Source organism: Oryza sativa, chromosome 1 (assembly GCF_034140825.1).
Source record: "Oryza sativa Japonica Group chromosome 1, ASM3414082v1".
Lineage (NCBI taxonomy): Eukaryota > Viridiplantae > Streptophyta > Magnoliopsida > Poales > Poaceae > Oryza > Oryza sativa.
In genome coordinates, this window is record NC_089035.1 from 32999948 (window position 1) to 33068676 (window position 68729).

General features: G+C 43.4%; 7 protein-coding genes and 2 non-coding genes across 28 annotated transcripts in view; 8 read left to right on the top strand and 1 right to left on the bottom strand.

Annotated features, from left to right (window-relative positions):
- Positions 1 to 2058: 2058 nt before the first annotated feature.
- LOC4325506 (uncharacterized) lies at positions 2059 to 8330 on the bottom strand. Of its 3 annotated transcripts, none has more exons than XR_010739371.1 (14): positions 8061 to 8330; positions 5660 to 5830; positions 5321 to 5565; positions 4868 to 5071; positions 4656 to 4748; positions 4489 to 4580; positions 4059 to 4400; positions 3859 to 3921; positions 3722 to 3784; positions 3560 to 3628; positions 3393 to 3479; positions 2745 to 2864; positions 2407 to 2652; positions 2059 to 2320 (listed from the first exon to the last, which is right to left on the bottom strand). XR_010739371.1 is itself a non-coding variant. In XM_066307474.1 (14 exons), exons 7-14 carry the CDS (start codon positions 4272 to 4274, stop codon positions 2300 to 2302), a joined length of 885 nt encoding a protein of 294 aa, XP_066163571.1. In that variant the 5' UTR covers positions 4275 to 4400; positions 4489 to 4580; positions 4656 to 4748; positions 4868 to 5071; positions 5321 to 5565; positions 5660 to 5830; positions 8067 to 8330; the 3' UTR covers positions 2059 to 2299. The 3 variants fall into 3 exon arrangements, 2 of the variants coding, with proteins under 2 accessions (XP_066163571.1, XP_066163569.1); XM_066307474.1 differs by having other exon boundaries at positions 8067 to 8330; XM_066307472.1 differs by lacking the exons at positions 4489 to 4580; positions 4656 to 4748; positions 4868 to 5071; ... (1 more) ...; positions 5660 to 5830; positions 8061 to 8330 and having other exon boundaries at positions 4059 to 4478.
- A 5620-nt stretch (positions 8331 to 13950) lies between these two features.
- On the top strand, positions 13951 to 19306 carry LOC4325592 (uncharacterized). 13 transcript variants are annotated; one of them, XR_010737007.1, is made up of 8 exons: positions 13951 to 14280; positions 14541 to 14684; positions 14826 to 17066; positions 17151 to 17471; positions 17550 to 17655; positions 17724 to 18453; positions 18827 to 18870; positions 18985 to 19306. XR_010737007.1 is itself a non-coding variant. In XM_015766044.3 (7 exons), exons 3-7 carry the CDS (start codon positions 15676 to 15678, stop codon positions 19025 to 19027), a joined length of 1905 nt encoding a protein of 634 aa, XP_015621530.1. In that variant the 5' UTR covers positions 13951 to 14280; positions 14588 to 14684; positions 14826 to 15675; the 3' UTR covers positions 19028 to 19306. The 13 variants fall into 13 exon arrangements, 2 of the variants coding, with proteins under 2 accessions (XP_015621530.1, XP_066160845.1); XR_010737016.1 differs by having other exon boundaries at positions 18833 to 18870; XR_010737001.1 differs by having other exon boundaries at positions 14588 to 14684.
- Positions 19307 to 23796: 4490 nt separating this feature from the next.
- LOC4325593 (uncharacterized) lies at positions 23797 to 33127 on the top strand. Of its 5 annotated transcripts, none has more exons than XM_015765614.3 (10): positions 23917 to 24029; positions 24147 to 24261; positions 24378 to 24480; positions 24568 to 24635; positions 24840 to 25888; positions 27100 to 28781; positions 28887 to 28996; positions 30044 to 30840; positions 31249 to 31361; positions 31835 to 33127. In XM_015765614.3, coding segments are annotated over exons 4-10 (4035 nt in total). In that variant the 5' UTR covers positions 23917 to 24029; positions 24147 to 24261; positions 24378 to 24480; positions 24568 to 24634; the 3' UTR covers positions 32118 to 33127. The 5 variants fall into 5 exon arrangements, with proteins under 5 accessions (XP_015621099.1, XP_015621101.1, XP_015621098.1 ...); XM_066304632.1 differs by having other exon boundaries at positions 24400 to 24480; XM_015765613.3 differs by having other exon boundaries at positions 23797 to 24029; positions 24147 to 24480.
- Positions 33128 to 38814: 5687 nt separating this feature from the next.
- Positions 38815 to 45171, top strand: LOC4325594 (protein PAT1 homolog 1). The gene is made up of 5 exons (XM_015761316.3): positions 38815 to 39023; positions 39423 to 39577; positions 40880 to 40936; positions 41759 to 41828; positions 42361 to 45171. Exons 1-5 carry the CDS (start codon positions 38960 to 38962, stop codon positions 44442 to 44444), a joined length of 2430 nt encoding a protein of 809 aa, XP_015616802.1. The 5' UTR covers positions 38815 to 38959; the 3' UTR covers positions 44445 to 45171.
- A 586-nt stretch (positions 45172 to 45757) lies between these two features.
- Positions 45758 to 48986, top strand: LOC4325595 (lipoyl synthase 1, chloroplastic-like). The gene is made up of 7 exons (NM_001401463.1): positions 45758 to 46153; positions 46250 to 46431; positions 46645 to 46735; positions 46823 to 46980; positions 47977 to 48148; positions 48227 to 48337; positions 48607 to 48986. The coding sequence occupies exons 1-7, from the start codon at positions 45839 to 45841 to the stop codon at positions 48688 to 48690; spliced, it is 1113 nt and encodes a 370-aa protein (NP_001388392.1). The 5' UTR covers positions 45758 to 45838; the 3' UTR covers positions 48691 to 48986.
- Positions 48987 to 56582: 7596 nt separating this feature from the next.
- Positions 56583 to 62174, top strand: LOC4325596 (subtilisin-like protease SBT2.2). Of its 2 annotated transcripts, none has more exons than XM_015768640.3 (10): positions 56583 to 57132; positions 57569 to 57722; positions 58173 to 58570; positions 58886 to 58981; positions 59060 to 59132; positions 59264 to 59546; positions 59635 to 59966; positions 60052 to 60322; positions 60912 to 61193; positions 61516 to 62174. In XM_015768640.3, exons 1-10 carry the CDS (start codon positions 56885 to 56887, stop codon positions 61926 to 61928), a joined length of 2550 nt encoding a protein of 849 aa, XP_015624126.1. In that variant the 5' UTR covers positions 56583 to 56884; the 3' UTR covers positions 61929 to 62174. The 2 variants fall into 2 exon arrangements, with proteins under 2 accessions (XP_015624126.1, XP_066161335.1); XM_066305238.1 differs by having other exon boundaries at positions 56991 to 57132; positions 57556 to 57722.
- A 609-nt stretch (positions 62175 to 62783) lies between these two features.
- TRNAM-CAU (transfer RNA methionine (anticodon CAU)) lies at positions 62784 to 62868 on the top strand. The gene is given in 2 exon segments: positions 62784 to 62821; positions 62833 to 62868. It is a non-coding gene; the product is annotated as a tRNA-Met (tRNA).
- A 732-nt stretch (positions 62869 to 63600) lies between these two features.
- Positions 63601 to 63685, top strand: TRNAM-CAU (transfer RNA methionine (anticodon CAU)). The gene is given in 2 exon segments: positions 63601 to 63638; positions 63650 to 63685. It is a non-coding gene; the product is annotated as a tRNA-Met (tRNA).
- Positions 63686 to 67546: 3861 nt separating this feature from the next.
- Positions 67547 to 68729, top strand: part of LOC4325600 (receptor-like protein kinase FERONIA) — a 3188-nt gene continuing 2005 nt past the window's right edge. The window contains exon 1 of the mRNA XM_015766640.3: positions 67547 to 68729. This exon is cut by the window's right edge and continues 2005 nt beyond it. Coding sequence (XP_015622126.1) covers positions 67774 to 68729 — 956 coding nt within the window. The 5' untranslated portion in view covers positions 67547 to 67773.

The window sequence follows — 68729 nt, forward strand, 5'->3', positions numbered from 1 at the left end:
TCTGAGATGTATGCGTATGTCATCGATAATCTCACATATGAACCAAGGTCAATAATCCGACACATCGAAGAGACATACAAGTATACTATTAGCTATGCCAAGGTGTGGAGGGCCAAACAGAAAATAATAGAGATGAGATTTGGAACTTACGAAACCTCGTATGACAATTTGCCACGCCTGCTTGGTGTTATCGAAGAAAGAAACCCTGGGAGCTCTTACGCAGTGAAGAAATTCCCCTCAACTGAACATCCTGGCAAGAGTGTGCTGCAAAGGGCGTTCTTAGCTCTACATGCATGCAAGATGGCATTCGTGAACTGTCGTCCTGTTCTCTGCATTGATGGGACATTCTTGACTGGAAAGTATCGGGTCTAGATACTAACAGCAATAGGGGTAGATGGGAACAATCAGGTATTGCCCTTGGCATTTGCTTTTGTTGAAAGTGAGAATACCGACAGCTGGTACTGGTTCCTGAAATTGGTTAAAACAAAAGTTGTTGGTATGAGGCTAAATGTGTGCCTGATACATGACAGACACGCTGGCATTCTGCGAGCGATAGAAGAGTTGTAGTTTGGGAGTATGGAACGAGGATACCCTGGTGAGTGGGAAGATGTACAGAGTAGGTGGTGCATGCGTCATATGGGAGCTAATTTCTTCAAGCAATTCAAGAACAAGGAGCTCATGAACATGTTCAAGAGGCTATGCAATCAGAACCAGGAGAAAAAATTCAATGAGCTTTGGAAGAGATTAGATGAGTTGACAGCCAAATGCAGTGATCAGCATGCAGCGGCTCCATCGACCACCGTTGCTGACCCTCCTCAAGCTCTTGGACCTCTCCCAACGGATAGTCCAACATTGGTTAGAAGAACTGGAGTGGAGATTCGGAAATTTTCTCAGTGGATTCTGCATGAACCAAAAGAGAAATGGGCCAAGGCGTATGACACAGGTGGTGCTAGATATGGAATAATGACAACAAATTTGGCAGAAGTTTACAACTGGGTGATGCGCGGTATCCGTGGACTCCCACTAGTTGGCATAGTGGAGTTCATTTTACATGGGACATGCAGGTATTTTAGGGATCGGTTTCAGGCAGTTCTTCCCTCTATACCGAACAACAGCATTTTATTCGGAACTTTCATGCAGAAAAAGCTAGAGGAGTTGCGTAAAAAGGCCATGAAACATCTAGCTCTAGTGCAAGGTACCCAACAGCACAGGTTTGAGATACTATGTCAAGATAAGGCAGGCAGGGGTATCTACCGCAAGAGAGTGAAGTAGGAATGTGTTCTCAAAGCCGATGGCACATGTCATTGCTCTTGTGCAAAGCCGAAGCTGCTCCACAGGCCATGCACCCATGTCATTGCTGCCGCAACGGAGTGTGGCATACCAGATGCAGTATATGTGTCACAGTACTTCAGTAAGCAAGCAGTATATCATACATGGAGTGGCGAGATTATGGGTTCGGCATAGCTGGGGAGTTCACAAAGACTAACGATGAAGTACTCAATATTCCTGACCCATCGAAGCTCCGAGGTAAGACTGGAAGGAGGAAGACTCGTCGCATCCGCAACGATATGGACGAGTCGGAGGCTGGCAGGGTGAAGCGTTGCAGCAAATGCGATGAACGTGGGCACACGTACAAGCATTGTCACTACGTCAGGATAGGCATTTAATAACATGATTTTGTGTTACTATATCCCTAAAAAGGTGTTACAATGGTCTATTGGAACACATCAGTAAACTGTTACTATAGACTATGTTACTATAGTTTAGTTTGTTGTAACACATTGGACCGTTCCTGTAGAAAAGAAAAGGTGTTACATTAGTGCTATAGCAACACGTATTTATGTGTTACCATACATCATAGTAACACCATTTTTCTAGTTGTACCAACACTGTTTGTAATTTGTTTTTTCACTTGTAGCAACATATTCTGTAACACCTTTTTTACATATTGCAACATAATTACAAAAGAACTGTAGTGCACTTTGTAATATTAATACATTTATTAAGAAAATGGTGTAATAAAGTAAATGCACATACACACAATAGGACAAATAATCATAAACGAAGTGATGTAACCATGATATTACTTTGCAATAAGAAAGTTTTGATGAGCACTCTAATTACATCATCCCAATTGAAAACAAACAAATTCAGAGTCATGTCCTTTGAAAAGGTAAATACATATTTCGAGCAACAAACTACTAGCAAAAAAATATAGAATATATCTAATCTTATGTAATCTTCATCAGCTCCATATCTTGTTGATTCCATCTTGATGTGATCCTAAAACATGAGAATTTTAACCATTGATCTTTTGAACCTACATAACAAATTTATATATTAGCATTTGCATTGCAAATATAGTATTCATCATATATATATTACATGAAGGTATTATGAGCATACACAAAATGAAGGCCAAGCAATCGACATTCCTTCATAATGGGCATCACCAATTGTCTTGCAGTGCTTTAGTGGCCTTACGAGCTCTTCATCTTCCTTAAGTGGATGATTGACAACCACTTTAGTGAACTCGTTACCAATCTCAACACCATCCACTTTGTCTCTTGGGTTACTACTCAAATAAGTAGCATATGCCACAGTTTCTTTGTTAGGATATTTTGCAGTCACCAAGATTATTGTGGTACCAACCTACAATAGAAATAATGTATTCATTAAGAAATATACAATAATTAATTGTTAAACAATAATTTAGTAGTACCATCTTTGTATGTTTTTACTACCTTCACTGAAGAAGAATGCACCCTATTTTGGGCCATGTGATGTGCAGTCTTCTTCTGAGTGTCCTGTTTTTCTGTAGTCTTTGCAAATTTCTCTAAATTTCGGTGCTTCTTTTTATTCATCTATGTTGAGACATAAGAAATTTTGTTACATTACAAAGAGGTCAGAACATATTGCATTATTACATAACTTTTGTACTTTGAACCCAACTCTGCACATTAATCTTATAATTAGGAAAAATGGAAGGACATGACATATAACAGTATTTAGATCATGTAAATGGTATATACAAACCAATAGCACAAATGAACAAGACCAACTTTATTAAGATATGACAAATTGCTTTTAATATCCTTTCATGTTTATCATTCGGTTGCCAACACTAAATGGCATAGATGAAGGGTCCAAAGCTAAACTTGAGCACTAGAAGCTACTACTTAATTTTCAGTTGATTAATGTCTATAAAAATATAGCAGTACTCCTTGAAAAGATTATGTTTATGTTTCACACAAATGATGCATTCACAGATGTAGCATTGCCTAACTAGGAGTTCTCCCAACAACGTGTTTATATTTCACTCTAATATCATAGTGAGATGAATAAAACACATTGAGAAACAAGTACAATTTTAATAGGCATTCAAGAACTACCTCCCACCGAAGATCATGAGCAAGGTGTGGCTGTGATGATGAATCATCTTGACATGGTGATCCTATGTTGTTATCAGCCTCCTGGTGCTGGTTCCATGATATATAATCCATGTAAAACCATATATAAATTGCATTGCACCATATGAATGAAAACAACAAATCCTAACCTTTTTGCCACAAAGATCCAGAATATTGTCATGGTGCATATTTTGCTGTTCCTCACATCTTCTTTTGTTCTATAGTGGAATGGACAATAAAAATTTACTATACATGCCAGTATGTGTATTGAGTGTTCAAATAAAATTTATCAATTAGAAACGACAAAATACCATTGATATATTTATTTGATTACTCATTGAGTCGTCTTGATCAGGTCTACTGCATCGAACCCTCTGTATGTGCACATATTTAAATATTGTTGCACAAAATATGGTGAGAAACATAGAATGCATTACTTTGACATTACCTTTCTATTAGTCCGTACTACTCCCTCTTCAATACCATCATCAAAAGTTCTCTGAGATGTTGCCTACAGCAATGAAATCAGGAAGGGGTAAGATTTTAGTGTGAATCACATAAATTTTTTATTTTACAAGCATCTACAAAAATGAAATCAGAAGTAGCTAAAAATTCAATGTTAAGGACAAAGGTATTTATAACGTTTACCATAGTTGGTTCACTATTCCCATTGCTTGTTCCTTTGTTTTCCAACTCCTCAATACGCTGACCCAGTGTTTTGACTAATTTTTTTAATTCCCCCACTTCCCCTCTAACATGTGTCTCTTCATCCGATGATGAGTCATTCACTGTAGTGATGTTTATGTTCTTGAGATGATGTGATGTACGACCATAAACCTGCTTAGGAACAGGAAGTAATCCCATTCCGTGCACTTGGCCAGGTTTTTCTTTGCCCAATACTTTATTTAGCGCATCACCTTCCCATGCAACTCTTCCTTGATCATTTTGTGCCAACTCTGGTTGTTCATCGATGAGGTTCTCCAATGTGACCTGCAAGTGAAAAAATATATGCCCACTGTACAAGGTAGATAACATACATATTAGATATTTATGGAAGGATTATGTGTATATGGCATACCACGTGTTGATTTTTATCTTTATCCTTTTTTTGTGAGTTGCTAAGTAAACCATTGCTCTATGTGGCTGCTTCTTATTTGGATCATCTTGTCTCTGAAAATGAAAGGTAATGTAAGAAAGTAAAGTGAACATGTATAGATGAATTTTGAACGAAACAAATTGGCTCACCAAGTCCTCAGACCAACGAGCATAACTCTTTGTCCCTGCTGAGTGAGGGTTCTGTAACATTGAACGACTTCTTTTGTTCTTTGCACTGAGGGCCTATTACAGAAGCAATGTAGTCTCATTGAGTTCACACTTCCAATGTTGTTTACGGTAGGAACAACAGTACAATATATGTCAATGAGACAATAGTACAGATTGTGGAGCAGATTTTTTACCTTTCCTTTTTTTGACTTCCAATATTTGATAAGTGGAATCCATTGGTCTTTTTCTACATCGTCTGGACAAAGCTTATACAGAGCAGAACGCTTCTTCTTTGGGTTAAAATATTTATCTTTTAGTGCAGCCTTGTATCGCCTCCAATCTCTTCCAATTGATTTCAGTATCCATTGAACGCATGATGGAGGGTATAGGAACTTTGTCTGAAATACATAGGAATAATGAGAGTAGAAGTATTTTAATTTGCATGATTACGTCAATGGTTAGGCAAGGGATAACAGCAAGTAAGAAAACTCAGCATTGAATATCTGTAAAATACATATAAACATTGAATCGAAAACATTCAGTTGCCATGGATATGAACAGATGCATCAATCTGAGAGTAGGCAAAAAGTAATGACTAGTAATACAAACAGAGCATTATACTTATGCTATTTTAGCGTTTGAGGTACCTGGACAAATTGTAGTATTGTTAAATCTCCTTCATCTGCTTTGATCTTTCTCCAGGTCATCTTATCTAATGGACAGTAAGCTCCATTTCTTGCTAATGTGCCCAAAAACTGTCCTAGCAATCCACCTTCATCCCCGATAGGTTGCCCTAATCTGTTGCATTTTACAACTATACGTTTCCCAGGTGGAAGATCCCAAACATATCGCAAGGTTGTCCCCTTGCGCTTCTTCACCTCTTCATCTTGTACTACAAAATTAATTGACATAAGGCTCACTAACTTTAGGTTAACCATATATATGCAATCACAAACTATTTGGGATTCAGGTAGTTAAAGTTTTACCAGGCATGTTGAGGGGCTCATCATCTTGCTGCTCAACATGAATCACCTCGTCTTCATATGGTAGAGGAGGCTCGACTTGTGGCAATGATTGTCCGCTGCTACTTCCCTCTCCATTTCCATGGTGACAGCTGCTATGTACTATGTTCAACCTTTTCTTTCTAGCCATTTTGCCTGCAAAATTGGCTTACTGTATTTCAAGAGCACGAATTAATCTATGTGTAAGTATGCTTGACTATACGGGAATATTGTACCAACTACAACTATCTCTGCACAAGGAGTAAAAGATTAGAAGACTATACAATTATAAGTGTAGTATATGCATGACAAAAATATAATGGATGTAGCACTTTCAGCTAGAGAAGAATCCAGAAAAGAACCAAACAAATAAATATTCCTTTTTCTCAGCACCTTCCATTCCCACAGTACTGGAAAGCAAATAAATCATCAATTGCTCTTAAATGTTAAAGCTAAAGCAGAGTGTAATATGGCAGCTACAAGAGAAAAGCTATAGGTTGACCGCCTCTACATGAAAATCATATGCTTTGCAGAAATTGGAAAACTACATCTATTGAAAACTTATGAATTGTTCAAAGAGATAACTATAAATTATAAATGGCTTAATATGATATAACTGTGTCGGTGACATGGGATCAGGAGTATCATGACTAGAGGTTTGAGGCAGACACAATCGCCCACGTGGCCTGGCACCCTCGGGGGACGTCGGGCCCGAGGGTGATGTGTTCGCCCTCCTCTTAGTCCCCCCGAGGGGGTCGGGCCGCACCCGCCTCAGCCCCGAGGGCCGAGGCGCCCCGACCCCTCGTGGGTTTTCGCTCCGCGTGTATGGGTTAGGTGAGCACAGTGGGGCTCACCTAACCACATTTATTGTGATTTGGCTGAGCGTGTCACGCCGCATGTAACGCAGTGCAGTGCACTCATTTATCCGGTCTGTGACCAGTCACAGACCGGTCAGATTGCGGGTTAGGTGGCGACAGGCGATCTGGCGCACGCCTCGCCCCATCCCGTCAGGACGAGGGCTTCTAGGCGCTCGTCCCCAGCTGGAGCTAGCGTGTTACCTCCCAGAGATGGCACGTTAGTCCTGGTCAGATATATGTCAGGCTTCATCCTAACCATTACAGGCAAGATGTTGTGTGAAGAAGGGCGAACATGTAGATTGCTAAGCTGACACGTGGTGGACAAGAATGACCGACGTGACTGGTCTGACTCCGGTCATGTCGACAGCAGACAGCCACGATTCCACGTCGCATCTGCTCCCGGCGAAAGTGGAGGTAGTTGTAGGCCATCCCATCAGAAGGTGACTCGGACGGCAACTATACAAATCTCCGTCCATTTATGAAAAGGTAGGGGAAGTCCTCACAAAAAAGAGGGAAATGGTGCATGTGGTATCCCCTTAAGATATAAAAGGAGGACCTTGCCCACTTAGAGAAGGGGGGGACTGGACTTTTCCAGATTAGGAACCCAGAACAAGGGAGAGGCTGGCTCATACTTTGTAGCTTCTTCATACGCGAATCCACCAAAACACAGGAGTAGGGTATTACGCTTCTCAGCGGCCTGAACCTGTATACATCGCCGGCGTCTTGTGTGCTTCCTGTCTCGCGAACCTTCCACAGATTGGGAGCTTAGAGTCTCACCCAGGGTCCCCGGCCGAACCGGCAAAGGGGGGCCAGCGCGGTCTCCCGGTGAGGAGCCCCACGCTCCGTCAAACTGGATGCATATAATTGAGCTTAAATGCGGTAAGTACTACTAAACTTTCAGTTAAGACAGGGGCACTATATTCATTATAGACAAGAACACACATATGACCTGCTTGTTTGGGTTTGGAAGTACAGCCAGAGATACGAGCATAACAAATTTTCAGTTCCACATGGTAGAGGTGGAGATAAAAGTGAGAATGAATGCAGTAACCTAAAATTGACTATTTCACACAAGAATCTTCCCCTGCTTCTGTACTTTGCATAAACTTTGATTATTAGTCGGAGCATACATTTTGATTCGGTACTTAGCATTATCAAGATATCTAAACAGGAATATTTTGCACACAACTAATTACATAGATCTGGCAACATAAATCCAATTAATTCATTTCACAATAATGTAATCAATGTCACTGAACATATGTCATTAACCTGTTCAGATTGTCTAGCAGATGCTACCACGGTTTATCAAATAACTGCATGTTTGATCAGAACTTCAATAATCATCAGTGGGAACTAATTTTGTTTCTTGTACAGAAATAAACATGGAATTTAGATGGTGGTACCGGTGCTTTTCATCGAACACATGGTGTATATAGCTCTAACAGAGAGCAAGCCATCCAGTTTTATTTAACCCTAGTTGATCTAACTCTCAGAAATAAGCATCAGGAATTTTAGAGAGAAGGTACACAAACTGTAGAGAGGAATCCTTTGGTTGAAATGTCGATTCCTGTGACCTGCCCTCACCAAGCGCAGGCGAAAAGGATGGGGTGGTTTGGATCTTCGAGTCTGCAGATTCCACAACTCAAGAAATAGGGGAGAGAGTCTCGAGAGATGGCCAGATGAGGGGGAGAGCCATGGCCGGAGGCCCTGCGCGGCTGAGCAGTTGAGAATGCGATCTTAGAGGAGGCGATGGAGGAGTGCTCTGGTGAGAGATAATGGGGAGCAGAAGACTGACTAACTGATTCCAGGTTGAATGGGGATTATATAGGGAGCTTATTCGTTGAGAGAGATGTGGAGAGAGATTAGCAGGTTTGTTATCTAATGTTGCGGTACTACTTGGAGGGAAAATTGAGTTTGGCGGGAAGTATTTGGAGGCAAACTACGCATGAAAAAACTCAAGGAATTTCCTTATTGAAAAAAAAAAGATACATCTCAATTTTTTTACAAAATTGGTTAATTACTACATTAGTAATTTTGTACCTTACTGATAAAAATTAAGGAAATTCCTTATGTGATTAACGTGATCCCCTAATGACTGTGTCCCTCTGCTAGCTCTCCCTTCATTTTTATTCAGCAGAATAATATTATTTTAAAAGGGTATCTATATCATATAATATGAAACTAATGGTTCTTTTTTTCCTATTCTTTTTACCCGATTGTTTTTTTTTTCATATCATATAATACAAAACTAAGGGGAGCCATGCATTGTACGGACAAATATGCTTTTAGTTTATCACATTTCTTAATAACACCGAGCCTCTAATTAGTAGGTACGGTCCAACGTTTATTATTGGTCAAACTTGATTTATAGGGTCCGATGCTAGGAGAATTTGTAGTGTTAACGTGTCGAGTGCGGCTTTCTAAAGATAGAACTAACAGCGACGCGTCGCTCTCGGGCTCTCTACTGTTGGTGTTGCCGGTGGCTGGCTTTCTAAAGACAAAGTGTCACGCCCCGAGCTAGTCCCGACTGGAATTAGCCCGTGACGCTCCAAATTAACCTGTTAATCGATACCAGTCCCAGGAAATAGTGCCGGTATCACAGGAAGATAGAATATCACAGCAACAGAGGTCTCTTTATTATAGAGTAGGAGTACAGTCATGTTGGGCTGCGGACAGATCCCGAGCTCACAACTGCATTACAAAAGGGAAACGGAAGCCAGGGCTTGGACCAAACAACACAGGCGCGACTTGGGAACTAGGCCGAAACCCTAAAACTCATCGTAACCGGCTTGTTCCTGGAAGAACTCCTCATCAGCAGGATCCGCTTCATCTTCTTCAGCAACTGGGGGGGTTATTTATATAGAGCAAGGGTGAGTACAGGAGTACTCAGCAAGCCAGGGGAAATAAGTGTTTAATGCAGGCTTCAAAGAAAGGCCGGTATTTTTGCAATTGATTTTATTTGAACTCTTTTCTGAAACAACTAAGTGAGTGCTTCTCAAACGACACGGTTGAGACAGTGCGTCCCGTCCGGTCGGAGTATGTGCAATGTATCAGTCTTTACATCTTAAAACAAGGTTGGCACCCGGCCAACAGCTTTTCAACGGCCACCCGGGCCAACAACTTTTCAAACGGCCACCCGGGCCAACAACTTTTCAAACGGCCACCCGGGCCTAGCTGATCCCGTCAGCTACAGATTTTTCAAACATTGAACCTCTTTTCACAACAGCAATTTCACAAGCAGTAGTCAAACAAAACTACGCTAGGAATCACCTCACATCCGCCCATGACCGTGGGCACGGCTGTTCGAACAGTTTGTTAACCTCTGCAGAGGGGGTACACTTTACCCACACGACATTACTAACCCGGATCACCCAGCCCGTGGGGATCAGCCACGTCGGGAGACCTCCAAGCTTTCATGACAAGGCATTTCCAAAGCCGACACAGGTTTACCATATGCCGACGAGAGGGGTCCCAGACCAACAACAGGTTAGGTCCCAGACCATACTGTGCCAGGAAGCCCAGGGGTCCTCCCCGACACCACCCCGGCGAATCCACATGTCTCTCGGCATCAAGGCTCCCCTGATAAGCTAGTTACTCAGCCAGGGGTGTCCCATTCCACCCATGTGGTCGTACTTGTCTTATGTTTGGATGAAATTCCAAGGAAACGGTCTTTAAGTGCAAGAGCGGGAAACCGTACACCCGGTACGTTTCCCGGTCCGCGGTTTTGAAAAATCATTTAGTTCGCAAGCACCGACCCAGGTGTCGGGTTTTCCAAGTCTTTTGTAAAACTCCAGTTTTACCCAAGTTGTTTTTCAGATTTTAAGTTTGAAGGCGACCGTCGATACTCGCACAGAGTGCACGAATATCGAGGCGCGACTGGGTGGTTACAAGGGGACATGGTATAACAATTAACAAAGGAAGGATCAAATGCAACAAATTAGGTAGGTCTGCCAATCTGCCTTGCAGACGGGACAACAGATTATGTGCGATCCTATCAATGCATAATATTTTTCAAGCAACATAATTAAATTTCAAATATAGGCTCAAGATGTTCAAAGGTGGCTTGCCTTGCTCGAGATCTGGAGCTTGATCCTCGAAATCCTCGCACTGCGGGTCTTCGGGCTCCGAAACTACACGCGAAACGGGACAACTCAACAAACGGCGAAAAAATAAGGCCCTATTAATGACCTCTAAGCGTGCCATTAGATAGATCTCGAGATTTGGGAAATTTTGGAAGTTGAACGGAGTCAATCGGATTTACAGTTGGGAAGATATTGAATTTCTAAGATTATTGGATTTTTGGTCTGAAGGAAAAAGGATTTATTTAAACCCTTTTGGAAAAAGAAAAGGAAGGAGGGAGGGATTATAGACTTTTCCTCGGACGGCTAGGGCGCGGCCCAAGGGAAAAGGAGCGGACCGGCCGACCTAAATGGGCCGGCCGGCCCAAGGCGGCCCAAGTGCGCGCGCGCGGGAGGAGAGGAGAGAGAGGGCCGGTGGACCGGGCTCACCACGCGCGGTCCCGGGTGGGACCCGCTTGTCAGCGGCTCGGCTCACCGTGCGGAGGGAGCACGCGGCGCACGCGCGCGGGCGGGGGAGGGACACGGTGCACGCGCGCGGTTTGCGGTGGACGCGGGTGCGGCGGGCCCACGCACAGCCTCACGGCTCGCGGTGGAACGCGTGCACGGGGAGGGACTGACCGGGGTCGGCCCGACCCGGTCTAGGCTGAGCTGGCGCCGACGTGGCGCCTACGTGGCTGCCACGCGGGCCGGCGGGAGGTAGACGACGACCCGGCCGCGAATGGACGGCGGGCGGCGGCGGCGAGCGGCGGAGCGAACCACGGCGATACGGGCAAAAGCGAGCACACCGGGCGGTTGTTCGTGATGAGGGGAGACGAGCCAACGGCTCGGATTCGCCGGAGGGAGCTTGACGGCGGCGAATCGCAGCGGCGACAACCGGCGGGGAGGGAAGAGGGAAACGGCGACGAGGCCACGAGGGGTCGATTCCCGGCGGTGAGAGCATCTACGCGGCTTCGGGAACTCGATGCTAGCGTCGGATTGGACGGAGCTACGCCGAGCGAGGCTGGCGACGAGCGGGTGCTATGGAGCTCGAGCGGCGACGGCGGCGAGCACGCGGCGAGCGACGACAACGGTCGGGGCGGCGCCGGCTAACTACGGGGAGTCTACTCGGGCTACTACCGAAAGCTAGGGGGAGGAGATGGAGCGAGGAGGAAGAACGGAGGGAGACACTACCGTGCGGGACGGGGCGCTGTGACGAGAGGCCGACGGCGCGGGAGTAATCTCTCCGGCCTCGGGCCGGGGAAGAGGAAGGAGAGGGCGCGGCCGAAGTCCCCTTCCGCGTCCTTGCTCGTGCCAACTCCTCCGACACGCGCAACAACGAACGGCGACGGCGAACAGAGCACGGGGGCGGCGGCAATGGCACGGAGGCGAAAACGAGGGAGATTGGAGGGGAAGGAGCTGGGGTTTAAATGGGCAGCAATGTCGGTTTGGGAACCAACTTGCGCGGTCAAGGGCGCGAGCTGGCGCTCGGCGGTCGCGGCCAAAGCGGCGACAGGGAGGATGACGCCGGCGGGGGAAAAGGGGAAAAGGAGGGGGGGGAAAGGGGCTTGTCCCCTTGCCTCTTCGGGAAAAGGAGGAGGGAGCGGGGGCGTCGCGGCAGAGGGAGGAGGGAGGCTCTGCCTCCGTCCCTTGGAGGCTAGTGCGGGAGTGGCGGGACCGAGGCGGTGACGACGGCGATGACGGCGGGGCGGTTTGGAGCGGCGCGACGACACGGGCGACAGGCGCGGGCTGGCGCGGCACAGGGTGACGGCAGCGGTGACCAGGCGGTCGGCCACTCGGCACGCGCGCGCGGGAAACAACGGGAGGGCGCGGCGGATGGAGAGGCGCGGCTCGGGCACGCGCGCTGGCTGCGGGGCCGAGCGGCTGCAGGCGCGGCAGGGCTGCGGGGCCGAGCGGCTGCAGGCGCGGCAGGGCAGCGGGGCCGGGCGGCGCAGACGGCGCAGTCACGACGCGGGCGACGACCACGCGGGCGCGAGCGCAAACGACGCGCGGGGAGCGGCAGCGGGGGAGCGGGGAGAAGGGCTCGGCTCGGCGCGGGCGGCTCACGCGCAGGCGCGGCAGAGCGAGGAGAAGGGAAGGGGGCGCTCGGCGCGGCTCTCGCGCACGCGCGCGCGGCGCGCGGGCGAGGCGGAGCGGAGCTGAGCGGGGGGAAAAGCGGAGCGCGCCGGGGAGGGGAGAGGGCGAGAGAGAGAGAGAGAGAGAGGGAGCGCCCGGGAGAGGGAGAGAGGGAGATGGGCCGAGCGAGATTCGGCCCATCGACCCGGGGGAGGCAAAATAGACTTTTGCGGAGGAATTTGATTTGGAAGGATTTGGATTCGGATTTGAACTCGACGATAGATCGGGGATTGAGATCTTGAGATGGCACGGACACTAGACAACAAGCAAAGAAACAGATTTCGCAATTAGGGTTTTTAGGAGATAATTTTCCCGCTAGGCGCCACGACGGAACGGGCGCTACACAAAGACTAATGGTGATGCGTTGTTCTCGGGCTCTCAGCTGTTGGTGTTGTCGTTGCAGCCGCCGGGGAGGGCAGCGGCATAGATCTCCTTGTGGAGCTTCACGCACAACATCCCTTACAAATAATAGACGAATTTTAATGCTCATGTCCTAAAATATAAGTATTTTTGTACTCCGACACAGTCTTCGAGATGCATGCTATTTTCACATTATATTTATAAAAATAAAATATTTTAAATAAAAAAGTTACATATTAAGATAGTTTGATTAATGATAAATCTAGTAACCTCAATTTTACATGATTATATTTTTATTTTTTTCTATTAATAGTCAAAGTTAAAAATGGTTGACTTTACATTAGGCTAAAAATGTTTATATTTTGGGACGGAGGGAGTAGTATTTATCTAAAAAGACACATTTGCAGTGGCACAGATAAAATAGTGTACACGTGTTCTAGCACTTAAAATGTGTACACGTGTTCTAGCATTCAGAAGAGTTAGCTAATATATTGCATCTCACCTATCTCCCATTCCTACAAAAATAATCATCTATTTCACTCGTTCCTACAAAAGAAAATCTCTCGTTCCTAAAAAAATGGCAATCATTTATTTCTCTCGTTCCTAAAAAAAAAGAATTGCATCTTATCTGTTTCTCTCATTCCTAAAAAGAAAAGAATTGCATCTAATCTATTTATATCGTTCCTGAAAAACATGAAAAAAAAAGAAGTTCCAGGGCTCATCAATTGAGTCTAGAAACATCTTTTTGCACGTTTCTTTCTCAATTTCCTGGGTTCACTTCTCCTTATCCAGAAGCAGTTGTGATACCGATTGAGAAACACGCTCATCTCCTACGTGTAGGCCTGTGCGCTCCCTTCCAATCTTCATCCAATCTAGTCTCGTTCCCCAGCACTCCGTCGTTGACGGGAGCCACCAAAACAGGCCCGAGCCCCTGCAGCGCCGGCCACCGGTCGCCTCCACGCCGGTGCAGTCGTGCCCTAGCCGCCCCGGTGGCCTATCCCTAGGAATCCAGGTCCAGTTCCGACTCGCGCGGCGTGGCTAGCATCCTCCGCGCGTCCCCGTTACATGTCCCTTGTGCGTGCCACACATCAGCAATAGCGACCTCACCATCACATTTTCACTTGGTGTTGGTGGATCTGTGCTTGGTGATCAAGACGGTCAAGACCCTAAGGCAGTCAAGTGCATATGACGGCAGGTTAGCAAATTGTTAAGCACTAAGTTTTTCTATGCACACCAAGTGTTTGTCATTTTTCTTGTACGCAGATGGCATCTTAAAACTTTACCCTGCATCTTATTGTTTCAATTTTTAATCTAGCTCACAGAAACTCTTATATTAACCATATAATTTAATCTGTACAACCAAAAATATTGGCTCATAGTGCAGTTTAATTCCTCAATTATCATGTAAAGTCCTTAATTCTTTATTCTGATTGCTTTTGTCAATCCCATCTGCAGCAATGTCTGATCCACTCATGTACTGCTTTGCTATTTTTCTGATCTAGCCAGTAGATAAGATGGTCGTTTTCGTTTGGTTCAATTAAGCAAGCATCAGGGCTGCATCGACGCTGTATCTACTGGATCCTAATCCTAAGCTTCCAGGTACAGTTAACCTCACCTACACATGTTCGGTAGACAAATTTCTTTTGGCTTGAAGGCATAATTATAGAATCAAAAATATTTAGTGGTTGTTGTCAAATTAGGAACACTCATGTATTAACTATATTTCTTATTTTAACACAGAAAATTGATGGATTTGAATAATATTAAGAAGTTATTGCTTTTCCCTAGACCAAGTGATGAGTACCTTGCTGGAATAGATGGTTTTCTTCTGTTTGCATATAGGGAAAAGAGTCTTGAAGATAAGATCCGATGTCCATGTAAGGAGTGTGTCAACAAGTGGTTATTAATGCGGGATGAAGTGTATGATCATTTAGTATGTCATGGAATGTTACTTCGGTATAGTCCTTGGGGTTGTCATGGTGAAACCACATCATTCATCTCTGCCAACAGTAGGGGAACAGAGTCACAAAGTAGAGGAATGGATGGTAACATGCGCCAACTAGTGCAAGATGCTTTTGGGAACACAAACAATGACCCTCCAGTGAATGAATATGATGTACAAAATTCTTTAAACAGTGGGCCAGACCATGAAACAAAAGCATTCTATGACTTGCTCCGAGATGCTCATGACCCTTTGTGGGAAGGGTGTGAACTTACAAGGCTGTCATTTCTAGTTCTCTTGTTTCACATAAAATCAGTTAACAAGTGAAATAATAAATCATTAAATGATTTGCTAGCAATCTTGCAACAAGCAATTCCAAATGGTAAGAATTTACCTGGAACATTTGCTGAAGCTAAGAAGATAATAGGAAAGCTTGGACTTAATTATGTCAAAATTCATGTTTGTCCAAATAACTGCCAGCTTTATAGGAAAGCTAAGGCAAACGATGACTTTTGTTCAAAATGTGGTACTTCAAGGTGGAAAAACAAAGAAGATAAAACTACTTTAACAAAGAAGGAAAGGAGAAGGGCAACCCCAAGGAAAGTGTTAAGGTACTTCCCAATTAAGCCAAGGCTTAAGAGGTTATTTATGCACAAGGAAACAGCTATAGCATTAAGATGGCATGATGAGGGTCGTACAAAGGATGGTGTGTTGCGTCATCCAGCTGACTCAGAGGCTTGGAAGTCCATTGACTCTAGGAATCCCCAGTTTGCATCGGATTCTCGAAACATCAGGTTTGCAATGGCTAGTGATGGATTTAATCCTTTTGGGACATTGAGTTCAACTTATAGTTGTTGGCCAGTTGTCTTGATTCCATATAACCTTCCTCCATGGTTATGCATGAAAGCATCTTCTATTATGCTTGCACTAATAATTCCTGGTCCATCTTACCCTGGAAAGGATTTTCATTTATTTATGGAACCAGTTTATGAAGAGTTATTTGATTTATTTGAGGTTGGAACTCCTACATATGATGCATCTCAAAATGAGATGTTTCAGCTTCGTGCTACAGTACTGTTCACTATTAGTGACTATCCTGGGATTGGGATCTTTGCGGGATATAGTGTCAATGGTGAATTTGCTTGTATTATGTGTCGTGAAGAAACGTGCTCTAAACGTTTGAAACATGGACACAAGTATTGTTTCATGGGACATCGTCGATTTCTTCCTCTGGACCATGAATTACGATATAATGAAAATTCTTTTGATGGAACTGAAGAACATAGAGTAGAACCTCTTGCTTATTCTGAAACATCAGTTTTACAAAAGATAGAGAAAATTAATGATTTTGAGAAGTCAAAAACATGGAAATGCCGTAGTGGCTTATTTTCGTTGCCTTACTGGGACTTGAATGTACTCCATCATAATCTTGATGTAATGCATATTGAGAAGAATGTTTGTGATAACATATATGGGACATTGTTAGGACTGGAAGGCAAATCAAAGGATAATTTACAAGCACGCTTGGACCTACAAGAAATGAATATAAGGCCAGATTTGCATCCCATAAGAAAAGCTAATAATAAGTATTATTTGCCTCCTGCTTCCTATACAATGTCTAAACGGGAGAAACATCAATTTTGCAAAGTTCTCCATGATATTAAGGTTCCAGATGGATATGCAGAAAACATCTCAAAATGTATAAATGTTAGTCAAGGGAAAATTTCAGGTCTTAAAAGTCATGACTGTCATATTCTAATGCAAGAACTTCTCCCAGTTGCTTTGCGGGGTGTGCTTCCTTACAATGTCACTTTTGTCTTATTTGATCTATGTGGATATTTTAGAGAACTGAGTTCAAAAGTCCTGTACATTGATGTGCTTGACAAGTTAGAGGAACAAATTAAAATGACATTATGTCGTTTGGAGATGATATTTCCACCAGGTTTTTTTACCATTATGGTGCACTTGGTTGTTCATTTAGCCACTGAAGCAAAATTAGGAGGTCCTGTGTGTTACCGATATATGTATTTTGTGGAAAGGTACATTTCTCTCACAAATATAATTTCATTTGTTATCTAGTATAGAATTTTTAACATTTTTAATCTTTCTCTTTATTTATGTAGGTATTTGAGTGTATTAAAGTCATATGTGCGTAATAAGGCACATCCTGAAGGATGTCTTGCAGAAGCATATTTGGCAGATGAGTGTATAACATTTTGTTCAAGATATCTTGAAGGTTTTGAGACAAAGCATAACCAGCCTACACGAAATGATGATAATGATGAGTCAGTTGCATGTTCAGATGATGAATGCACACCATATCTTTTTCCTCATGTTGGAAAACCACTTGGCAAGCCGAGAAGTTATGTTATTAGGGGCTTGACTAAAATGCAAGCACATAGATATGTGCTCTTCAACTGTCCAGATGTCAACCCATACCTTCGGTATTAGCTCAAGATCATACACTTCATCACTAATCATTTTCTTCAAAGCATACTTCATGACACTTTTTCCTTTTACAGAACTCATGCTGATGAGATTAGAAGAACATATCGGCAAGGCCGCATCACCCCAAAGATTATCGAGCGTATCCAAAATGAAAAATTCCATGAATGGTTCAGAGCTCATGTAAGTTTCGTGTTATTATCATTTAGATCAACAAATAAAATCATGACTAAGTAATCCTATGTACACAGATAATGGATCTAGAGAGGAAAAATGGCATATGCAGTGTCAAGAATGATCATAGATGGCTGGCTCGTGGTCCGATTGGTCCAGCAAAAAGATATCGTGCTTTCAATACCCGTGGCTTCCGGTTTAGGCCTAAACATTTGGATGGAGTGACACAGAATAGCGGAGTTGTCCTAAGTGCAAAAACATCCAGTTATACTAAATCAAGTGACACAAATCCAATATTGGGTGATCTAACATACTATGGTAGAGTCATCGATATTATTGAGCTAAATTACTCTGGACAATTTTCAGTAGTACTGTTTAAATGTGAATGGGTTGATGTTGTTTCTGGAAAAGGAGTTAAAAAAGATAAGTATGGTTACACACTAGTTAACTTCTCACATCTCATACATACTGGAGAAAAAGTTGAGCATGAGCCTTTTATTTTCCCCAATCAAGCAGATCAAGTTTATTATGTTGATGATCCAATGAATCCTGAGTGGTCTGTGGTAAGGAAGAACAAACCTAGAGATATATATGACATTGGTGAGGATGAATGGGCAGGTGACATAGAAATTGAGCCATTCCATGTTTCACACCTTGGTGGAATGTCCAGTAATGCAAACAATTACAAGCAATGGGTTAGAACAGATGTTGAAGGAACAACAGTAGATGTTGATAATAATGCTTTGAATAATGAAGGATAACAGAGGAAAATAGTTACTCTTTCATGATTTATTTCATTACTTCAAGGTATATGCAATTACCTGATCTAAAACCTTTTGATGGATTTATTTTTGTTAGCAAAGGTGCTTCCAGTTTTAGAACTATCGAAAACTCTATCCAACTGAATGCATCTAAATCCAACAATATTTATGGTCTTTTAATTTAACTTTTCTGCCTTTTTGGTGTACGGTACAACTATTAGGTCCACTGGTTAAGTATGATCTTACATTATGTTCTTGTGAGAAATATGATTACAAGCGTAGTGGATGAATAATTTGTGGTTACCTTGGCTATTCTTTCTATTAAAAGATAGCAATAATCGTTGTGTTTATATTTATTTCTGATTGATTAAAACATGTTCATGCATGTTCATGTCCATTCTTTGCTCTATATTGTTTAGTTTCAGGTCCATTATTTTGATGCAGACGCAGTTACATTGGCAAGGTATCTGTCTTTCTAGATTCTATTGATCAGCTCGCTATCTCCATGTCTTCTTTAACAACAAAAGAAATGTCATGTCTTTGCTGATGAACTTGGTTTCTTTTCCTACATGGCCAGGTGGCATCGGGGTGTTACTGTTTCTTTCGGCAAGCGAAAGTGAACAAGCAGCTGTCACTAAGCAACATATGGCAGTTCTAGTCCAAGCAAACATGAGTTTAGGCCAGTCTTCAGTAGTCAATAATAATTCCCAATGTAGTCTATCTGTATAGATTATTTTAAATTTGTTCGTGTGAGCTTTTCCTTTTCTATTGCTATATTGATTAGTCCTGTAATCATGTCTGGGTTATGTGATCTCTCTAGCATCTTGTTTTTTACCATATTACTGAAATGATTATTCTTTCATATTGCCGAAATGATTATTCTTCCATTTTTTTTCTAAGTTCATGATGTAAGACAAAAAGATTCCGTGCAAATACCTCAGCTACATTGTAGCAATTTTGTGATTAAATATTTTTATACACATGTCATGGATCAGACTCACTCGCTAAATTAAAAAATAAATCCAAGGAGTTATGAACCAAGCCCACAGCCTCATCTATAAATTCTGCATGCTTTCTCACTGTGCTTGTGGTACTTTTATAACTTGAGTCCAGCCATCCTTTTTTTATATATAAAATGGGCATTGGTCAACCCAATGAATGCTTGGTTCATTGATCAAACCACAATTCCTAAAAATAAAGTGTACGCATGTGTGTATAAAATTAAATTTCTTAAATTTTGATTAATGCAAAAAAAAACAAGTACAATAATTTACAACTAATGACACAAATGTTTGCTTGCCCAGTTGGCTAGTCTGGTGCGATTCTTGTGTATTTACACAGGAGGTTAGGAGTTCAACTCCTCTGTTAGGCACGTTAGTTGTTTTAGAAAGCAACCCAAGTACTTTTTATGCGATTAGATAATGTTAAATCACTATGTTAAATAAACCCATGGCACCAATATATTATCCAACCCTAGTACTTTTTATGTGATTAGATAATGTTACATCACTATGTTAAATAAACCTATAATAAACCAAGGCACCAATATATTATCCAAAACTAAATCTGTTTTAATTACATAGCGCAACACAGAGTTACTATAGGTGGTAGTAACAATGAATTGGTGTTACTATATGTATACCAACTGTAACATATTGGAAATGTGTTACAACCTTTTTTTCAACACATAAGGTTTCGTTGCTATAGCATTCCCCAGTAACACATCTCCGAATGTGTTACAAAATAGTGTTACAGAATGTCAGTTCTGACGTAGTGTGTCCTAAAGACAAGGAGAAACCAAGTGCGGCGGAGGCAGGACTATCAGGATAAGCAGCAGATGGAGCTCGCCCTACGGGTGAAGGCACTACCTCAACTCGACCACGTCCTAGGCGTCGTCGTGCCACATCTGGCTACGTGGTGTAGTTCTTGTGTTCTATGTTGGCATGTGGCTTTGCTTGTAATTTGTTTCGAACTTATCATCGATGTGTTTATGTTTCGTCGTGTAATGTCAGACTTCGGCATGTCATGTCTTTAGGTCTCGTGATGTAACGTCAGACTTAGGCACCTAATGTCTTTAGGTATGCTGATGTAATGTCGGACTTGGCATGTAATGTTATGTTATGTTATGTTATATTATCGAACTCTACATATATGTTAAATTGCACGTCATCGTTATGTACCCTTAGTAACGTTTGCTATATTTAAATAGCCTGTACTCTTGTTGTACATAATAATTCTTATGATTTTATTACTATTTCATAATTTTACAAGTTATCTTTTGTTCTACATTACTACCTTTTGAATTGTTCTAACATGAAACACTATATTTTTCAGAGATGGCACGTCAGGATACACCTGAGTTGTTGGACCCGGCGATAGATCACCGACACCTGTCTCACCTTATTGCGGTGCAGGGGGCTCAGCTTGGGACATTCCGGGCACGGACGTGCGGTAAGCTACTTACGGTTCACGACTCCTTTGTCGAGAGGTACGAACGGTGTATTACTATAAATTAGTTGCGCTGTAATAATTTTTATAATGACATATTAATTTGTTCTTGCAGGTTGCGTGAGGCCGGCCTCCTACCAATGTGTCGGTTGGTGGAGGTTGTCGCCGGCCACGCGGACCCGGCCAGACGCTGGAATGTGGACCGGTCCCTCCTAGCAGCTTTGGTCGACCGATGGAGGCCAGAGACGCACACTTTTCACTTGCCGTGCGGTGAAGTAGCCCCTATCCTACAGGACGTATCGTACTTGTTGGGGCTACCGCTCGCGGGAGACGCTGTTGGGCCAGTGACCACGGGTGTGGACTGGAAGGACGATCTAACAGCATGTTTCGCACCAGTACAGCGCGCACCACATCTCCCGCTCCAGCCGTTGGCACACCACCGCAACACCGGACCTACGAAGAGGTGGCTGCTTCAGTTCACCGTGAGTGTTTTTGTACCGAGATGACAAGCGTACTACATATTTAGTCGTAAGGTAAGGTGCCTAACATTTTATCGAACGCTTGCAAGTCGAGCAGTACACCGGGACTTCGTCACAGGCAGCCGGCACGTCGAGTCAGGGTCCACCATTGGACCATGTTGGGACCTCGTCGGACCACTTGGTGGCTTCCGCCTTACTCTTCGACATCACTGACTTCGACTTCGCTTCAGGCTCGACAGAGGACGTCATCGGCCCCTCACAGCTGGGAGGCGCACCGCCGGTGCAGACGCAGGACCAGGCGCAGGCCACTCCACCGCCAGACACTCGTGCTACCCGTGCTGTGCCACCGGATCATTTCACCTACTCCCAGGACCACGTGTGAGCACAGGCCCGGAGGACCAAGCGTGAACGCGGCGCGGGGCAGGGCCAGTAGAGCAGACTTCTCTTTGTTTATTTGCTTCACATGCTAGTACTGTATGCTTGTGTAATGAATACGTTGTTGTTATATGTGCACGACACCTTTCGGCGCATGCACGATACCTTTCGGCGCATGCATGACTACTTTCTGCCGCACCGATGCAGCCTCCTTTATTCGCGTGCGATACGAGTATTTGCCCGCCATTTGCCGCATACGACCAATGTAACTTTCGGCGCCAATCAGGCGTACCCACCATGCCCCGCCACATTCAAATGTCAGGGATATCACTCGATTTTTGGTGCCTATATAAGTTGCCTTAACGAGCGAGGCCTCACAATCTTTCAGAACTCAGTCACATTCAGTACTCTCTTCCCCACTTGCTTCATTACAAATCCTACCGGCTTTCGTCAATGGCTAGACGCCTGGGCGTTGAGAATCCGAACTAGCGTAGCGATTCTTATGTATACCTACTACCACCTTAGTGTCAGCGTCCTCTCTGCCTATGCGGTAATCGATGCCAACTAATGGCTTCAAGGAATCCTGATATTCGAGGAAGGCGCTTTTTTAGGTGCCCTAACTATGACCGTGAGGTATTTTATTATCTGCATATGCTTATTCATTCCGTATGGGCAATCATTTTATTCTTCGTAACACTACTCTATTCGGCAGACCCGCACTACGGCTTGCGCATACATCGAGTGGGTCGATACAGAAAATCCCGTTCTCAACCTAACCACTTGTTTACAAGAAGGTCGATGGTATTTCGCATCCAAAAGTATTGTGCAATACTTGCAGAGAAAAGCGGCTTACGAACGACAATGTCGTGAACAACAGTGCGACTGGCGAGTGCTAACTATGGCACTCCCTCCATGGGAAGCCCGTCTAAGATGCAAGTGTGGTGATCGTTGTCAGGTTCTTCGTTCCATAAAGCCTACAACATTGGGTCGAAGGTTATTTGTTTGTCCAAATATTCTTGACGACGATTTCATGGTAAGAATATTTTGATTACATGAATCCTTATTTTCTCACAACATTTACTAACTTTGCTCGCTTCACATCTATTCTTTCCTCCCAGGAACCACCAAGGAGATGTCAATACAGAGAATGGATAGACACCAGAAGGGTTCTAACTCCACCTAGCCGTGTTGTGCAGCTTGAACTACCAGAGCAATACAGGGTTACTAAAGCGCGGTTTGAGAGAGAAGAGGGATCCTCACGTAGGGGTTAGCTTTTATTGGACAACTTGGCATATTGAAATTTCTACTGTCATGCTTCCTTGTCCCATTACTACATCGTCGTTATGTTCAACTATTGCACTACCTCCCTCCTAGTTTGAATCTAATATCATCTATGTAACCGCAATGGAAATAGTTGTATCATGTTCAAATTGTACTATTATTTCTTCATGTTACATAATTCTCCTTGTTTAAGTCCATATAATGTTTCTACGACCGAGACTGCGATAGGCCTATATCAATTCTCCGAGTACTAATACGTCGAATAAGTTACAAAATAATACCTTACTTAACATATAAAATTGCGAAACAACCAACTTCAATACATTTTTATAACAATATTAACAAGTTTTACTAATAAATACTTCTTTAATTATTATTAACATAATATAGAAAAATCATTTGGCGGTACTTTTTGCATCTGGGTCCCTTGCCACCCTCTAGTGGGGCGGCAAGGGGCCCAAATGCAAAAAGTACGAGCCCCAAGCTCTTTATGGGCTGCCAAAATTGCATTTAGCCCCTTGCCAAAATTACGGCAAGGGGCTAAATGCAATTTTGGCCGACGGTGGTAGACGGCGCGGTCGACCCGCCGTCTGCCTCGCCAGCTTGCGGCCCACCACTGGGGCGGCAGAGTTTTTTTTAAATTTTTTTTAGCCGATAGATTATTTCTGTAAATATTTTTAAAAAAATCTAAAAAATAAAAAATTTCAGGCCCTCAACCGCCTCCCGGCTCTCCCCCCCCCCCCCCCCCCCCGGTGGCCACGTGCCGCGCACGAGCCAAAGCAGCTGCTCGCTTCCTCCCTCCTCTCACCCACCAGTCACCACCACCGCACCGCCTTCCCCCACTCCGGAAACTGGCAGGCGGAGCCCACCCCATCACACCGCACCACACAAACCCTAAACCCCTCCTCCCCTCCCCCTCCCCCTCCGAAATCTCGCCGCCATGGCGGCCGAGCCGTCGGAGCCCGACGCCTCGCAGGAGCCCGCGCCCGCTGCAGCCCCGGCCGCCGCCATAGGTGGCCCCAACCCGTGCTGCGCCAAGGTAACCCGGTCCCTCCTGCTCGAGCCCCTCGAATTCGTTGTAATCTCTCTACTGTCTCCTTTTTGGCGGGACGGCATCTGACGTGCGCATTTGGATTGCCTTTTCTTTTCCCCGCAGCTCTGGAGGAAGTACCAGAAGTCGGAGGCGAGCCGCGCGGCGCTGCGCGAGGGTTTGAAGCTCCTGCAGGGCGAGAATGACAAGCTGCTGAAGGAGCGCTCCGAGCTCAGCAGAGGTACCTAATCTCCCATCTAGAGAGTTCCCCTACCTGTTTCTACCACACTGCTTTTGTTGGTTTCTCCTGCATTGTGAAATCGTGATTCTAATTGGAACAAAAAAAATCACCTGGAGTGGTCTGCGACCAAATGGGCAGCGCAAATATTGAAACACAGTTTTGCATATTTAAGCCGGGATGAATTCAGCAGTATGAATATTTTGGCGACAGCATAATATGGTATGCTTATTCAGGATTGTAGATTTGCCTTATTAAAAAAAATACTTTTCTCTGAAGTATCTAATGCTCTGAATTCTAATTTAATAGCATGTTAGTAGCATGCTAGCAGGAATTTAACAGAAGGTGCCTAACGCAGAGAGGATGATCCTTTGAAAGTATGTTTATTTTCTCTGTAGCACTTCTTATGCATATTATCGTGACATTTCATGCATGACTAAAAGAACTTGAAGACTGCCGCAAGCCTGTCACTATTGAAGCATATGGAATTTTGGTCATGATTTTACATCTGCGTCTTGAAACTTCTGGTATGTTTATCATGCATTAATAAGTTTTCTTATCTCTACCTTGTTGATGAACAGTGTGCAATGAGGAGCGTCTCCGAGGTGATTCGGCAGAAGCAGCTAGGATCTCTGAGTCTGATGCCAGAGATATGCTAGAGAAAGAGATAATTGAATTGAAGGCACAGAACTCTGCTTTGCAACAATCACAAAGTGTTTGCAAAGATGGTAATGAACTTATACGCATCACTGAGTTGGAGGAAGAAATTAGAAGACTCAAACAGGTTTTAGTAGAAGAAAAGAAGAAGAGTAATTCCGAGAAGAAAAATGCCGAAGAAGAAAAGGGCAAGGTTTTAGAACTGCAAAGGTTACTGAATATGGAAACACACAAGTCTGAAGAGTATAAACGGCTTTCTGATACAGAAAGAAAAGCAGCCAATGGTCTGAGGGCATCGTGTGAAAAATTGAGGAGTGAAGCAAGTGAAGCCAGAGAAAGGCTGGTTGCTCAGGTGAAGAAAACAGAGGAAGCAAATAAAAGGGCTGAAGAAGAGAAGCAGAAAGCTGCCAGAGAAAAGAAATGTGCCAACTCAGAGAAGTCGTTAGCGGAAAAGAACAAAAATCTGATTGAAACCGAGAGGAAAAAGTTGACAGAAGAGAAGAGTCGTGCTGAGTGTTTATTTGCAAAGTTAGAGGAGCAGAAGAAGTTGAATGAAGATTTACGAGTTAGAATTGAGGTTGAAAGAAAGAATGCAGTGGATCAGAAAAACCATATAGACCATCTATCCCAGAAGCTGGAAGAAGAGAAAGAACGAAGTGAAAATTTGCAGAGGAAGCTTGAAAAATTATGTGCAGTTAAAGATACAACTTCTTTTGGCAAACATGGACAGCAACGCATTGATGTGGTTACGGAAGGTGCAAATATAAGGCTTCTCAAAGAGAAACTTAAGCTGAAGAAACAACAATTAAAGCATGCGAAAAATGTGTCAAAGCTAGATAAAGCAAAAAATGCGCTGGTAAGAAGAGAGCTTCAGCGCCTTAAACAGGATTGGATCCAGCTGCTGAGCCGATTTAATATGCTTGACGAACATCTTGCTGCTGATGGTGTTGAAGGTATTCATGTCTTAACCGAGGTCTGTATCTGCTACTTATACTATCATCAACTGTACTTATGAAGGTAACTTTAGTAGGAACTAGAATGTGCTCGAAACTATCTTGGTCAATAATCTTAGCATATTAGTAGAGGCAAATCATTTATCTTAAGCCACCTGTGTATATCTTGCAAATCTGTCTGCATCACAGAGTTTGTTTGGTTAGGATGCGCAGAAAAATGTAAAATTAAGAAATTCCTTTCTCAATCTTCATTTATTCGAAGTGGAGTGGCAAGAAGTGGGACTTTTTAGTGCTGAGAGTAAATGCATTACCCTCTGTCTACAAACTTCAGTCATTTAGACACTGCACAATCTACAAGTTTAATTTGCCATTCTATATTGACATTTTAACGCATTATATGTTTTCATTTTATGCTAGTGATTATGACATCGAGTCCATCAAGTATTATGTCATTTTCTTTTATACCATTCACTAGTTTGGCAATTTAACAGTCATAGTGAAGTTTAGAAAATATAAAGCATTCGGCAGACACTTTTGTTAGACAAGAGGATTCACTGACTCACTCCTAACTCCTTACCATATGCTTCAGTTTAGTTACCCAGGCAACTATCTAGCACAGTGCTGGGGTGGTCCATTGGTTTTCAAATATATTATAGCCTAAAAATAACAATATAATTATTTTCAGATCTGCAACTAAAAAAAAGAATGTCAATTTGAGATATTGACATGTTACACAATACATTTACTTTTTCTTTAAAAAAATCCCAGAAATGACGCACCCATGTCTACATAGATTCATCCACAGATGATGAGCATCAAACATACCATCATCATTACCAGCTCCTCTTAAGTACTTCCTCCATCCCAAAATGTAAGCATTTTTGAGGTTGGCACGGGTATTAAGAAAGTAGGTGAGAATGATTGAAGAAGGTGTGTGATTGGTTGAAAAGAGAAAGTAGGTGAAAAAGAATGGTTGTGATTGGTTGAGAGGAGAAGGTAGGTAGAAAAATAGCTTCATTTTGGGACAAAGTACTGTGCTAGAAATAGCTACATTTTGGGACGGAGGTAGTAGTAGAGAATTGTGCACGAATTGATGTGTCCAGAACAATATTAAGTAATGTGTAAATCTAATTGCTATACTACACATGCTTTAGATGTGTTAATTTAGGCCTGTTATTCTACTATATATGCATCTTAATATTAATGTGTTTCAATGTTATCATCTTGGCAGTTGAAGCGACATCCGGAGATACATAACTTTGAACAAAATCTACTTCCACATAATTCAGCCCCATATTTTGGGTTGCCGTCTGGAATAGTTCCTTTCAGTTCATCTGTACCAAGAGACTACACTTCATATCAGTTACCCAGAGAAAGCTGCACAAGACCAATCTCAGGTACTAGTTCTGAACTAGAGCCTCCTTTTGGTAGCTCTCTCAGAACGAAGTCAAAAAGTCCACACAGATCTTCATGTCCCACATCCATATCTGATAAAAAGTTAATGGACTCACAGGGTAAGGATAGGTTGTTAGTCCCTGCATCAACAGATATCAGAAGAAAACAAAGCTCAATGGTTCCCGAGTTAACCAGTAAAGATGGTAATGATACAAGGAAACCCAGTGATAGAGCTTTGCCTGTAGTTTCTGGTGATCCCTTTCAACAGAAGGCACTGCAATCATCCATGTTTGGTGCTACAGAAGTTACAGATAAAATGCCCAAAGGAGATAAGAAGAGAAAAAGGACCAAAATGTCTCTAAAGTCAACTGATTGTCTTTCATCTAAACATAAGCGGTTGCATCTGGAAATGAAGGCCCATGATTCCACTTCAAATGGCATTTTATGCAGTGATGATCGTTCTCGTGTGCAGCAAGGAAGCAGCATCATGCCCGTTGTGAATGAAGATGACGTGCAAACTCGTAGGAGGAAATGCTATGTTATTGCTGGTAAAACTCCTTTCTTGAGTGTTCCAGCTAAAGTTCCTTTTGCTGAAGCAGGAAATGCTTATGCAGTTAGCAAATTTCCTTCGCTACTCTCTTTTGAGGAAATGATCAAGGGGGACTGCTTGAAATTACTCGATTTGGACAATGATGCAGATGAGGAAAGATACAGAAGGGCAATGCAGAGAACTCTTTCACCAGATCTGCCCATAATTCTACCACAGGCAACTAAAGCGCCTACCCATGAAAAATCCCACCATTTGTCTGATATGATGCCCAATGCTTTTGAATATGAGAGAGATTGTCCTTCCTCTGGAGCCAATGCCACAGATTTGGAGATGAGGCCCAATTTGTTAGGAGTCGAGGGGCCTGCAATTCAGAAGTTGATTCAGAGCACTGGCAAGCTTGGACATAATAGAATAGATTGTCATGATAATGTTAAGCAACTGCGTGCGAATGATAATGATAAATCTAATTCAGTAGTCAATATTTCTTGTAGCACCAAGTTGGATAATGTGCCAACTAAGCGCTCTTTGAGCTGCATTTTGCATGAGGATCAGGCCCAAAATGTTGTAGCTTCTCCTACTGATGTGCCTAGCAATACTAGTAATAGCCATCCAAATTCTACTTTGGATTTACAGCATTCGCACAAGGAGGCATCTAATGAAAACAGCTCAAATCAGATACATAGCTCATCCATATCAGATTCTGGACAGCAGAATATTGTTGGTGGATGTAAAACAAAAGCAGCCGGGTTAACCGATTTGAACTTAAATAGTATTATTGGGCTTCGTCATGGAGACAAAAGATCTCCTATGTGTTTTGTTGGTCTTGTAAGCATGAAAAAAAGGAACATAATAAGAATGTTTCGATATTGGGAGACCCTGATTGCTGAAGCCAGAGAAACTTCTGAGGAAGCTTTTGTTGATACTCCATTATTTGAAAGAATATCATCTGAACCATTGCTACTTTTAGAGTAAGTTTGTTCCCATTTCATTTAACTCCTGTTCTCTATTAGCAGTTTCCAGCATTTTGTTCATATTAGCACTTGTGATCGTATCTAATTGTTTTTGTTTTGCAGGGAGAAGGTAGCACTCATCATCTCCTTACTGTTGTGGGATATTTGTAGAGTCATCACTGCAGATCCTGTTTTAGATGGAAATTTCGCTTCATCAGTTTTCGCCTTGACTGGTAAGACAACTGACGGACTTTTTCCCATATATTCGTGGCTCATTTCTTGTCTCCTTTTTCTTTTACTAGAAAAAATGCCCGTGCGTTGCAACGGGTGAAGTCTATTTAAATCTTATTATTGTTATATGATTTAGTTAAGATGAAATTCACTGTGGGAGTTCGCTTGGATATATATATTTTTAGAAAATCATGAGCTGCAGTTAGGAGTCCGATCGGCTCAAGTTAGCATGCGAGTTATTTTTAAACAGATTTCTTATATGATTCCTTCTGTATTACCAAAAGTGAACGATCTTAAAAACTGACTCAAATACGGATATGTATTTCTAAAAGCAAACGAACTTAAAAACCGACTCATACACGGATGACGTACCAAAATACCGGCAAAAACATCTTCAATTTTTATAATAGTAGAGATTGGCTGACAAACGAATTCAGGTTTACACTTTTAAATTGTTCTATTGGGAAAAACATATGCTGTAGCTGCTTCCTTTTGTTGTACAATTGATATTCCCCTACGATTGCAAGTAGAAAATTATGCAATCAAAACATGACAACAATCTTTAGTCCCAAGGAAGTTGGGATAGGCTAGAGAGTCTAGTGATGAAACTCAAATCGAGCCAGCTAACCAAAATAATGTCTATACCTCATGGTTATGGCATGCATGTTCATCAGTCATCATCGATGTTCACACACCCCTGGCCAAAGCCAAATCTGTGGATACATTCTATTCCTTCAAATCTCTTGAACTTGCTTTAGAAAAAGTTAGCTAGCCAAACACCAAAGCATCAGAAAATAGTTATACCAAACATAATTACCATAATATACAAGAGTGCCAAATGGACTTTGGAGGACCTTTCCATTTCTCATTTTAAACATCAAATCTACTTGTATGCTTCACTCATTTTACTGATAAGTTCTCAGTTGTGCAATCTTTGTTGAACTGGGATACTCATTTGTCAATCATATTCTTATATAGTTTTTTTAGGAATATATTCTTATATAGTTGCGCTCCTCATTTATAATTACAAGGCATTATCTTCCTTGCAGTGAAATCTTACATGGAAACAAGATGGGCGTTTCTGAAAAGCAATCAGCTGGATGTTCCTGTCTCTTTAATTGAGGATTTTCTTGTGAAAAGAGAAGTTGTGGTCTGTAATAAAACGGGGCATGTGATTTCTGACGTGGACAGATACAGTCTCTTGGATGATGAGACTGGTATACAAGTGTCTACTGAACCTGCCACCATAGATCAATTCATCTCTGCTTGCGCTTTGTTGGCTTCGATATGTGTTAAAGTGGAGAGAATGGACATTGTTTTAGAGGTTTCATACAAAGTTCTTCTGATGGGTAAAAGTAATCTTTCGTGGACTCTGCTGGCTATTCATATCATTGGTTCCATGTGTGGTGACAAGTTTCTCTCAAAGAGTAGCAACTTTCTCATGACAACTATACGGTTGGTTGTCCTGCTTCTTGAGGCAAAAAACAATTCTTTGTGCCTTTTGTCATCATATGTTCAGTCAAACAGGCCAGCCGTTTTTCCAACTTGTGCACATTGCCTATTTGATGTGGTGGATTCAGTTTCAGTTGACGGTTTTATCTCTTCTCTGTTGGATGAGCTGCATTTGTGTTCTCAGCAATGGAACAGTTGTTCTAACACAAATAAAATAATTGCAAGATGCAGTCCACATTTGGGATCAAGTGGATTGGAGGTCAACTGTGGTGAACCTTGCTATATCTCCAAGCAAGTAAAACTTTCTGAGGATGGTCATAACCATACTGCAGGAAGGGACTTATGCTATTTTGCGGAGATAACTTCATTGTTGGAGTTGTTCGGGAATTACATGGTATGTGCATTTTTGTGATACTTATATTGGTTTAGCTTGCCTTGATATTTCTTTTCAAATTATCAAAATATGTTAGCCATATTGATCAGCAGGCATAATTTGATGTACACAAGACATTTTCAGGGTTTATATTTACAGTTATTAAGCCCTTAGTTTTAACTTTTAACAGATTTGAAATGTTGGAATAGAAAGTTAGCATAATTCTTGCCTCTGTTCTATTGTCAATCCAGAATCAGAAAAGAACTTAATATTGTTCCTTCTGGCCATGAAATTTTCTTATTTGACATTACTTACCTAAAATGTAGTCATGTTATTAACATTGTCTGCTATTCCCATTCAAGAATTTATTGTTCAATTTTAAGCATGCTCTATTCCAGTGTTGGCTGATTCTGTTGTGTTCATTTTCAGAGCTGCGAATGGACATACAATAATGTTGTTGTCCGCCTCCTGAAGATTTTGGAGTCATGCACATGTGAGGAGTATTCAGCTGCTCTCTTAATACTTCTCAGCCAACTTGGAAGGTTTGCCCGACTTGTCACTCATTTCTTCAATATACTTTCAAGGAACAATTATTAATGTATTACATTTTTATATTGAAGCATTTCTTCCTTTCTCTTTTTTCATTGTTCTTCTGCTATGGTTTACCGCACAATTCTTCATTCTAGAATTCTCCAGGTGCATATGTTATACCCTGTTTGGGTTGTTGTGTGCACAAGGATTTTTAATAGAAAAACATATTCTGAGAACTCACAAGAGCTAAGCTGGTAATTTGGTAGTTAGCATTACCAGTATTATTCCTGTCTATTGCGTCTCTTCTACCCGCTCTGTTCTCAATAATCTCTTTTACTAGCACAGGAGCGTGCGGTTCTAATGTGATGTTCTAATTTGATATATGTATCCTGTCCCCTAGTATAACTATTATACTTTCTATTGGTCAATTTGCTCCTAATACACATGATCTAAACTTTGTTGACAACTCATTTGTCTTTTATAGGTTCTTTGTTGACGATGTTGGTTATGAGCAAAGAGCAGTTAGTGACCTGAGGAATCACTTATCAGTGCTAATGAGAACAAAAGTTTCAAACTCAAGGAACATGCCTGTTCAGCTTTCTGCTATTGGGGCATTGCTTAGCCTCCTCCCATTGGCATTCGATAAAATAGTTGCACATTCTGGGCAATTACCAGATCTATATGTTTTGCAAGGAAGACAGATCTCTGAATGGTTTTGTCAGTTAAGCAAGGAGCATCAATCTATAGCTTGTTCGTTCTTTAGTTGACTTCATATATATTGGTGAATTCAGGCAGTCAGTTTTAACCACTGTGTTGGAGTTACCTCTTGATTTGGCCTTTTATGGACTGGCGAAGAAATTCCTAGTGGTTTTCTGGGTGTTCCTTGCTGGTATGATCTTGATATAACAAGACACACTTAAGATAACCCATATAGAGGAGAATGCTCATTCGCTTTGAATGCTCACCTGCTTTGAAGACTGGATTGTTCTGCAGACTAGATGTCCTGTTGCTGGAATGTTTCTGCAGAAGAGGCCAATGTTCTTGATTTGATGTGTGAAGATTCAAATGCAGAACCGTGAAATGCTGGAAAGAATTGTGTTCCTTGCACAACCATTTCAGCTGATATACAAGCAGAACTGGGCAGCTGGAAAGATCATGTTTACACAGCTGGATTTCAAATTGCTGAGTAACATCAGAGTGTGTCGAAGCAAGGAGTTCAAGTATTGTCAGTCATTCAGTTAACCGGACTTATTTGGTCTTCACGTGAACTAACATTGCCATGAGTGTCTGATATGCCCTGGTATTATAGTCGAGTATTCTTATTTGGTCTTCACGTGAACTAAGATTGCCACGAGTGTCTGATATGCCCTGGTATTATAGGTGAGTATTCTTTCAAGTAGCCCCAATCAAGTGAAACTTGGTTGTACCAAGATCAATGTGCTTGGTGAACCAAGAGCATGCATGCATGGCGTACTGTTTTTTGAGAAGTGTACACTGACTCGGGGGTTTACTTCACACCTGTGGACCTGTGGTCGCTGGGTTGGGCGAGGTTTTCTGTGCAAATGATTTTTGCAGGAAGGTGGTTCAAATTTTTGTGACATCACCTTCGTACGTTCTCATTTTGTTTCCGACTGTAGAGGTAGATTTACCAAAGAATCAAGAGAAGTGTTTGCCCAGTGCGCTGGGCGTGTAACTTGTCATGTAACTCACAATTTATAGGCTAAAAAAACTCCCAAGTTATGAAGGCAAGTGATTTTAACGGCAACATCTTTACAAATTTGAGTCTCAACAGCCCATATTACTATAACAACAATCCGTTGCTTTGTATTGTGTTCGGATCTCGATCAATGATTCATAAAACAATATATTTGCATCGATTTCTTTAGGATAAGACAATTTGAAGGTGCTCCCATCATTTCTCGAACTGTGTGATACTTTGATCGGTTCACCTACACTCCTACAGCCAAATGAGCGTCTTACTTTCCTTTTTCCTTTGGCGAGGAGATTTACAAAGTAGTAGTATAAAATACTCTATCGATGTAACGTTTTATAGTACACATGTTTAGATTTATTGTAATAGAAAACGTTACATTCTGTTCTGAGTTGTTTTTTAAGGACGGAGTAAGTATAAGCCATCCTTTTGTAGACAATACACAAAGGAACTTGTCAAGTTGAGTAACGAGCTTGTTTTTTTTTAACTAAACCGGCAGGAGAACTGCCAATTATATTTCAATTAAGTAGAATGGTTGTTTTTTTCTTTTTCTGTAACGAGCTTGTTTCAGTAGTGTCCTGCGAGAGACCTCGATCGCCGACGGCGGCGTCACTCCTTGGAAGGCTGTATAATTGCGTGGTTCGGGGCGAACCGCGACATTCAAGAGATCGACAGACTAGCCTAATGGGTTACATGACGCGAGGTTACTACTGCTACCAATATCACCGGTCATCCACGCATCCTACGACGACTCGTCCATGCCGGCCCACCCTGAACCGAACATACGCGCAGACCAGGGTGGCCCATGTCGTCGTGCCGCTCTCACCACCAACCTACCTACCCACCGAATCACTCACCGTTGTTGCCGATTGAAAAACCGCCCAGAGGCCGAGCCAGGAGTAGAGAAACACCGGTCAGCGACCGTCCCACCCCCGCCCACGTGCTCGCGCCCGAACGGTGTGGCGGCCGCGTACTACCCGTGGTGGGCACGGTGCGCGAGTTCCGTTTCGGCCAGTGCCCACGCGTGCAGCCTACTACGTGCCCACGCCCCCGGCGCCTCGCCTCCGCGCGCGGGCGGGGCCAGCGCGCACGCGTCCCCCCCTGTGAGATCGTCTTGCCGTCCGTCTCCCCCGCGCCGAGCTCGCACGCCTCACGTGCGCTGGCCAGGGGACGCGCCGCCCCGCGCGCTTCGCCGACGGCACGTCCCGCTCGATCCGATCCAGCACCTGGCTGGCTGGACGTCAAACACCAGCACGTCCCGCGGAGCAGCGCATGGCATGGGGGGGCCGCACGCCGTGCCGTGCGTGACGCGACGAGCGCTACTGCTACTACTACGCGGAGTACGTTAATTAGGCCGCCGCTAGCCTAACCGAAGAGGGCCGGTCTCCTTTTCCGCCGCGTTTGCTTATGTGTCAAGCGACACCTGGTGGGACGGTGGATTAGTATAATAGGCCGCGTGTGCCGTGCACCGCGGGAGATCCAACTAACCCCAACGATTATACCGACTATAATGAGCAGTTAGCACCGGTCTTTGGCCGGCTTTAGCCGCCCAATCACACATGTCCTACTCTGCTCCAGTTAATTCGCGTGTGATCACAGCCACTTCGCACGTAACCGTCAGGTTAGCTGGCCATCTAAGTAGCCCTGGTACAGGCGGTACTCCTGTGGAGTACTATCTTCTCGTCATAGAGAATTTTCTCGGTTGTGTCACCCGTGCGTTGACTCAGGTAATTTTTACTCTGAGTTCAATTCGACCGTCTTTTTCGTGCTTACTTTCACCGTTGATCCACCGGCTTCGTCCAGTTATTCCTAATCACAGCTGGACCATGAAACTGACATATAGACACCGAAAACGCGATGGCCTGACCGCCGGATCATCGTCGGTGGCTCGGTGCTACAGAGCAGAGCCACCGGCGAGAGAGAGACGGGGTATCGTCTACTAACTGCCTGCCTGGCTGCCTGCCATCGAGCTCGTGCGGCACCGTGTTGTCCAAAATGAGAAGGAAACGCAACCATGAGAGCCGAGCCTTGTCGAAAACGACACGGCTGAACCGCCGGATATCGTACTACTCTCGCCGCCGAGACAGCGGAGAGACAGGACCGACGAGACGGGGGGGATGGAGTTTTGATCCAAAACGAGAAGGAACCGCAACCACCACCCGCGCGTGCGCTCGTCAGCCGCGTTCGTCTCGGCGTTTTTTTTGCCGGCCACGCCCGCGGATAAGCACGCGGGGAGATCAGATCACCCTGCAGCAGAAGCAGATCGTCCTGCACTGCACGCGGACGCGGGAAGGAGCTAGCGGCGTCGCTAGCGCAGCGCTACGTGTCCACCGGCTTTTGACTGTACGTGGAGCGGTGTCGTCGTTGGTGCGTGAGTAGTGACCCGTCCAAAAGCGAAAGCGGCGATTAAAAAAAAATCTTTGGAGAGTCGCACACAAAAATGGTGTCCTGCTTGTGTGTTTCTACGTTGACGTATCCGGGTTTAGAATTGATCTTCCGATCCGGTCGGTGTCAAGCCCGATAAGAATATGGTTACATCCGCTGATATTTTGTCTGAAGCTGGCACTGAATAATTGGTTGGTGTATGTATCGGGTAGCAAAAGATTTACAGAATTCTGCGTAAATCGTTGCGATACTTGTAGAAAAGGTATCGCGCCATTATTATTCTGGGGGAGATTTTTCGGGGGTTTAACTAAACTTTTTTTTCTCTTGAAGTCAAATATTAATTAAATTTATGAAGAAGGGATTTCAGATTAGCACTTCAAAGGGAATTGTCACGTGTAGCACGATCCTTACTAGCTAGCTTCTAATAGTACATTACATGTTGCTATAAATCTTAAGACAAACTAGCGAAAGTAGTAATCCTCTTGGCGTATTAAATGTAAGGCCGAGTTTAGTTCCAAACTGTTTTTTCAAACTTTCAACTTTTCCATCACATCCAAACTTTTCTACACACATAAATTTTTAACTTTTCCATCATACTGTTCCAATTTCAATTAAATTTTCAATTTTAACGTAAACTAAACACACTCTAAGCATCATCTTCTCTGATGATTGATGTAACTTCGAGATACAGTAACAGTACCATGCACTTTTACCATCACTTTGTAATCCTACTTGTGTAGCTAGAGAAAGGCAACATTAATAGTGTACTGCTAGAAGGCAACTGTTGACTCGTTAGTAGCTCAAGCTCACATCACACTCGCTTATTGATCCCACAGATTCCTGGCCAGCCCGAGGTTTCATGTAGGAGTATTCTACTAAAATCCAGAGCCTCTGATGATTAACCAAGCTCCTTGGAACATATTCCTCCCAACCATCTCAATGAAAAAGAATATTCCGCTCACCAATAACTCTATCATCTCCCATGGAAGCTGAAAAAGAAACGTAACAAAAAACAAAAGTGCTCTTGCAAAGTGCCGTCCAAAACGAAAGCACCAGGATCGAATACTTCTATCCGCACATCTTAGCTTTGATCCTTTATTAAAAAAAGAAAATGCGTGCTCCTTTTGAAGGATCATGTTTGGTACCGGCTCTTCACTTGGCGACAGCTTCTTCTAGTTGTCGTTTTAGCTGGAAGCTTTTGAGGTTAACAAAAAGAAGACGAAGAAGAGAAGGCTAAACAATTGGAAGGCCAGTGGCATGTTTATTTTAAGTGGAAACGAAAAGGGGGGAAAAAAGCAGTGAACAAGTGAAATGGTCACTGTGCTTGGCTGCTTGCTCGACTGGTTTGCTGGTAGCGTATGATGTTTGGTGCGAGATGCTCACGACTACACAACGTCAAACCCACACGGGACCGTGGAGCCCAGATCGGTTGCAAGTTGCGAAAGTGTACCGATGAAACAGTGAACGAAGCGCGCCAATTGCGTCCTCTGTGGAAAACGATGTTCTGCTCAGTTGTTGTAGCTGCATTTTGACACTATATACGCGGACGAATACATTGCATGAAATCATGCATTTGCTACAATTTTAACTACACATTTTATAAATCTGCAAAAATATCCTTTGGGCTTGGCCAATTTTTTTTAAGTATACGGACGTACATTTGAAGTATTAAACATAGACTAATAACAAAACAAATTATAGATTTCGTATGTAAACTACGAGACGAAATTATTAAGTTTAATTAATCTATCATTAGCAAATATTTATTGTAGCATCACATTGTCAAATCATGGCGCAATTTAGGCTCAACAGATTCGTCTCGCAATTTACATGCAAACTGTGCAGTTGGTATCAAACTGATATTGTATCTTCACCTCTTTTATTTATAAAATTCAGGTGAGAAAGCTCTCCACCCCCGTGACTAGTCAAAAAAAATCTGCAACAATATTAGACAATTTTATTAATATACATATAATTTTAACTGATCTCTCAGTTTTAAAATAAATTAATTTCTAGGGAAGCATATATCCAAATTCATCTCTGAAAGTTAATTTTGCCAGGAACGGAGCATGTATTGTTCTTCTCCGACACATAATCCTAAACTTATGCAAGTGATGTATGCTACCTGACAGGCCAGCCTAGACCTGTCACATAAATATTTTTTTAGTTTTTAATAAAATGATATGCTAAAATTTTAGCAGACATATAGCTTTAACAATAGCTATAGTTTCCTAAGATTTATTAATTCTATTGAAACGATACGATACATTATTTCTAAAACAGACTATACTAAAGATCGTTGAATTTTACACATGCTATCTACATGTATTAAAATTTAAATGTATTAGAGGTTTATATGCTTGATGCTTCATGTTTTATCTATGTAAATATTTGAAACTTAGTTACAACAGATTACATACATATGGTCCTCCTCTCAAATTTCCTAGAGTACCTGAAACCTACCACCACTGGCAGTTAATAATTCCCCTATTGATCACAACCAATTGCTAACTGAGTGCCAAATCCACCCTAAACCATCATCATTGTGACAGATAATCATAGAAGAGAGAGAAACAAGGTAAGGATTAATTGTAACACCAGAACAAATTTTAAATCATCAGGCCTAAAAAAGCAACATAGAAAGAGAGAAAGGAGATAAAAAGGCAAACACAAAGGAAATAAATATTGGTAGAGTAACAAACAAACCAAGCTAAAGTCTTCTCCTCTCGTCCTTAAGACCCTGTTTAGATGAGACTAAAACTTTTAAGTCACTATCACATCGGATGTTTAGACATTAATTATAAATATTAAACATAAACTATTAATAAAACCCATTCATAATCTTGGACTAATTCGTGAGACGAATCTATTGAACCTAATTAATCCATAATTAGCATATGTGATGCTACAGTAAACATTCTCTAATTGTGGATTAATTAGACTTAAAAAATTTGTCTCGCGAATTAGCTTTTATTTACGTAATTAGTTTTATAAGTAGTCTATATTTAATACTCTAAATTAGTGTCTAAATAAAGGGACAATTAAGTCACTAGATTCAAACACCACCTAACTCTTTAGCATCTCTCATCTACCACTTCTAATCCCCTCTATTTCCTCTCATCTTCCTCCTCTTACCTTGCCCTTGCTGGATTAATATTTGTGTGCCTTCCAAGGGAAACCCTAGTATTTTCTACTGCAAGTCTTCTGCTTAAAGAAAGAGAAAAAAAAGACCAGTGTTTTTTCTTTAATCTTATTCTTATTTTTTGGGATTCATAAATTCTCCTCTGGTTGCATATCCCAAATCATTTTTATTTAAGGCAGGAGAGAGAAAAGAGGGAAGAAGTAGTAAGCCGCAGTGAGGCCGAGCTATCCTTCCTCTCCTTTTCCTCCTCGCACACAGCTCTCTCAGATCCAAAGCCGTGGAGAAATCGCGCGAATCCCTCGCCTAGATGCGCGACGCCGCTTGCTGCTACAGCTGCCGCCGCCGCCGCTGCTGCTAGGGTTCTTGCGGAGATGCGGGGTGTCGAGTCGGGTGGCGGAGGCGGCGGCGCGTCTTCTTCCTCCCCCGCCGCCGCAGGTGAGGCTTCTCGCGGCTGAATTTGGCAATTCGGTAACCCACCTTCCGGTGGGTTTCACGCGCTGTTTGATCTGGTCTCCGCTCCGGCTTTTGCCGCTGAGCTGGTTGTTTCCAGTAGTTGCTGTTGTTTTGGTCTGATTTGGTGCAGAAGTCGGCGCCTTACTGTTAATCTGTTGCGTCTCTGATGCGAATCTTTGGGAGTATCGATGGAGAATTGTTCGAATTCGGGCTCTTTGAGTTCTCAACTAGAAAAAAAAATGATGTTCTTTTGTTGGCCTGATTGGCGTTTCGTGTGGTTCTTGCCGTTGTTGTCGGTTCTCGCTTGTAATTTGGTTAGAAGTTATGGTTTTTTTACGCCGATTAATATTAATCCGTGCCATCTGACGCTTCTCGATGCAGGTAATTTTGATGCTGGGCAGTACGCCTTCTTCGGGAAGGAGCCACTGGAGGGACTCGAGCTCAGTTGCTTGGAGGATGGCGGCGGTGATGGCAATGGCGGTGGATTCAGCGGGCCAGAAGATGGGCTGTACCGGCTCTCTTCTGTTGGAGAAGAGGTGCGGATCCCGGAACCTTCATTTGATCATGTCCACAGCTGCCATGCTTCTTGTGAACTATCGTCCTCTTGATATTGATTTGTGTTCTTGGTTCGGATGCCGTCCTTTTATCTCCTTTTCCGATAGCACGTTTAGTTCTAGGAGGAATTAAGAATAAATCCTTGTGGGCCTATATGGTCTTATCAGTGGAGTTGAGGTTCACATCATTAGCGTTGGAGGGCGGGAAGTTTTATGCTCAAACATAGGCAGATCCTTTACCTTGATGCATGTTGAATGGTCATTGTTTTTATCAGTTGTTTGATAGCTAAAAGGTTCCATTGCAAGGGTGGAATTCCATGAGACGGGGATAGAAGACGAATCTTGCTGCTAAATGTATTAAGTTGAGAATTACTAGAACAAATGATGTTTTGTTTCGGATAAATGTTCAAGGTAGCCTTTTTGGCTGTTTTGTCACAACCCTATTATTGGCTTGTTTCAGTCCAGTCATAGTTCTTTTTGGTAGCCTTTCAGGCTATAGCTGTATAGCTTGTGGCCACGGTATGATTTTTTGATTTGGTTAGTTTTCTGGCACACTTTTCCTAGTGTTACTTGGCCCAACGCTCACTTGCTCTGGAGCTAGAAGAGAACTATCTCTGCATTTTGAGATCAATAGCAGAATGGGACAAAAAACATATAACCTATTTTGATACAGAATGCTAGAGTTCACTGTTTCTACTGTTGGCTGTATGCCATTTCTTGAATGTTCAAGTTGCTTTTGCATTCTCCAATCTTCACTGCATTATTGATAGATCGTATTGACAGGGCTTACTATTGAGCATGCTTGAAATGTTATGAGGTAATTTGGATCTTCTATGGATCAAATGGTGGTTTTTATTATCAATATCATGTAATCCTAAGCTTGTGCTGGTTAACACAACTAGTTTTCAGCAATTGTAATGTATAACAACTTTATACTTATGCTGGTTGGATGAAACAACTTTAGGGGGGTTGAATTTAATTAGTTAATGTGCATTTCTAAATAGCCACTTGGAGTTTATTGTGATGGGCAAAAAATCGTCTAATATTTCATTACAATTGGCCAATATTACATTACAATTGCCATCAATATTTGGAACTGTATCATGTGGAAGGTAAGACTCTACAAGGAGTTAGGGATGTCTGCATGTTTGAACAGCCTTGCACCCCATACATGAATTTTACTTTTGTAGCGCTTTCCCTTTCTTCTTCTCATCATAAATTATGGATTTACTATCGTCTTTAGTGTTGTGGAGTTATTCTGATTCAATTTACTATGTTCTGCAGATTGATAATCTGAGTAACTTGTCAGAAATTGATGATCTTGCGAGCACTTTTGCAAAGGTTTGTTTCACAAACTCCAGTGTTATAAATTGATGTTTCATTATTTAAAAAAAAAGTGACTTCGCTTGGATGGATTCACTTTGCAGTAGCCGTTTAAGTATTAGATATGTTAAGGCCCTGTTATGCCTTACCAGTGTTGGCCAAGTGGTTACTCTGACTCTTCCATACTTCATTCTTGTATTGATAAATAATTATATTTCTCCAGAAAATTGCACCCCCAGGCCACATGTCAACGATACATGCAGGTGCAAATCCTAAAGGTGCAATCTTTGTGGGGCATATAACTTATACCCCTCCCCCCAAAAGCTGAAATAATCTAAACATTAAGTGCCCATTTTATTCATTTGTAGTTCTGGCTATCTGATTATTTCCACTACAATTGGGCTGCCTGCTACCCCAAGCATGTACTGGATAAATGATACATATTAGTGGTCTTTAGGCTGAATGTAGCTTCTTCTTGCGTTAGCCTGTTTTGCATCTGTAAGTATTTTGCCCCATCTAAGGCCCATTTGCACATAGAAGATCTAGGAGTAGGTACCAACTACCAAGTCTGTAATGTCTGAAATTGTTTCGGAGTGATCAACTAGGCTGCTGCTCTTTTTCTAAGGATACGTTATATATCCCATCCCTTAGTCCCAAGAGGATTGGGATAATCACTAATGAGTAATGAGGCCTCAACTTTTATCTACACCTGACATATTGCTTGCATATGGATCCGTAATTGCATGATATTTTGTTTTAACCTTGGCTTCTGTTCTTGTTTCTTTTATGCGCTTGTTCTGCTGTTGCACATTGATTTATTTACATTTTTTTTATCATCAGTTGAACCGAAGCATTAGTGGAACACGGAATCCTGGTGTTATTGGTGACAGAAGATCCATCTCAAGAGGAAGTAAGTCAGCATTATGTTCTGATGGAAAATGACTAATGATGTTTTGTTTTTAAAGATGTTGACTACAATATTGACAATATGCATGTCTTTTGTGCATGATTGTTCATTTTTAAAATATGTTGAAGTCAACCATTTTGCATTTCATTTCTAACTCATTCTTGGTATAATTTTGACTTGCTGTACACAGTTGTGGATTTGTTTATCATGTCAACAGTCTGTTGTAGAAAAGAAAAGAAAACATTATGAATTATAATTGTTTTCATTAAGAGTGTTCTATAGTGTAGCTTTTGTATGCAACATTGTTGAAAGCTCTATGTAATCTCATTTATGAAATGCTTCCATTCTGCATTACTACACATGTTTTCAAAATTTTAATGCCGTCAATGTCGGCTGGAAGAAAGGTTATCTTGTGTCTATTACACCTTTATTTGTTGAAAAGCAACCATGCTATTGAAACTCTATGGTGTAGTCAAAGTCAAATGAACACTGGAAGGCTGAACTTGTTACTGAACTATGCAAATGACCTTTTCAGGTTCTCTAACTGTTGATTGGGCTGAAGATGCTGAGTTTCCCAACTGGGTAGATCAAGACATATTAGAGGGTGAGGAACTTCAGGAAAGTAAAAGATGGTGGTCACAGTCACGTTCTCTGGGGCAGCAAGGGGATGCCAAACCATTGAGCCGAACATCTTCATATCCTCAACAACCATTGCAGCACCGCGCAAGTGAACCTATCATTGCACCACAATCTCCTCCATTTACATCCTTTCCACCTCCAGGTGCTAGATCACCTTATACTGCTCAAGGCCTTACACGTCATGGGAGCATTCCATCAGTTGGTGCTGGTCTACAAATGGGTTCTCCAAGCATGTCACTTCCAAGTTCTTCATATCATATGGCTGGACTATCTCATGGACTACCATATGGAGGGAGCGTGTCCTTTGGTTCTCCAAATCTTCCTGGAAGCAATCCAATACAAAATGATTGGCCAAACCAAGCCAACCCGTATGCTGTGGATCAATTTAATCTACTTCCGAACATGTTACAGAAACAAATATCACTTCCAAATAGCCCAATGTCATCACTGCTATTTTCTCAACAGCAGCAGAGATTGGCACAAGTTCAAGTCCAGCCATCCCATCAGAATTACCTAAATTTACCACCTCACCTATTTTACCAACATCACTCCCCAGAGTTAACAGGAAGGTTTGATTCTATCAGCAATGTTCCTTCATTGAGAGACAAGAGGTCAAGGTCAGGAAGGGGAAAACACAGCACACGTTTTTCTCAACCATTGACTGATACTGGTAGTCAAAATGGTGATAGTGGTGGACTAAAATTCAGGTCTAAGTACATGTCATCTGAAGAGATCGAATCTATCTTAAGAATGCAGCATTCAGCAAGTCACAGCAGTGATCCTTATGTAGTTGATTATTACCATCAAGCTTGCATAGCAAAAAAGGGTGCCAGTTCCAGGCAAAAGGCCAATTTTGCCCCAACATCAATGAAAGACTTACCTTCCAAGTCCAGATCTAGCAGTGACCATCATGCATATCTTCAGGTTGATGCTCTAGGGAGGGTTTCTTTCTCTTCCATACGTAGGCCTCGGTCTCTTCTTGAAGTTGACCTTCCTTCATCTGGTGATGGTTCTCATGATCAGAAGTCTTCTCTGAGGCCCCTGGAGAAAGAACCAATGCTGGCAGCTAGAGTCACTGTTGAAGATGCCATCTGCCTACTTCTTGAGGTGGATGATATTGACCGTCTATTGCAGTCTAGCCAGGCACAAGATAACAGTTTCCAACTGAGGCGAAGACGGCAGGTCCTCCTTGAAGGTCTAGCTACATCACTTCAGCTTGTTGACCCTCTTGGTCCGAGCAAATCAAGCCATTCATCTGGATTGGCCCCTAAGGATGATCTTGTTTTTCTTCGGATTGTTTCTCTTCCTAAAGGACGCAAACTTTTGTCACGGTACCTTCGACTTCTTACCCCTGGAAGCGAGTTGACCCGTATAATATGCATGGCTATTTTTCGACATCTGAGGTACTTGTTTGGGGGTTTACCATCAGATTCTAGTGCAGCAGAAACAACAGTTGCTCTTGCAAAGACTGTTTCATCTTGTGTGCTCCATATGGAACTAGGTGCTCTTAGTGCTTGCCTTGCTGCTGTCGTATGTTCATCTGAGCAGCCACCTCTGCGTCCTCTTGCTAGCTCTGCTGGTGATGGGGCTTCTCTTATTATTAAATCAGTACTGGACCGAGCAACCGAGTTGCTGACTGACCACCATGCTGCAGCCAGCTATACAGTGTCAAACCGAACTCTCTGGCAGGCATCATTTGATGCTTTCTTTGGACTCCTGACAAAATACTGCCTCAGTAAGTATGAAAGTATTAAGCAGATGTTTGTCATGCAGTCACCATGCTCTGTAACTGGATCTGAAGTCTCGAAAGCAACCAGCAGGGAGATGCCAGTTGAGTTGCTACGTGCAAGCCTTCCTCATACAAACGATCAGCAACGCCAGCTGCTGCTTGATTTTGCTCAGCGAACAATGCCAGTGACCGGTATTAATCCCACTGGGGCAAATGGTGGGTACATCACCTCTGAGTCTGTTCCTGGTTGATATAGCTGAAGATGCCAAAGGGTCGATCGCAAATGCTTAAAAGGACTCGATGCACTTGTCTTGCAGATGGCAATTCATATATATCTGGAGACATGCATGCCCTTCATAAGATGTGAGCTTGGAAGAAAGTTCCATTTGCTCAGGGAAAAACTAGCCTTCTTCAGATTGTGACTTTAGGTTTCAGATTAATCTCGTAGACCAACGATCTCCCCTTTCTGTGGGTCATTTATATAGCACCCACCTGATATGCATATGTACGTACACTGTTGTAACACTATGCTGTGATGAACTAGCCAACTCGTTGGGGGCAAAATTTAGTTTTTAACATTCATATTCCCCAGCGAAGAAGACGTCCAAGATTAGTGGGCTTAGCAGCAGTGGTTGTACAGGTACTAGGGCCTTCCTGTCTGTCGTTTTACTGGTGTGGAAGGTGCCTAGCGTCAAGTAAACACTAGTCTGGTCTTAATCTATTTTAGTCAGGACCAAAGTGTGTTGGAATAATGAAGTTCTGTTTATTAGGTTTCTTGGAAGGATACTTAAAATGTCATGGAGATGCCTGTATTTCCAGGTGCCTACTGACACTATATGGTGGGGTACTGGAAACTGGGGGTATATCTCTTAATTGTAAATCGTTACAGTTTGTTGTCATTTCATTTCTTCACTTGTTCAGATTGGCACAAGATTTCGGCTTTTAGCCTTGTGCGAACATAAATGTTTGGTTTGTTCATTACTCTGCCTACATTTTGTTTAAAGGGAACTCCGGTTGCACTATATACTTCCTGCCAGGATTGAGGCTGCATGCCTTTATTTGTAAATTTGTGTAGTAGTTATTACAGCCATATAAACTGGAGCATTTGAATGCTTTTGTCTTTTTGATGGTGTCAATATGCTGGTCTTGTGCTTGCTGCTATTGGTTACAGCTAGCCTCAAGTAACGGTTTGATGTACACTATCTCAGTATGAAATTCCAACATCTGTGAGGGCCTCTTTTGGAAAGGAGGAATTTTCAGTATGAAATCTTCAGCAATTGTTAGGCCTTGAAATGGAGGAATTTTACAAGAACTAAACTAATTTATGTGAAATTCCTGCCTATTTTGACGTTTCAATATCAATATGACAACAAATCAAAACTCTGGTAGCAAACAACTGGCAGCGGGTGTCAAACTGGTTGAGCAGCAACCTTGGTATCATCGCCGGCTAATTCTATAATTCCTATTTTACCCCTAACCCATCCAACCATCCAGTGGATTTGCGGCCAGAGCAGAGGGGTAAAATCGGCAGAAGCAAAATCTTTAAGTCTCGCTTCGAACCCATCGCCCCGCACGACGACGGCGGCGGGCGCCACGGCTACACGACTCCGCGCGGGTGCGAGCGGCGGCGCCGAATTCGTCGGCCATGATGCAGAGCTCGCTCGCGCGGCCGTTGCCGCGGCCCCCGATCCGGCCGGCCTGCGGGAACCCTGTCTGCCGGAGCCGGCCCGGCTCGGTCTCCGTGGCCCGGTGCCGCGCGGAGGCTGCGCCGCCGGCTCCGGCGCCGGCGGCGCGTAGGGCGGCGGGGCCGTACACCGGGAGGGACCCGGAGGTGAAGAAGCCGGCGTGGCTGCGGCAGCGTGCGGCGCAGGGGGAGAAGTACGCGCGGCTGCGGGAGTCGATCGGCGAGCTCAAGCTCAACACCGTCTGCGTCGAGGCCCAGTGCCCCAACATCGGCGAGGTACGCGATTCAGTCGTATCGTATGGGACTAGAGCAAGGTGATCCTCGCGAGCAATTTCTGCGAGAACAGCTAAATCCTTTGCTCCTGGGGCGCAGTGCTGGAACGGTGGGGGAGGGGCGGGCGGGGAAGGCGACGGCATCGCCACGGCGACCATCATGGTGCTCGGTGATACCTGTACGCGCGGCTGCCGTTTCTGTGCCGTGAAGACTAGCAACAAGCCTCCACCACCGGATCCCCTGGAGCCTCTGAACACGGCCTTGGCAGTTGCAAGCTGGGGGTATGGTAACTTTGCCTGTTCGCTCCATCTCCAGATTAGCCATTTATGCCTTCCGAATTGTCTGAGTTACTGATCGATGGAATGATAGTTGTAGGAAGGAACAGAGATAACAGTGCATTTTGTTAAGTCTGGAAGTAAAGAAAATCAATGCACATGCACTTGTTTGTGTGGCAAAATTAGTACAGATTGTCTGACAAATGTTGCTCTTTTCAGAGTGGACTATGTTGTACTGACCAGTGTTGACAGAGATGACTTGCCTGATGGTGGTAGCAGCCATTTTGCGCAGACAGTGAGAGCTTTAAAGGTTTACTACCTTATGCCTTGTGTTGACAGAAGTTGGGCATTTATTTGTAGAAGTTTCATGCTGAAGTTTTCTGAATTTCCTATTCAGGAGCTCAAACCTGGGATACTGGTGGAGTGCTTGACCTCAGATTTTCGAGGTGACCTGGAGGCTGTTTCAGCTTTGGCCAACTCTGGTCTGGATGTATTTGCGCACAACATCGAGACTGTGAGGAGCCTGCAAAGAATTGTTAGGGATCCTCGAGCAGGGTAATGTGATTCACTGATTTTACTGGCACACTATTATATCCTGCTTAGGACTATTTGTACATTTATAATTTAGAGAATCAATAACCAATTCACCCAAGGCATCACCCTAATGAAATTACTTCCTACTGGAAAGGAACATCTAAACTGTACCTAGTTCCAGATTTTCATTTACACTACAGGTACATGAAATCTACATAATCCAAACTTTGAATAATATCCACATGCACATGTTGCATGCGCTTTTCTGTTAAAAGTTAAAACTAATTCCATGTGGTTTACTCTATTCAATGGAGTACCATTCTATTCAGGTTATTGTTTTTTACAAGACTGATGTGCCCAGTCATGTCTTAAACTGACCTAAAAAGACAAATTAACACTGCGTTCGAGTATTCTGTCCCTGGCATCAATTTTACAGCTTGACTATATGATCATTCTCAGGCTATTGGTGTGTCTTAGTTTAAGTGATTAATCTTAAATTCGCCCCGAGTAAAAATGAATCTAATTATTATTGAGCTATGCATACTTTACAGTGTAATAGTGCTTATATATAGGTTGCAAATTGTTGTCTCTGAAGTGTAAACTATATTGTAGACTGTAACATTGCAAAATAAAAACAGCCATAGATATTTTCTATCTGATGACCTGCATATTCCTTGCTGTATTTATTGTATGAGACATAACAATAGTTTTGCAAATATCAAAGCTTTGCAATCTGTTTGATTGGTGAGTTGTGGTACTCTTATTTATTTCTGAACGTTTCTCGCATCATAATCTTGGGAGATGATTTATTTTGCCTGATCAACTACCTTTCCCTTAGAATCTGTTCGAAGGAAGTATAGTGGTAGGATATAGTTTATCCAGTTTATCCTCGATTTTGCGCATACACTATATTTCTAGTATCTCGTGGCAATGTGCAGTTAATAACTTGTACTATGCACAGTTCTTTTCCTCATATCCTCTGGCATTGTAAGAATTTTTCTTACCTCATTCTTACAGATATGATCAGAGCTTAGCTGTTCTGAAGCATGCAAAAAGTTGCAAAGAGGGTATGATAACTAAGTCCTCTATCATGCTTGGTCTTGGAGAGACTGACGAGGAGGTGAAACAAGCCATGATTGACTTAAGGGCCATTGGTGTTGATATCTTGACACTGGGCCAGTATTTGCAGGTTAGCCCAGTACCACTTTATCATTAGTCAAGAATAACTGGTCAGTCTTTGATGCAAACCATCTGCTTGATCTTACAGCCCACTGAAAGACATTTGACAGTAAGGGAGTATGTAACTCCTGAGAAGTTCCAATTTTGGAAGGAGTATGGAGAATCGGTGGGTTTCCGCTATGTTGCTAGTGGACCCCTGGTAAGTGCTACATCTAATTAGTGGGACTCTTCAGTTGTCACCCTTAAAATTGTAAATACAAATAGGAAATTGTAGTACTGTATAATTTGCTCTGACAAATATCAGTATGATGCATGAGTAAAGTTCTGGAAATTTAGTGAAGAACACAGCTACCAGTGCTATTATTATTTGTTGTACGATTCTGTAATCGACTAATATGTAGGAATGTTGGATAACCAAGTCAGTGTCTTACATGAGCTTATTCTCTATTTTGTGATTTTTTTTTTCAGGTTCGGTCTTCATATCGTGCAGGAGAGCTCTTTGTCCAAAATTTGGTCAGGAATAACAAACCTAAGCTACCTGCTTCATCTTAGGCAAGTAACCTTCGTACAAAGACCATCGGATTCTTTCTGTGCCTATATTTGTAGCAGCAGAACAAAAAGGAGGGCAACATAATCATTCTATTCTTCAGAAAGTCGATCCCTGCCTTTTTCTTTTTGGATATGCATACACTGATATACACTTTCGATTTTTGCTGTAGTTACCCTCTTGAATAGAGAACTTGAGAGGGCAATTTTCATTGTTGTATCATTTCTTTTGATGCCATACACGGAAGCAATTGTAAGAATAGGTGTCAGAATGAAGCTATATATCCCCTTATCGTTGATTACGCGATGCTTTATTCATCATTTGGCAAAAGTAAAAGAGAGCAGAAAAACAAAGGAAAAAGGCTGGAGGAAACAAAAGATGCAAGTACTTTATTCCCATATCCATAGCTAGGATGATTTTGATTCATGACAAGCAGACAGTACGCATCTCATGATAAGCTCGCCAAGAAGTAAGAACCCAAGGTGGTAGAGAACATGAAATCATCTTTGCATTTCGCATTGCCGGCTATAGGCTACAAAGCACCTGGGTTCTGAAGCATGCGAGCACAGGAACCGTGATAGTCACTACTCACTGCACGGCATGCGACAAGCGTGCGAATAAGAAGAAAAATATATTCTTCCGTTGAGGGGTGGGATTGAGATTGTGAAATGAATGAATGGTTAGGATTAAATGGAAGGGGGAGAATGAATGGTTAGGATTTAAAGATGTCTTATGGTGGGTGGGAAATCATTTCCCTATCCCATTTGCCAAATATGACCCTACATTTTTTTAAACGACTTATACCATTGAGAAGTTTCATATTAATATAGCTGTGGAAAAAAAACAAGATTACAATCCTGAAATATTATAACCGGGAAAATCCTGTTCTTGGTAAGTTGGTATATGTATTATCCATTCATCCCACATTTCCACATAGTGCAATTACTGGCTTACTGCAGTAACGGCACTACACTTCATTCCAGCAAACAGCTACATAAGGGGAAACTATTTTAACAGCTCGAGTGGATGTCCACCTGTTTATTATATGTCATCTAAATGGTTATGAAAAAAATTGAAAAAATATGAATAAGATAGATCAATATGTAATGTATCAATCTACAAACATGTAAGTTAAAATTCAACTTCTACAGATTGTAACAAAAATAACAAACAAAACTTAAATTACTATATGTATATTTACAGTTAAATTTGTTATTTTTGTTGTAACTTGTAGAAGTTGAATTTTAACTTGCATGTTTGTGAAGTGATATATTACATATTGATCTATCTTGCCAATTTTTTTGAAAATTTTTCATAGCCATTTAGTTGACATGAAATAAACGGGTGGACGTCCACTCGAGCTATTAGAATCCATCCCCGCTACAGAAGTGGGGAATAAAAGTGTAACACTGTAATTGTTGGTTAGCAATGTGCGGACTGCCAGGGTCATGCGTTTGTGGGTAGCCCACTACTAGCTCCAATTCATTTATAGCCAATATAATAGCTAATTTATACAATAGTTGCTTACTATACTATTAATATATGGTCTCATCTGTTATACACACACTGTGACTTGTAGTCCGTGCTGTAGCTAGCTATAAATTTATAGCCCGCTACTCCTTTCTCTCATCTCTTATCTTATTAAAATATGTTTATATAGCTGGCTAATAGTATGCTATTGTACCCTATAGCTGGACCAGTCACCAGTGTGCATAAAAGGCTAAAACTCGAGTAGTACAAAGTGGTTAATGAAATGACCTGTGCAGGACATGAAGTTCTCATGAACGATGAATCCCATCTTGCCATCTTGCCAATGAATGCATTGACATTGCAAGTGTGTGTGAGAGAGAGAGAGAGAGAGATTGTGTATCTCAACTGGGCTAAATAAAGTCACAGCTGACAAGAGGCGGCTAGTTAGTCAATCGTACGAGAGTGCGATTTACAACGTGGCCGGCCACTACACGACCGTACGGTGAACGACGCCAAAAGTTGTTGCTGCTTCCTTTCCTTTCATATCCCCTCATATATATACAGTGTTACTAGTAAAAATCTTCACACTGCTTCAGCATCTTCGTGTACAGGTTCCCTATGATCCACGCTTGAAGCCGTGAACGATTCACATCTTGTCGTCTTCGTTTCACTCCTGCCTGGTATGGCCGTATGGTACGCCAGCCCACCCAACCGGTCCAATGACAGCGAGGATCTCCATCTAAAACCGATATATCACATCAGTAAAAAGCTCGTGACATTGGCATTAAAACGTTGCTCTTTTCCAGCCAGAGGTGAGAGGCCCAGAGAACATCTGAAGCCACCACCTACTATTGACCTACTTTCCCTTCTCACTTGCGACTTCACTGACTTGCCACTTCGCCAGCGCAGCAAAGAGGACGGACGGACGGACCACTGCGCTGCAGGGTGCGAGATCCATTTGTCCACCGTCCACGGATAATTCAGCCAAACCGGCCCGTGATAATCGAGTGACAGGCGAGTCCGCGAGCGTGTACCGCATACCTAACCCCCATAGCCGGCGGAAACCCCGCCGGCCGCGTCTCCTGGAAAGCTGCAGCCCGGCGTCGCGTGGGGATGCGCGTGAGCCGAGGACGTAAAAAAAGGCCAAGATTTGCCAGCGTGCGTGCGCGCGCGCGCCCACCCACTTCCCGCTCCCGTCGGCTGCCCGCGCAGCACAGCCGAGCGGCGCGGCGGCGCAACGAGGATTTTGGCTCACGCACGCACGAATACCGTGTCACGTCACGTACAGGCACGCAGACTGGTACGTACTCTCGCCGATGGCCAACCGGTTGTACCGCTGTAGTACTGCGACGGAGACATGCCGTTGGTGGTGTCCTAGGGTTTGTTTGGTTGTTGCCTAATATTGCCATAACTTAATTTGTCATAGATGTAGCATGGCAAATAAAGTGTGGCCAATAATTTGTTGGCCACAAGTGTGGCAATGTTTAGCTAGAAAATAAGTATAAGACATGTAGGCCCATGAAACAAGAAAGTGTGGCTTGCCACAACTGAAACAAGCAACTAAACGCTAAGCTAACAATCTGTGGCATGTCTAACATGTGGTGTGGCAATGTGTGGCACCAAACCAATCAGCCCCTAATCCGGACCGTTTTGGTGGGTATAGACTAGTACTGTACTGTGTATTAGCTGCTTTTTAAGCCTTTTAGCCGGTCCGTGTCAGTGTTATCCAACGGTTACCTCTCGCAACGTCTCCCACGCGGGCACGCACACCTGTCGCCACACATGCCCGCACTGTTCGACGGCCGCTACATTACAGCCGACGCAGATTAGGCGTTTGGTTTGGTTTGAGGCCTGTATTGGACTTATCAATATTTGATAATTTTAATAATGTTTATTATCTATTTGGTTTAGAGCCAAATTTTAGCATGACTAAGAAAATAGGTCATTTCAACAGTTAATTTAGGCTATTTTGGCTTCAATCCAAACACAATTTTACCTTTGCCAAAATTAGTCATGTCAAAAGTTATCAAAATTTGACATTGATAAAAATTGATAAGGCCAATTTAGAACACAAACCAAACCAGCCCTAGATTAGCAGCAGATACCACCACTAAAGTGGAATTGAGAGACATTCTCCCCCGTGATCGAATCACCAGCAGCACCCCCTAATTCCGAATCTTTAGCCGCGCCGAGGCCCCACCGCACCGCCCGGAACCGAGGAGAAAACAAGGCGGCGAACCTGCAAATTATAAGCGGTTGGATGCATGCGGCCGCGGCGTGAACCGGACTGACCGGATAATGCTCGCCCTGCAGCGAAGTGCAGCTTCGGCTTAGAAAAATCGTACTGCTAGTACGCATGCAGTAGTGTATAATCTACATCCGAGTGAGTGCGTGCTATGATGAAGTAGGAACAGATTATACTACATACTACCTCCTTTCCTAAATGTTGACGCTGTTGACTTTTTTAAACATGTTTGACCGTTCGTTTTATTTAAAAACTTTTGTGAAATATATAAAACTATATGTATATATAAAAGTATATTTAACAATGAATCAAATGGTAGGAAAAGAATTAATAATTGCTTAAATTTTTTGAATAAGATGAACGGTCAAACATATTTTAAAAAGTCAACGGTGTCAAACATTTAGGATGGAGGGAGTAGTACAGAAATTTGCAAAGTCGGTAGCCCGCGGATATGAAGGAATCTTGGCCGATGGGGCGATCATGTCGAGCGTGCAAGCCAGCTTTATTATGTTTACATGCTCGTGTTGGTGCAGCTACGATGGTCTTTCCATTTTGTATGATAAACTTTGGCTTGAAAACTACCAAGTATATAATTAACTAATTAAAGTGGTGTTTATGATCTGTAAACATTGTTTCTCCGCCGGTGTACGTGCTCTCGAATAATTCATGCCATGAACAATTGCCGGACATGCTTGGCCAAGCTTTAGCCCGCCGACTCACTATGCGCAATAATTCCAGCCCCTTTAACCCTTTTCCATCCCTTTTCTCCTCGTCTGCTTCTGCACACAGCTTAGCTAGTAGCTAGCTGCCCTCTTCGTCAGAAACACCTCACATTTCGATCGATCGATCGATCGAGCCGGTCAGGATACGAGAATGGACCAGCTCGTAGCGCTGCACTACGCTTCTCTGCAGCCGAGTGGTGGTGGCCGGCCGGGCAAGCAGAAAGCAGAGGAGACAGCAGTAAAAAAAAAAAAAAAAGGTGACCTTGGCGCCTACCGGCTACCATAGTTCAGTGCTACCATCATCTACCTCCCAATGGAGGCCATGAAATGAAGTGTTTGCACTTTTCAAGTTGTTAATTAGGACCACAGTAAAGATGCAGCAAGCTAGCTAGCAGCTGCTGCAATGCCATTGTCACCTACTCTAACAGTGTTGGTGAGTCGCTTTTCCCAGTTTTTTTTTTTTAAAAAAAAATCTGGTTGACTGGTTGCAGGGAGCCGAGAGCAATGCTGGCCCCAGGTGACCAGGAGTGCATGCGTAGTTTGCTCATTGATCTACTACTACTCATCACGTGATCACGTACTCCAATTTCTTGTGGCCTGTGTTCTGTCGCCATCGGTTAGTATCTTTGGTTGCATGTTAACATGCCTCACACTCTCCCTCAGATCTCTTTCTTTAGGACAAAAAGAGAGAGAGAGAGAGAGATGGACAAAGGTTCTTGGATTGTCTCGTGGTAGTACATGATCAAAGTCATTTTGGTTTGGGGAGGCTCAAACTTCGTTTTTTTTTTCTGCAAATGCCTTTGCTATGTCTTATCCCCATTTTCAGAGGTGGATTAGCAACAGGGGTGGGACGGCCTTGAATTTAGGGTCTCTCGGTTTTGTGCTTTGGATCCATGAAACTTTTGGTGATGATTATTGGAGATGTGCACCTTTGGAATAGATGATCAACGAAATCATGAGCTGCCGGCGACTACTGAAGCACACCACGGTTTTTATAATCGGTCATCGACAAAGTGCAGTCAAAGTGCACACCGAGCAGCATTATCAATTGGACATGCCTGGTATTGTGCTTCAAAGCTCAAAGTGCTGGGTTATAAAAGATAAACTGGGACCGGCGCTGAACGTGGCCAAGATCCTTTGCGGTTGGAGAATTCCAACTGGAAATTCAGGCTTTGCATGTTTCAGTTGAAACTCTTAAGAGTTTTGTGTTAAACATGTATATAAAAACGATTACAGTTTAAAATTTAAAGTTATATTAGATGTTCAAATAGAATTAGAGTCGCCAATATGGTCAATCAAGGGTCATGATATCTAAATACATTGTAATATGTTAAATCAAGAAGTGGTGTTCGTAATAAGTTTTCCAGTAATTCAGTTTTCAGCTTAAACCTTATTAGTAACAAATATTGTGTCTTGAGATCGTCATCAGTTTGGACTTTTCTATGATATTTTTTCTATTCAGCTTATTAAGGTCTGTGCCAGTTTTTATAACAGAGACAATATTAGATTAGTAGGTAGGAGTACATGTTAATAAGAGCATATTAAGGTCAGTTAGCTTTCCACCTCAGCTGCTGATAATTGAGTAGCACTAGACTAATAGAACATGTTAATAAGAGCTTGAATGGTAAGAACAGTGTTTCATATAGTGGAAAGACAAGATTCTGAAAAACCTGCAGTTAGAATCTGGAAAACAGTTTTTTCGGGTAGACAATGCAGCATCACGTTAAGATCAGTACTCCAGAGCGATTAAAAAACTGTTAGAAAATTCTAATGAGCCCAGAGAATTGACCGTTGGATGACGTGCACGGATGATGCGTCGCTCTGGGCCAACCCATTTAATAATCCATTGAAATCATGGGGTATGGATTTTTTTTCCTTTTGTGACATAGCAGTACAGCAGTACAGATCAATAAAAACGGAAGAGAAAAATCCATAGCGCTAGCACTGTTCTACAGCCTGTTCACTCTAGCTGCAACAGTGCAAATGCAACGCTTGCACATACAATTCCGTTACAGCACGCCCGTTCTGACCAGGTGCATGAGTAAAACAATGGTCACGGACTTCATGATCATATACTGAATTAGTACTACTCCCTCCAACCTGATAATATTACTTAACATTTTGGATAGAAACATGATCTTCAAAGCCAATTTTGATCACTATTTTTTATTACAATACATACAGAAATATCAATAAGTATATGATTTTATCAAGCACTTTTTAAAATCTTATATGGTCACCATATTTATAAGACATATTTTAAAAGTTATTTATATAGTAAGACATTTAGAGTTTGATAATAACCTTGTTCAAAATGATACGAGTAAATATTATTAGGCCGTGTTTTGTTTTAAAGTTTTTCTTCGAACTTTCAATTTTTTCATCACATCGAAACTTTTCTACACACAAACTTTCAATTTTTTCATCACATCCTTCCAATTTCAACCAAATTTTTAATTTTAGCGTGCACTAAACACAGCCCTTAGTCAAAAAGGAGCAGTAGCAGCAGTTGTTGTTGACAGTAGTACTCCACTACTGATCTTGCAACGCGAGGTACACAGAAGCAGAACACCGGCAATTTCTGTTGTCTGAAACATCGGGATATTAGCATAGCACTGCACTGTGAACTCTGGTGTCATGTGCCGCAAGCAGCGATTCGATCAATCTCCGTTCGATCAATCTTTTCCACCACCTTTCTTCATCGTACTCTGGCAGTAAAAATGGACTGTAAAATGGCTTCTTCCAAGAGAAGGCCGGAGTACCACACAGTTCACGAGGTAATGGAAAACCGAGGCCTCGCCTCGTCTGCCTCACTCTCTCTGCAACGCTGAGCTGTGTGTTTTGCTCTTTCGCTGAGAGGAGAGACGCAGCAGCTGTGTCAATTCATGTTTGGACTCCATAAGTTTCACTTAAAGTTTTTAGCATTTTCAAACAGTATAGATTATTATTTAGACTTTTAGAATAACTAATAATTATTACTTCCTTCATTTATATTATAAGTTGTTCTTTTTCTAAAACAAACCTCTTTAGCAGTTTGATTTTATGAAAAAAATATAACAACATTTATAACATTAAATTAATTCTATTACATCTAACATTACATATACTTTAATAGTTTCTTTGTTTTGTGTTAAAATATTACTATAATTTTTTATAAACTTGATCAAACTTAAAAAATTAATTTTAAAAAATCAAAACGACTTATAATACAAAACATAAGTAGTACTACATGATAAAAAAACAAATTAGAATTTAGCAGTTGCTTACATCTCTGCTAATAAACAAATATAATATAAGATACTATGACGATGGATCGTAATTTCGTATTACATGTTTATTTTTGACACGAACCGAAGTTTTAAAATCAAATCAAAGTAGGCATAAAAGGGGAGGACCGGAGGAGTGCGCTTTTCTGGCTTTCTGCCTCGCTCTTTATTGGGTGTGCTCGCTGCTCGTCTTTGTGCCGCAGCTCAGCCTCAGTGCAACCCACTCGCTCTCTCTCACTCTCGCCGCGGCTTAAAGCGCACACGGCACGGCGGGGGCGGCGGCCACTTCCACATCGCCATTAATGAGCCTGGAGCAAGCCCCATAGGCCGTAGTAGTAGTGCTACTAGCTTCATCAGCTCCACCTCGCTCGGAAGAGATCGTCTCGTCGAGCGAGGCCCTTTTTGCTCCCCCAATGGATTCTTGCCGCAGCTAGTGTTTCTTGGCGATTCTTGCGGCGCTTTGGGAGCTGACCGGTGAAGAGCTCTCTTTGAGGCGATGGGTTGGGCGTGGCGGAGGGAGCAGTGGGCGGTTGCATGGCTGTCCGTGGCGGTTCTTGGGGCGGCGCTGGTGGGCGCCGCTGGCGCGTTCGAGGAGGGCACGGCGGTGTACATTGTGACCATGAAGCAGGCGCCGGTGTTCCACAAGCGCCTCGACCTGGAGAGGTTTGGGAGCAGCAGAGTCGCCGGCGGCGGCGGCGGCGGCGGGGGGGACACCCCGTCCACTAGCATCCTCATGAAGCCAAGGTTTTTGATGGTTTATTACTCCTCTATGATTTGGTTTTGCTCTATCTTTACAGTTTATGCGAAATATGTATGTACGATTCAGTTTGGGTGAGAATCTCTCCTTTTGGGGGAGGAGTTTTTGGGTGATTTTGATTGGTCTATAGTGAAATGTTAGAGATGCTACGTCATTATCTGCCGACAGCTCGGTTCATTGGTGTAGTTGCTGCTAATATTGGGAAGGCTAACCCACTATTGCAGTAGAAATGTTTGGTTTTTTTAACACACAAAAGATATGGAATTTAATACCAACATGAACAATGTGTGTGCGGCTGTGCTGCTAGCGTGCTATTGATGATTCTGTACTTTACTGTTTATCTGACAAGTTTTTAGCAAGTATTTTCCCTTGCTTGTCACAAATTAAGTTTTCGTTTTTTTGCTCACCAGTGTTGTAATGCAGGCATGGTCCAGCCCAACCTATGAATTATGGCTCGTACTTAGTTCGTCTTCAAAATTCACTCTTGAAGAGAACACTGAGAGGAGAGCGCTATATAAAGCTCTACAGCTACCGCTATCTGATTAATGGTTTTGCTGTTGTCATCACTCCTCAGCAGGTATCATTTTTTTCTTTGATTCCACCACTTTTGCACCTTTGTTCTGTAACGTCACATTACAAGTTTTTTTAAGTTGCATTTCAAAAAGAAGTTCTGAAATCTTCAGACTATTAGATGCTGCATCAATGTTCTCGAAAGAAAAGTCCATGGCAATATGAATTATGGCGTGTTGATATCTGCTAGGTTACATACACTGAACACTTATGATTTTGCTTCTACTGCTATCTCTCTCTAAAATTTGCTATGTTTTAGCATGTTAAAATGTTGTACCTTGTATACCCTTGGTTGTTTTATCATCGTTCTCAAGAACCTGTCAGGTTTATTGCATGATTGTTTAGATTTGGTCACTTCTCTAAATCTCAACTGATTTTTATAGCACTAAAAAATATCGAAGCTATTTGGATTGACAATAAGGTTTTAACTGGTTTTCCTTGCATTAAAATTTAAAAGGCAGAGAGGCTATCTATGACGAAAGAAGTGGCAAATGTAATGTTGGACTTCTCAGTTAGGACGGCAACAACTCATACCCCTGAATTCCTTGGTTTGCCACAAGGAGCATGGGTTCAAGAGGGTGGCCCACAATGTGCTGGTCAGGGTGTTGTTGTTGGCCTCATCGACACAGGAATCGATCCAACTCATCCCAGCTTCGCAGACGACTTGATAACTGACAGTTATCCTGTTCCTGCTCATTACTCTGGCATTTGCGAGGTTACAAATGATTTTCCATCTGGATCCTGCAACAGAAAACTTGTGGGAGCTAGGCATTTTGCAGCCTCTGCAATAACCAGGGGAGTGTTCAATGCCTCTCAAGATCATGCTTCACCTTCTGATAGTGATGGTCATGGGACGTAAGTACTATCTGCTGATTCACCCTTTAAAATTATTTGAAGGAGCAAGAATACGAAGCCATTACCAATCTACTACTGGTTTTGTTACATTGTCCAATCACGCTTGCAAATTTTAAGTAAAATAGTAGCATTCTTGAGAATTCATAGTGCTACAGTAGAGTTTTCTTATTTTTCTTGTTTGACTATCCAGTTCTGCAGCTTCTGCCTAAATTATTCATAGATATTTCATTTACATTTTTCACTCCATATGTCATTGTGGCTCTTTTTTTGTCAGCATATCTGTTTTCTGATATATATTTTTTGTACATCGTACAGCCATACAGCATCCATAGCAGCTGGTAATCATGGAATTCCTGTTGTTGTGGCTGGGCATCATTTTGGGAATGCAAGTGGAATGGCTCCTCGTGCACAGTAAGTCCATTACCTTTTTCTGCGGAGACATATAAGATCCACTTTATTCCCAAATGTTAATGACAAATTAATTTCCAGCATTGCTGTCTATAAAGCTCTGTACAAAAGCTTTGGAGGGTTTGCTGCTGATGTAGTAGCTGCAATAGATCAGGTAATGGTTTACCTGCAAGCTAACTATCTTCTTTTGATTTAGCACAAATTAATACCACATTTTAGAATGCTACAATGCATATGGGCACATTGTGACATTTTATTGATGACAAGTCATTCATCATATTGCAGGCAGCTGAAGATAATGTTGATATAATCAGCTTATCCATTACCCCAAATAGAAGGCCTCCTGGACTAGCCACCTTCTTTAATCCAATTGACATGGCTCTTCTTTCAGCTGTAAAAGCTGGCATATTTGTCGTGCAAGCTGCAGGAAATACAGGTCCTTCCCCCAAGAGCATGTCATCATACAGTCCATGGATTTTTACTGTAGGAGCATCTGCCCATGACAGGGAATACAACAACTATGTTGTACTTGGCAACAATCTGACCATTACAGGAGTTGGCCTTGCTCGTAAGTTCCTAGTAGTATTTTCCATTGTGCGCAACTGCACATGGCTGGTGTTGTTTGATTCTAACTTTGTGTTACTCCACAAATACAGCTGGAACAGATGGTGATTCCATGTTCACTCTAGTTGCTGCACCTCATGCACTGAAAAACAATGTAGCCAGTCCTACTGAAATGTCCCTAGGGGAGTGCCAAGATTCAAGCCACCTTGATGAAGATCTGATAAGGGGAAAGATACTGGTCTGCAGCTATTCCATACGATTTGTACTTGGCCTGTCGTCTGTGAAGCAAGCTTTAGATACTGCAAAGAATGTCAGTGCTGCAGGAGTTATATTCTATCTGGATCCATTTGTCATTGGATTCCAGCTGAATCCAACTCCAATGGATATGCCTGGACTTATAATACCATCATCTGATGACTCTAAGGTATGACAGCCAAAGCAAGAGTCTTGTTATTACTCATCCCTTGCTGATATGAAGAAAATTAACAAATGTGATGCAACATTCTCAGGTATTTCTAAATTATTACAATGAGTCCCTTGTGAGAGATGAGACCTCAAACAAAATCGTCAGCTTTGGTGCAATTGCAAAAATACTAGGAGGCCAAAATCCAAATTATGGTATTTCTGCCCCAAAAGTAATGTTTTATTCTGCCAGGGGTCCTGATCCTGAGGACAACTCACTGGCCAATGCTGATATCCTGAAGCCAAATCTGATAGCACCTGGCAGTTCCATTTGGGGTGCTTGGAGTTCTCTTGGATTGGACTCTGCTGAATTTGCTGGTAACTTGACAATTTACCTACTTTCTAATCTTGTTTAGAACATAAGTTTTATTCTTTGAATCATCAGGCATATAAAATAGCAATAAAACAAAACAGTGGCATGCATTTTCTGTTTTTTTAACAGTTCTATTAGGTGCTAAAATACCTGTTAATGAGAGAGCTTATGTCTGAATTGAAGATTCAGCCTAATTTTTTCCCCTTCAATAGTACCATGAATCATTTGTAGATTACGGTTGGCATTGATTTGTGCCAACAGTTGTTCTGCATTTTTGTTAGTCCATTCCCTTTACCTCGCTGATAGAGTGATAGAGCAAAATTTTATGTAGAAGTAATCACAGAAAGCGCTACATGATTTCACTCTTTAATTGTGCATTTTAACACCTAAGTTTAGGTCATGCTCTAGACATAATGCTTTACAGAAAAGGTTGTATAAAAACTGTTCTAGTTATTGTGGAAGCCCTTAATAAGATGTTCGTTTAGCATTAGAATCCAACCTATAACATCTTCTATTAATAAATTTGCTTATATAATAATTTTTTTCTTACATAGATTAATTGAATAATTATGTTGTTTTTGACTTACTGTCTAGGTGAAAGTTTTGCAATAATTTCCGGTACAAGTATGGCTGCACCACACGTTGCTGGGCTTGCTGCTCTAGTCAAGCAGAAGTTCCCTTATTTTAGCCCTGCAGCTATAGGTTCTGCATTATCGACTACTACAAGTCTCAGTGACAGGGAGGGGAATCCAATCATGGCACAGAGAACATACGGCAATCCAAATTCAACTCAATCTCCAGCTACACCTTTTGACATGGGAAATGGATTTGTCAATGCTACTGCTGCTTTGGATCCTGGGCTCATATTTGATTCCAGTAAGTTCAACTGCCATTTCTTCTGTTTATTTTACTATTATCAGTACCTCTACCTTTGGTAGAGTTCACTGGGGCCTATGTTATACAAACTCCGTTCCAAAATATAAGCATTTTTTCTATGCATTTTTCAAAATGTATCTGATGCTTCTATCTGGAACGGATGGAGTACCTGATAGTATGAATACAAACTAGCAAGTAGCAACAGCAATATAGCTTGAATGTCATACATGCAATGCAACATTTTTTCTCACTATAAAGTCAGACTGAAATTCTCAGTGTAGTTTAGTAATTATTCAATCCTGACAGCGGCATGACTTTACAGGTTACGACGACTTCTTCTCCTTTCTATGTGGCATAAACGGCTCTGCTCCAGTAGTGATGAATTACACCGGCAACAGCTGCAGCTCCTCCGCCATGACAGGGGCTGATCTGAACCTCCCCTCCATCACCATTGCAGTGCTCAACCAGTCAAGAACGATAACAAGAACTGTAACCAACGTGGCGAGCGACGAGCGCTACACGGTCAGTTACAGCGCCCCTTACGGGGTCGCCGTCTCCGCGTCGCCGGCCCAGTTCTTCATCCCCAGCGGGCAGAGGCAGCAGGTGACCTTCGTCGTCAACGCCACCATGAACGGCACCTCCGCGAGCTTCGGCAGCGTCGGCTTCTACGGCGACAAGGGCCACCGGGTGATGATCCCGTTCTCAGTTATCTCCAAGGTTGTGCACCGTTCATGATTTGACTGATGGAAGAACGCTGTAATATGGCAAAGGATCTGCCTGATCCGGCGTATGCAGCGGGGGTAACTTTGACTGCCTGGGGCTTAACCTGACCGGAGATTTTTTGTTGATCTTGATGTACATTTTGATGCATGTCGGTGTAAGTAAGATCAAGATGAGTGAGTGGCTAATATCTGTAACTGTAAAGAGAATGGTGTACCGGACTCCGTCCTTTCACGAATGAGAAATCATGCTTTTTCTCAATTTTCTTGTCACCATGTTAAGTAGAAGAATGCACTTTGCATATAGGAATAATTAACTTCTTTTTGCCACTCATACCACTGGTGATAAATGATTTACCCATAGACTCGCATATTATAGGTATATGAGAGCCCACGTATCATAGACACAAATCCTTAATTATTAAAAAAAAGTTAAATGTCACATACTCCCCCCAGTCCCATAATATAAGGGATTTTGAGTTTTTGCTTGCACTGTTTGACCACTCGTCTTATTCAAAAAATTTGTGCAAATATAAAAAACGAAAAGTTGTGCTTAAAGTATTTTGGATAACAAAGTAAGTCAAAAAAAATAAAAAATAAATCCAAAATTTTTTGAATAAGACGAGTGGTCAAACAGTGTAAATAAAAACTCAAAATCTTTTATATTATGGGTGGAGGTAGTATGATATATGGCGCCTGCTAGCTCGCAAACTAGAACAGGAGGAATATATTATGTTAATGGATTATTGTACTCTCTCCGTCCCATAATATTGCAATCTAGAATGAGATTAGACTCATCCTATCTCATTATAGGACTACGAATCTTAGGTTGAAACATTATGGGATGGAGGGAGTAATTGGTTTCAACAACGGGGTGGTGGCGCAGTTGGCTAGCGCGTAGGTCTCATAGCTATTGAGTGATCCTGAGGTCGAGAGTTCGAGCCTCTCTCACCCCATAAATCCGAGCGATGATGAAAAAGCTCTCGTGACTACTTTGGGTCGTCACACGTCTGCCGATATCAGATGATAGAGCAAAACTGAGCTTGGTTTTTCCTTTTTACAATATTATTTTAACAATGTATTTTGCCATGCCATGCATTTAGGATTCTCAAAACGTACTAGGAGTAGAAAAGGAAACATGATTAGTTCTTTTTCACAATTTTATTTTAACAATGTATTTTGGCCATGCCATGCATTTAGGATTCTCAAAACGTACGTACGAGTAGAAAAGGAAACATGATTAGAAAGTCCTAGGTCCTAAAACACGACCGTTCCCGACACGCAGCATGTATTACTATCTCCCCATGGTGCGGAGAGGTCTTTTTGTCTTTTTTGCAAATTGCAAACGCCTGGCGCTGGCCACGCAAGAACTCATTTACGCCCTCCGGTGCGTGCTCTCTTCGGCCTTCACTACCACCAGGAACATCCTGTTGAGCTCGTCGGCCGCCCTGTCGCCGCCGGCGAGTACCCGCGCGCAACGGCCGGTGCTCGCGTTGCATTGGGAGATTCGAGAAACGATTGCCCCAACGTTTCGCCCGTGCAGATGCAGTGCAGGCCCTCGCTCGCGTGGCAGCGGAGCACGAACCAAACCAGCGATGCAGCGAGTGGAGCACACGTTCGTATTAGCGCGCTGTTGGCCTACCATGCTAATATGATTTTACCGTGCTGGCCGCCACCTCGAACACAAGGGGGTGGTGGCGCAGTTGGCTAGCGCGTAGGTCTCATAGCTATTGAGTTATCCTGAGGTCGAGAGTTCGAGCCTCTCTCACCCCATATGAAACTCAAGTGATGATGAAAAGCTCTCGTGGCTACTTTGGGTCGTCACACATCTTGCCCATTTCAGATGATAGAGCAAAACTGAGCTTGGTTTCCCTTTTTTTTCCACAAACTATGCAACAATGATTTTTTGTTACCCCGATTGTAGTGCAGTTATTTGCACGTATTTTTTTTTTTAAAAAGTGGCAGGTGAGCTCCAGGGTAACAAAAAAACATCGAGACGGCACTTCATCGTCGTCCTCATGAGCGTTTTCCTCCTGCTCTTTGTTGCAGGCGCTGACGATGCTCGGGGGCACATCCGCACATGCGCACAGCCATCGCCAGTTCGCCACCTACCCGTGTGCACACCACCACCATCGTCGTCGTTGAAGACTTGAAGAAGTCGATGTGTAAGCAATTGCACGCGTTATCAGTCCAAGCCGCCGACGAAGCTCGATGGCCTGCCAGCATGGCTGTGATCCATGTGAAGTTCGGGCGCCAGCAGCGGACCGGCGGACCCCCGCCATGGCCCATGGGGAGCTCCATCACTCGGTAACAGTACGAGATCCAACTCGAGAAAGGTACAGACAGTAAACTGTGTTAATGCCGTGTGTTCCGTTGAGAAAGAGCCTCAGTCCTCAGGTACGGCAGAGTCTTGATCGGACGGTGTATCCCGCGTACTTCCTCCGTTCAGACAACGAATCGAGTCTTGATCGGACGGTGTATCCCGCGTACTCCCTCCGTTCAGACAACGAATCTAAACAGCTCTCTATCCAGATTTGTTGCACTAGAATCTCCTCTTAAGTTGTTTTTTTAGTAAATTTCATCTTGAACCACCTATATTAACCAATGTGGCATAATGGGCTAGGGCTAAGTTTCTCTTTTCACTTAACAGTTAGCACCACCTAATTTTACCACCTTTTTCAGGTTGGACCAGGTTTACGGCATGGGAGGGATGCGTTTCGGCCTAATCCACGCGAGCAGCTGGTGTTTGCTCATGGTGGCAGTGGTGCGCGATACCAGTAGCGTGCGCGACGCGTCGGGGTGGTCATCGGCGAGGGCGAGCATGTCGTCGTCCAGTGGACGCGGACTCTAGGGTGATCACGCTCGGCCCTGTCACGCTCAAAACAATACTACGGCACATCTGATTACGTTGACAGGATCTGAGACCACACCAGAACTATCCCATTCCGATCATGCATGTGAAAAAAAAAACAAAGGCCAACTATTCCATTTAGCAGTAATCAAGATCCGATCTTCTCTTTTCTTGTGAAAATTCGACATGTTTCCGGTTACCAACCGAGGAACACAGATTAATTACTCTAGTTTTTTCGAAGAGCAGAAGAGGAATATTGATTACCCCCACAAAACCCAAATCTCATAGGAATTACTGAATACATTGCTTTGTTTCACTCTCCCAAGTCCAAGGGTCAAAACTTTCCTCCATAGATTGATCCATGATCGAATAGCAGATGCATATACCTGTCTACCTCGTAAACCCAACAAGCATCCTATCAATGAGGCAGCCAACGACCCCAGTGATTCCATCCTCGGGAAGCCATCGATCGAGGTGGCATGGGCGTCCACCAGGTAGAGGCCCTTCGCCCCGGCCGGATGACGAGACTTGCTCCACCTTGGCGCCGGTGGTCGGTGGACCTAGACGGTGGCGTTTGTGTGTCGATTGTTGAGTTCACGCCGCTGCACAATAACCGCGTGTGAACAGAGACTTTTTTGGGTTGGGAGGGAAGTACTCGTACCAGAGAAGGGAGGCGGAATTGTTGTCGAGGGAGCCCTCGCCGGAGCCCGTAGACGGGGATTGCCGGCTGCTAGTAAACGCACCTACTTGCGTGGCCGAAGCCCAGCCTAGTGGCCCAATCAATAAACCTGGTCCAACTTGCAAAGGATGGTAAAAATAAGTGGTATAAAGTGAAAAAAGTGACCCACCCCTAGCCCAATGTGCAACTGAGGTCAATATAAGTGACCCAAAGTGAAATTTACTCTTTTTTTTGGATGGAGGAGTATGGCCGTATGCAAATTAGACAGTAACAGTAAATGCTGTATGGGACTTATCGCGGGGTCTATAGTGAGAAAAGGCCCTGCGTCACTAGCTTCTGGCCTTCTACTTGTCTACTTGATGTGGTCGGCAAAATTCCGATCAAACGACCCATAGATGTCCAATTCGATCCAAATAAGGAGGCCCAAGTAAGATAGTGCTGCTGCAGCAACTACAACGTCTAGTACTCGCTAGCAACGGTTGAGATGCATAACCGATAGCCGAACAACTATGTTGTTCAGTGCAATCCTAATAGCTGTAAAACAGACTACCGAATAGTCTCATCGCGCCGCCACTCATGGTAACGGAGAATTTAGCTCTTTACCACTTTTAGGTTCGTCACTTATCTAAATGCCCCTCTTAGATTTGCGCTTAGTAATTTACCACTAGAGAGAAGTGATTCCTTAACTATTTCCTACTTTTGCCTACGTGGAAAGCGACGTGGTCCCCACCCGTGAACCCCTCCCTTCTCCTTCTTCTCCACCTTCAGCCTTCGCACCCCCTTCATCTTCGCCCTGAGCTGGCCCAGCTCAACTGCGAGTGCCGCCACCACCGTGGTCTCCTCTGGCGCCACGTCCCCGAGCCTCACGTCCTGTGCCACCGCTGTCCTGGTGATGAGCGTCAGCAGCAGCAGCAGCGCCGTCAGTGCGCGTGCGCCTCTCGGCCTGAGGAAGCAGCGGTGGCCCCATCGGCGTCATGGTCGTCGTCCTCCTCCTCGACGGCGTCCTCTGCCTCCTTCTCAGGAAGCTTGCGCAAGTGAAGCAGCTTTGACGGCGGCAAGAACCCACGGCCGCCTCCGCCCACCCCGCCGCGGTGGTCGCCGGTTGCTGCCGCAAGAGGAGGTCGGCGTACAAGCAGCTATATGCGGCAAGGCGAGCCGAGGTGGAGGAGATATGGCGGCCAGAGGTAGAGAAGAAGGAGAGGGGAGGGGTTGACGGGTGGGGACCACGTCGCTTTCCACGTGGGCACGCCACGATGGCTCGTTACGTAGACAAAAGTGGCAAATTGTTAAGAAATCACCTATCTCCAGTGGTAAATTACTAAATACAAATCAAATAGGGGCATTTAGATAAGTAACAAATAGTTAAATAGCCCGTGGTAACGGGCTAATCGCCGCCGAATCTCTCTTCTTCTCCTCCTTCCCTTTTTTTTCTTTAGTTATTTTCCTTCTTCTCCATTCCCGGCCATGTTCTTCAATTCCTGTCCGGCTCAGTACTTTGTGACACGGAAATCTGCTCTTGTAAAAGTTTAGGACTGTTTATCAGAATCTGGAGTTTTGGACACAAGGGGTGGTGGTGCAGTTGGCTAGCGCGTAGGTCTCATAGCTATTGAGTGATCCTGAGGTCTAAGTTCGATCCCCTCTCACCCCACAAACCTTGCCCTTGCGATGACGAAAAGCTCTTCGGTGGCAACTTGGGTCGCCACCTTCGTCTGAACTCAGATGATCCGAGCACAATCCGAGCTTCGTTTTTTTTTCTTTATTTTTTTTGAGTTTTTCTTTCCAGGTTTCTCGATCTAACAACCATCTGCCACCTGGCCATGATCAGTCGCGTCCGCGTCCGCGTCCGCCGCTCGCCGGTGGGCCCGTCTCCCGCACATGGGCACGATTCCCTTCCCCTCCCAACCGCGTCGCCGAAGGAAAGCAACAGAAAAATCCCGCGCAACCCGACCCCGAACAGGCTGCCACGACGGTGCGAGCTGTCCTCCATAACTCCAGCCATCTCCCCGCTGTGCGCTCCCGTCCTCCCGCCCCCGTCCCCACCCGTCAGCCAAACCCATCCCACCACGAGGAGTGAACCAAAAACGCGAGCAACCGAGCAGAGCGAGGAGCTCGCTTGCTTTGCCGTTGCCGACGTCGCCCCCAATCTCCCGCATAACGCCGCGGCCGTAGTAGTCCCGAAACCTCCCTCCCCCACATTGCTTGTCTCCTCCACCTTGAACCCGAGTTTCTCACCCACATCCACCAGATCTGCGAGGAGGTAGGAAAGCTCGATGCCCGATCTGTGAAGCGGAAGCAGTTAGCTAGTTGTAGTTGAGAGCGGGGGTGGCCACAATGGGAAGCTCCAGATTCGTGCTCTTGCTCCTCCTCCTCCTCGCCGTGGCGGCTTGCGTCGCGCGGGGGCAAGGCGGCGGAAACTCGAGCAGCGCGGCGGCGCCGGCGCCGGCTGCGGGGGCGGGGCCGTTCGTGCCGCGGGACGACATCCTGCTCGACTGCGGCGCGACGGGGAAGGGGAACGACACGGACGGGCGGGTGTGGAGCGGGGACGCCGGGTCCAAGTACGCGCCGGCGAGCCTCGGCTCGGCGTCCGCCGCGGGGCAGGACCCCTCGGTGCCGCAGGTGCCCTACCTCACCGCGAGGGTCTCCGCGGCGCCCTTCACCTACTCCTTCCCGCTCGGCGCCGGCCGCAAGTTCCTCAGGCTCCACTTCTACCCGGCCAACTACTCCAGCCGCGACGCCGCCGACGCGCGCTTCTCCGTCTCCGTCCCCGCCGCCAACGTCACGCTCCTCTCCAACTTCAGCGCCTACCAGACCGCCACCGCCCTCAACTTCGCCTACATCGTCCGCGAGTTCTCCGTCAACGTCACGACCCCGACGATGGAGCTCACCTTCACGCCGGAGAAGGGCCACCCCAACGCCTACGCGTTCGTCAACGGCATCGAGGTTGTCTCCTCCCCCGATCTCTTCGACATCTCCACCCCGAATCTGGTCACCGGGGATGGCAACAATCAGCCATTCCCGATCGACGCTGGCACTGCTCTGCAGACAATGTACCGACTTAATGTCGGCGGCCAGGCGATCTCCCCCTCCAAGGACACGGGCGGTTACCGTTCGTGGGACGATGACTCGCCATACGTTTTTGGTGCGGCGTTCGGGGTGTCCTACCCAAAAGATGACAATGTCACCATTGCCTACCCTAGCAATGTGCCGGAGTATGTGGCGCCGGTGGATGTCTATGCTACGGCAAGGTCGATGGGGCCGGACAAGAACGTGAACTTGGCATACAACCT

Bases quoted from the DNA above. Each gene is read 5' to 3' on its own strand.
- LOC4325596 (XM_015768640.3), top strand. From the start codon at position 56,885: ATGGGTTGGGCGTGGCGGAGGGAGCAGTGGGCGGTTGCATGGCTGTCC. The intron at 57,723-58,172 runs GTATCATTTTTT...AAAATTTAAAAG, and splicing joins TTGTCATCACTCCTCAGCAG to GCAGAGAGGCTATCTATGAC. The intron at 59,547-59,634 runs GTAAGTTCCTAG...CCACAAATACAG, and splicing joins TACAGGAGTTGGCCTTGCTC to CTGGAACAGATGGTGATTCC.
- LOC4325506 (XM_066307472.1), bottom strand. From the start codon at position 4,445: ATGTTATCTACCTTGTACAGTGGGCATATATTTTTTCACTTGCAGGTC. The intron at 3,922-4,058 runs GTAAACGTTATA...TCATTGCTGTAG, and splicing joins GGAATAGTGAACCAACTATG to GCAACATCTCAGAGAACTTT. The intron at 2,321-2,406 runs GTATGCTCATAA...TTTGTTATGTAG, and splicing joins TTGCTTGGCCTTCATTTTGT to GTTCAAAAGATCAATGGTTA.
- LOC4325592 (XM_015766044.3), top strand. From the start codon at position 15,676: ATGCACAAGGAAACAGCTATAGCATTAAGATGGCATGATGAGGGTCGT. The intron at 17,656-18,826 runs GTAAGTTTCGTG...TATATTGTTTAG, and splicing joins ATGAATGGTTCAGAGCTCAT to TTTCAGGTCCATTATTTTGA. The intron at 18,871-18,984 runs GTATCTGTCTTT...CTACATGGCCAG, and splicing joins GACGCAGTTACATTGGCAAG to GTGGCATCGGGGTGTTACTG.
- LOC4325593 (XM_015765612.3), top strand. From the start codon at position 23,931: ATGGCGGCCGAGCCGTCGGAGCCCGACGCCTCGCAGGAGCCCGCGCCC. The intron at 28,997-30,043 runs GTAAGACAACTG...TCTTCCTTGCAG, and splicing joins ATCAGTTTTCGCCTTGACTG to TGAAATCTTACATGGAAACA. The intron at 30,841-31,248 runs GTATGTGCATTT...GTTCATTTTCAG, and splicing joins AGTTGTTCGGGAATTACATG to AGCTGCGAATGGACATACAA.
- LOC4325595 (NM_001401463.1), top strand. From the start codon at position 45,839: ATGATGCAGAGCTCGCTCGCGCGGCCGTTGCCGCGGCCCCCGATCCGG. The intron at 46,981-47,976 runs GTAATGTGATTC...TCATTCTTACAG, and splicing joins GTTAGGGATCCTCGAGCAGG to ATATGATCAGAGCTTAGCTG. The intron at 48,338-48,606 runs GTAAGTGCTACA...TTTTTTTTTCAG, and splicing joins ATGTTGCTAGTGGACCCCTG to GTTCGGTCTTCATATCGTGC.
- LOC4325594 (XM_015761316.3), top strand. From the start codon at position 38,960: ATGCGGGGTGTCGAGTCGGGTGGCGGAGGCGGCGGCGCGTCTTCTTCC. The intron at 39,024-39,422 runs GTGAGGCTTCTC...TTCTCGATGCAG, and splicing joins TTCCTCCCCCGCCGCCGCAG to GTAATTTTGATGCTGGGCAG. The intron at 41,829-42,360 runs GTAAGTCAGCAT...TGACCTTTTCAG, and splicing joins AAGATCCATCTCAAGAGGAA to GTTCTCTAACTGTTGATTGG.